General features: G+C 43.7%; 1 protein-coding gene across 1 annotated transcript; it reads left to right on the forward strand.

Annotated features, from left to right (window-relative positions):
* Positions 1-16,616: 16,616 nt before the first annotated feature.
* Positions 16,617-36,230, forward strand: LOC144783155 (uncharacterized). The gene is made up of 2 exons (XM_078662282.1): positions 16,617-16,722; positions 35,510-36,230. The coding sequence occupies exons 1-2, from the start codon at positions 16,642-16,644 to the stop codon at positions 35,948-35,950; spliced, it is 522 nt and encodes a 173-aa protein (XP_078518408.1). The 5' UTR covers positions 16,617-16,641; the 3' UTR covers positions 35,951-36,230.
* The last annotated feature ends 35,859 nt before the right edge of the window (positions 36,231-72,089 follow it).

The following is a 72,089-nucleotide window of genomic DNA, read 5'->3' on the forward strand; positions in this document are numbered from 1 at the left end:
ACCATGCTTTCTGCAAACATGCACCTGTCCACGTCCCTTGTTTATGGCCAGCTTTATGACTAGGAGGTGCCCTTCTTTATTGAGGTTTCATCGATATCTGATGGGAGTTCCAGGCCTAACTGGGTAATCTATCAACGAACTGGACATCTAAAATATGGGCTTGCTTACATGACTTCGCTCTTTGTATTATTGTAGAAATATGTGTATAGCCATATCATAAACTCAAGAATTCTTGCTTGGAGCTATATATTTTGTATATAAGGAAAAGGCTGGTTCTGTAAAAACGAACAGTCTCCCGAGAACCTACTGTCCGTGAGGTGTACTTCTGGGACACGTGTTACTTGGTAGCTGCCAATAAAACTTGATCTTTGACTGCGATAGAAGACTCAGTGTTTCTGTGGTCCGGAACAAGGGAGAACTCAGAGGTCTTTGGGTGTTATCCCCTGGCACCACCGGGTTCCTAAAAACCCAGTACCTCAGTTGGCGCCCAACTCGGGGCGGTATCAAGCGGCGACGGTCCAAGCCAGATGTTTGTGAGGAGCTTCGTGTGAAAATTCCGGAGGACGGCCAGCCACTTCAGCGACCCCTGTATGTCGACGTGGTTCCGAAGGTCTTTGCTGCGAGGTTCCCCGCGTCCCGACGGCTACGAAGGACTGCTGCCCTGACTATCGCCTTGTTTTGGACCCAGTGATCCTTGGTAGAGCGAAACGATAGACGAGTCTTCTAGCGACGTCACAGATCTTCAAATACTTCAGTTAAGTATAAGTGGAGCGTCTCCCAGTCCTTAGTTTGTCCTTAGTTTTTTGGTATCCTTGAGATACGCTTTGATTTGGTACTTGCAAGCCCCAAAGCCGAAGGACTCGTGTATTCACGAGAAATATCGTAATAGATAATCCTTTGAAGTTTGAAGCTAGACTAGTGAGCGAAGATGCCTGGTTTTAGCAGACTTGGAAACTTGTTTTGTCTTGGTTGTAGTAAGGACTCCCGATTAGAGGATTCTTGTCCGGTTCCTCCGATTGGAACTCCAACGTATGAGCTCTATGTAAAACACGGCGTAGGTCCTATCACATATAACGAAGTATGGATAAAATACACCCGCAAGGATGGTGTTTTAAAATGGCCCCAATATGGTAGTTTCGACTCAGAAATATTAGATAACTTAGAGGTCAAATTGTTCAAGAAAAAAAGCCCGGCCGGCGATGTTTGACTCTTTCTGCTTATGGCGCAAAGAAGCCAAACAGAAAGAAATAAAATTAGCAAAAAGGAATAAAAGAGGTATGTCGATGGTGCAAGCTGCCGTTGCATACAGAGATAACGAGGAAGAGCAGGAAAGCGAACAAATGCTTAGGAGCAAGAAACTAGCAGTAGATAAATGTTACCCGATGTTACCAAATAAGGGACAGGGTCAAGAGAAAGGATCCGAGAAAGATCCATTAATGTCCCACTTATTAAATTCGCCACCACCCTATGCACAAAATGCCACAGCACCTCCGCAACCTTTAGTTGCACCTCTGGTAGCTGTTATACAGGCTCCTTTACAGCACTCACCAGCTGCTCTTCAGCTGGCTCCTGTTTCTCTGGTGCAGCCTCCTCAAGGCTCACCAATCACATCTACTTATCCTACTGTTCCTTCTAAAATTTCGCCTAGCGCACCTTCTAGTCTCTCTGATACTCGTTCTACGAATGTTTCTGTTTCTGCTCTGCGTGACTCTGTTCTACCACCAGTTATTCCTCCACTTTCACCTTCCGTCTGGCATAAAATGGCCAGCATTGTTACTAACTTTCCTTCACCACTTTTTCGGTCGCCTAAAACGACCCCTAATACGGAACGAAGACAATTACGAAGCCAAATGCCCGATTATCAGGAAAGGGAATCATTGAATAAGCTAGCACGGAATTGGGCTATTGACACCGCAAGATATGATGTAGAGTCTGTCATGAACGTTTTCCGTCAATGGGATGAACCAACGCAAAGATACGTCTTTGAGCAGATGTGTGTTTTCCTGTGTGAGGATTTGGAAGATAATGGTCAGAAGAGCAACCCGCAAGAGTTGTGTAGTGTACGATTTAAGTTTGGGGAGGGTATGATTGTGGGTCCCGACGTTGAAAAAGCAGTTGAGATATTATTATCACATCGAAGTACGGGTGGTAATTCTGGGTCATCCTCTGAAAGTGGTACATCTAGTAGGAAAAGAGCGAGACAGTACCCCATGAGAGAGGTTCCTCCGGTTTGGAGGGAAGGTGACGCAACTGCAGTTCCACCGGTTCTGCCTCATTTCCAGCGCGTATGGGTACATGTCCCCTGGAAAAGATCCGAAGTTTTAGCACTCAAGCAGACACTACCCGATCCCCGTAAAAACCCGACTGGGTATTATAAGGAGTTGTCCCAAACTGCAAGCTCGTGTATAATGAATTTAGCGGATATAGACATGTTGTTTGGGAACGTTGTTCCACATCCTTTATGGAGTAAAATTCGTCATACGGATCATGACCAAGAATTAGGTGACTCGTGGGCGAACATTGCGACTACAGATGCTAGACAAATCGGTGGTTTCAAACCTGAGCCGTTAATAGCTGAACTTCCCGGTAGAATTATTGCGTACATGAAGACAATTATGCCTGAAGTACGCGTAAACTGGGACAAGCTATCTGCATGCAAGCAGAAGAAAGACGAGAATGTATCTGACTTTTTCACGAGATTCGAGGAAACTTTCACCGATCATAGTGGTCAGGATATGGCTACCGAGGGTGGCCAAAGATTGTTCGTAGACAAATTTGTACATAATTTGCTTCCTGAACTGTGTACTAAACTAAAAGATTCGGAGAGTGCTTGGGCTGTCTCTACGTCAGCGCAGATTTTAGCAACAGCTCAGTACTACGAAAACAGGCGCAAAGACGAGCTAGATAAGGCAGACAAAAAGACGAAAGATTTAACAACTAAAGTTCTTCTCCAGCAGGCCTATCCGCCTCGTATGGCTAGTCAGCCCAATTATCAGCAACAACAGCAGTATTCGAGAAACGCGCAAGGAAACGAGTTTTCCCATCAGCGTGTTCCGTATGGCCCGAATCAATGTGCGTATTGCAAGGAAGAGGGTCACTTCAAAAGTAATTGTCCGGCTCTTGCGCGACGCTTAAACGGTGTTTCAGGTGTAAGGGGCAGAGGTGTTCAACATGCCCCTAGAGGTAGGGGCCGTGGAAATTTTGCCCAAAACACAGCTTCTTTTCTGCCTCAGAATTCCATGAATAGCTTTGACCAACAGAATAATGCATCGTCCAGGTCAGCTCAGTACTATGCTGACGACTATTACACCGAACACGACAATGAGGGTAACGATTGCTAGGACAGCCATGGACAAAGAGAGGGAGTTGTTTCAGTTCCAGTAGATCAGGATGGACCTTATGTCGAGGTAATTACCTCAGGAGTGTCAGAGCCATTTCTGCTGGATACTGGTGCTACAAAAAGTTCTATTATGCACTCGAAACTTCCTGGCGCACCTTTGTCTGGCGAAATGAATGTCTCAGTAGGCTTCTCTGGCGCCCCTGTTAGAAACCCGATCTCTAGTCCTATATCCCTTTCTGTTGGCCCCTGTGAATTAGAAGCACCCCTCATTCTTACAATGGGTTGCGGTGAAAATTTGTTAGGATTGGATTTGCTAAAGAGGTTGTATGCGACTTTGTACTGTTCTCCCTCGGGAGTACAACTTACTTTAGGGAAAAAAGTCATTTCTCCAATGTATTTGTCAAAAGAAGATATTCCAACTGAATTGTCATCACTTCCTGATATACTGTGGGCTAATGGTTCCAATGATGTAGGTCGTTTGGAGATAGCACCGTACGTCATAACTTTGAAAGCCAACGTTAGATTGCCACGTATTCCCCAATACAAAATATCTAACGAATGTGAAAAGGCGTTGTTAACGATCGTTTATGATCTGATCGATAAAGATGTTATCGAAGAAACAACAGGTAACGTTTGTAACAGTCCAGTTTTACCGGTCTTAAAACGTACTGATCCTTCACGACCACCTGTATACAGGTTCGTGATCGACCTCAGAGAAGTGAATAAGGTAGTTATACCGCAGTTTCCAGTTGTCCCCGACATTACTGCTTTATTGACAATGGTTCCAGTTTCAGCAGCTTGGTTCTCGGTGATTGACCTGAAAAACGCTTTCTTCAGCATCCCAATTGCTGAAGAGAGTAGAGATATTTTCGGCTTCAATTTAGGAGGACGAAGTTTCCGCTTCAAATGCGCTCCTCAAGGCTACTGCGAAAGCCCATCAATATTCAGTCAGGCTCTGAAAACACAACTAGACACAATTGTGCTGCCAGATGGGTCAACTTTGATCCAGTACGTAGACGATCTACTGATCGCCGCAGACACTGAGGAGATTTGCAAGGAAGCTACGTTGTCACTATTGCGTCACTTATGTGACATGAAGCACAAAGTCTCCCTTTCAAAACTGCAATTTTGCCGACAAGAAGTAACCTACCTAGGTCACATCTTGTCGAAGGAGGGAAGGAGACTGACACCAGAAAGAATACAGGCAATTGCAGAACTAAGTGCCCCAAGGACACAGAGAGAGGTTCGAGCCTTCTTGGGCATTACATCGTACTGTAGACAGTGGATACCGAATTTCTCACTACTAGCCAAACCTTTGCTGGCACTACTCCGCAAAGACACGCCTAATCCTATGCCTTGGTCTGAAGATTGTCAGACGAGTTTCCACGAGTTGCGTGATGCATTATGTTCGGCACCTGTGTTGGGAAACCCCAACTACAGTAAGCCTTTTACATTATATGTCCACGAAAAAGAAGGTTGTGCATTATCAGTCTTAACGCAATACTTTGGGGACAAACAGCGCCCATGCGCGTATTTTTCGGCAACTCTAGATCCTGTGGCTAAAGCCCTACCAAGTTGTCTGAGAGCAACCGCCGCAGCAGCTGTCTGCATTCGACAGTCTGCTGGATTAGTCATGAATAACACTGATCGTTATGGTTCCGCATGCAGTAGACATTTTGCTAAATAGGACAAAGACACAACATCTTACTAGCGCTCGACTATCCAGTTACGAACTTACACTGCTAGCAAGTCACATCCACATAAAGAGGTGTGGTACACTCAACCCCGCTACGCTACTTCCCATCCCAACAGAAACAGACACAGACAAGATTGATAACCATGACTGCTGCTTTAGGACAGAAGAAGAGACAAAAGGGAGAGTAGACTTACAGGACACTCCCCTTCCCGAATGCAATGACACTTTATGGGTTGATGGTTCATGTTGCAAGTTGCCGAATGGTGATACGACTACAGCATATGCCGTAACGACATTACACACCATTATAGAGACTGCGCGTATTTCCCACGATTCTGCACAAGCCGCAGAACTTATAGCGCTTACCAGAGCATGTGTGTTGGCGAAAGGAAAGCGAGTGAATGTGTACACTGACAGCCAATATGCCTTTGGTGTGGCTCACAGTTTTGGGAGATTGTGGCGTGAACGTGGGTTCCTTACGTCCCATGGTGCAAAGATACAACATGGTCAGCTAGTTAATGAGCTCCTTGAGTCACTTACCTTGCCACTACAAGTCGCCATCATAAAATGCAGTGCACACAAAAATATTCAGGATGATGTTGGCCGCGGGAATGCATTTGCAGACGAGGTTGCGAAAGAAACTGCAAGGAACACAATGAGTCGGATGTATGTTATGGGTCCCGCTAGATGGATTGCTGATGTGGGAATGTGTGAGGACACCATTGAAAGCGTGAAATCGATACAAGCCGAGGCCACTGAGAACGAGGGGAATGAATGGAGAGAAAGCACAGGTAGATTAGATGCGAATGGTTGTTGGGTCGAACTATCAGAACACCAGCGATGGCTATTACCTAATGCATACGTACTTGCAGTAGTAACGATGGCTCACGGAATTGCGCACATCAGTTCGAAAGGAATATGTAAACTATTGGCCCCAGTATGGCAGAATAGCAATATCCCAAAATATGCAGAGAATGTGGTCAAAAACTGTATGGTGTGTTTGAAGTACAATCCCGGTAGGGGAACCCCAACTCCAGCTGGTCATTTTGCGCCTCCAACGTATCCGTTCGAGGTTTTGCTGCTCGATTTCATCCACATGGAAAGGTGCAACAATCTAAAGTATGTGCTCGTTGTTGTTTGCGCCTTTTCAAGGTGGGTGGAAGCGTACCCCCTTAAGGACAACACCGCCTTATCAACTGCCAAAGCCCTTGTCAAAGAGTTCTTCCCGAGGTTCGGTATGCCTAGAATTGTCTGGAGTGATAACGGAAGTGAATTCGTAGGATGCGTGATGAAGAGAGTGTGTGAGTGTCTAGGCATCCACCAAAAATTCCACGCTGCAAATCACCCCCAATCAGCTGGATTAGTAGAGTGCTACAATGGCACTCTAAAACTCAAACTAGCCAAGATCCAAGCCAGTACAGGTCTTAAATGGCCCGACGCCTTGCCTCTAGCACTCTTGTCAACCAGAATGACTGTCCATTCCAGATTAGGACTTAGCCCCCATGAGATAGTGTTTGGCCGCCCAGCCAACGTCTGGGGCGTGCCAAGACCAAAGAAACTCAGTGAAATAGAACACCCCGTACTGCTTGACTATTTGTGCGAATTGACAACTAAATTACGTGTTTTACACCAACAGGTTCACAGTTCCTCTCCGCCAGCCTCTGACGATCCAGGTCACCTCATCGAACCCGGCTCGTGGGTTTTGGTGCGGAATTTCCAGCGCACAAACAACGGACAGCCGAGGTGGACCGGACCGTACCTGGTGCTGCTTTCAACGAGATCAGCTGTTCGGGTGGAAGGCAAGAAGAACTGGGTACATGGGACCCACTGTAAACGGGTCCCTCTACCCCTTCCATACGACCGATGGGTCAATAAAGGACTTGCCGACTCCGAGACCGAATCCGTACCTCGCTTCATCCCTTTCAGCGATGCACGTTTGAAAGAAACTGGTACCGAGAAGGAGAGTGATCATATTTTACAAGGACTTGTGTCACCGTCTATGCAATTGGACACTACCGAACCTGAGACATTGTTTGAAGACCACACCGTACCTGGGAAACGACGGTACAACCTACGGTCTAGACAAATAGACTAATAAAAGCTTGATCTAATGTGATTTCCCTTTTCCCCTAAGAACTATTTTTGGATTTTTCAGCTCTCTCGTCCCAGGGAACTAGCTCATTTTTGATTTTCGAACCGCCATCCGGTTCTGCTGCTAGGGTCGCGGTTGAAGTCTGGGGAGTGCAACTGGGGAAGTTTTAGGTCCACGGTTCTGGTTGGTCCACGGGAGTTACCCCGGACTGAACAGAGTGCACCCCCTGGGAGAATCAATCAACCACCGCGGGCAGCAACTAGAGGATGGAGTTTCCTAGGGTAGAGAGACCTATCAGACTCACGAACTTTGAAAAAGAGTTATGCACGAAACTGTCCAAAAGAAGATTCCTGATAATATGTGTTTTAATGTTATGTAGCATAGTTGTGTTTTTTACTGGTTATACTCTATTCGTATTTAAAGTTACCTTCTCGAATGACACCCAGCCACCACCTCCTCCCACTATTTCTCCACACTACTTTCACCCTCTACCTGAACACGAGTCTGCCCGAAGACTCGAATTTGTAAATAACTCTTTCATTCAGCTTCTACACCAACACCAGTCCATAATGAACACATCAAACTGTTGGATATGCGGACTTATGCCACACACAACCGATAAGGGGATCCCATACTTCATTTTGCCATTCAGTTACTATGGTTCTCTGTGGGCTTTCCAGACCATGTTCCTATTCGCCCTAGAACCATACCCGACCCGTTCCACTGAGAGCGATTCCAGTAACAAGGCACTAATTGCAGGGATAAGAAATATGAGTAGGGATATCGACACATACCTGACAATACCCAAAGATGAACTCAGTCCCTACACCCGTTGGAACGTGACTAAACATGGGGTTTACCTGGTCAAGAGCCAGGCAGCAAAGAAATCCCGCCCAGTTTGGATAGTGCCCCACCGAGGTCACTTATGTTTACAGGGTATTGGTAGGGACCCCACAGCACAGTTAGGAAAGAGCATTTGCACAGAAACATATGTATTCGCTTCCCGAACTTCCCCTATACTCCTAGCAGCCAAAGGCACGTATTTCGTCTGCCACGACCAAGCCTACACATGGTTGCCCCCTGACTTCTCAGGTACATGTTTCATCTCATTTCTGCTACCTCCCACCTACACGGCCAGAGCAGATTACAATCGGACAAGGACAGCTAGAGGTGTCGTGAGTAAAGACGACACCGCGGGTCAGGAATTCGCTGACTTCGCAAAGGGTTTTCTGCCGTTTTGGGGGCCTATGGTGAACAGCAGAAATATTCGCCAGTTATCGAGGATAGTTGAATCCGCCGTGATTACTACGGCCGGAGCCCTTGGCAATTTGACAACCGAGCTTCAGTCGGATCGACTTATGACCCTTCAGAACCGAATTGCCCTAGATATCATACTCGCCGATCGTGGTGGTGTGTGTAGAGTCATCCAATCTAGTTGTTGCATTTTCATCCCTGATAATGCGCCGACGGTATACCAGGCCATCACTAAGCTACATGAAATATCTGGTTCCCTTCACGTAGAGAAAGGGGATTGGTCTCTGCTGGGGTGGTTCTGGGAGCTGATCACTGCCTGGGGATGGAAAACATTGATCTTCATTGGGATGATCTTAGCACTCCTGTTCATGTTTTGCCTGTGTATACAGTGCGCTCCTGCACTATGTGGCCTCTGTGCTACTTCCTGTGTACGGAAGCCTGTGTCAAAGGACGAACTGAGTAACGGAATGATGCTACAGCAACATCTCCGCGAATTTCTCCATACCGATTTGGACTCAGATTAACATGAGTTATTGCCTTACATAAGGGCAAAAGGAGGGTCTGTGGTTCTGAAAATCTGGACCCTGTTGTTATCCCGATATGGAGGTCCTTTTCCGTGTCACAAAACATCCACATACCATGACGAATTTGGTATCGACGAACCGATAATGACTAGGACATCATTCCTGTGCATTTGCATCATAATCGAAGTTTGCCAACACCCCTAAATCGCAGTTTCCGTTCCGACCCCTTAGACTCCATTTTGTAAACGGCATCCATCTTACGTCTTGCCCTCATGATAAGTCAATTAAAGGTCGAGCTTGATCCAAAAGGACACGTCCACCTTCCCTGACTTCCCCCTGACCTGTCCCAACTGACTCCACTGCCTTCGGCCAGACCTGTTTGGGCGGCTCCTCGCCCAGTGGCCGAATACGATAACATCAGTGCATAACATTCCACAAACCATTCACTACATACAGACCATGCTTTCTGCAAACATGCACCTGTCCACGTCCCTTGTTTATGGCCAGCTTTATGACTAGGAGGTGCCCTTCTTTATTGAGGTTTCATCGATATCTGATGGGAGTTCCAGGCCTAACTGGGTAATCTATCAACGAACTGGACATCTAAAATATGGGCTTGCTTACATGACTTCGCTCTTTGTATTATTGTAGAAATATGTGTATAGCCATATCATAAACTCAAGAATTCTTGCTTGGAGCTATATATTTTGTATATAAGGAAAAGGCTGGTTCTGTAAAAACTAACAGTCTCCCGAGAACCTACTGTCCGTGAGGTGTACTTCTGGGACACGTGTTACTTGGTAGCTGCCAATAAAACTTGATCTTTGACTGCGATAGAAGACTCAGTGTTTCTGTGGTCCGGAACAAGGGAGAACTCAGAGGTCTTTGGGTGTTATCCCCTGGCACCACCGGGTTCCTAAAAACCCGGTACCTCAGTATCTGTGTCTCACTTTGTGTATAAATGGCTGCATGGGTTGGTGAGTAGCTACATGAGTGTGTATATGGGTTATTAGTTGGTTTTTTGAGTATCAGTATCAGTGTCTGTATGGTTCGGTGGGGGATATTACTTAGAGCACAGATGCATGAATGAGTGACTCACTATTTGTATGTATTTTGAAGACAGCATGTGTGCAAGACTGTATGGGTGGATGATTGTGTGTATGGGTGGGTTAGTGAGTATGTGTTTTTATAATTGATTGTTTAAGAGAGTAAATATGTTTCCGTTTCTGTAGAAGTATGTGTAGTGGTGTGTATATAGCAGTATAATCAAGTAAATGGTTTTTTGATAGTTTATTTGCATGTGTGAATTTGTGTGTGAGTAACTATATGGATGAGTATTAGTGTGTAACAGGATGTATAGGTGTATGAGTACATATGATGAGTAAGTACATGCATGAGTGACTATATAGAACTGTTGGTGAATGAGTGGATGTGTATGTAGATGTTGGAATTACCTAATAAGTTGTTGTAATTGGTATTGGTTTCTCCTTTTTTAAGAAAATGTTAGTTTCTATTTTTGAATGTGTGTGTCAAAGGTTATTTTATGCTGATAGGAGTTCTGCCACTTTGTCACAAGGATGTTGTCATCAGTGATGTCATTTGAGATGTCATCAGTGATGTCATGAGTGATGTCACTGACCATGTCATGAGTGATGTAATATGTGACGTCATCAGCAGTGCATTACACTCGCAAGTTATAGTGAGTCCAACTAACTATAACGTGGGAATTTCATTGGTTTTATGCGAGTAAAATTTCCACCTAACTATAACTGGTGTGAAACCTATGGTTTTTTCAGTGAATATATATATATATATATATATATATATATATATATATATATATATATATATATATATATATATATATATATATATATGTATATATATATATATTTATTTATATATATATATATATATATGCACTGCTCAAAACGAGTATGTGCTCTCATTAAATTATGTACAATAGAAAATGTACACACCAACTACTTTGTACAATTACTTGATTAATACCAGATCAAGCATTGGCAATACCAATGGGTCTAGCTTATGAACACACTGTCAAGCTAGACCTAAAATTCCATGTACGTTAATGACTAACCTCCTCCCATCTGTGCTGCTGCCACAGAAAATAAAAAACACTATACATTTTCTAGTTATCTAAGGCGCCATAATAACAGTACAATGTCATGTGTGTGCCCCTAAAGGTTAAGCTCAGACAGCTGTATAAATAAATGAAATGATCACAGCTGTGTGGAAGGCAAGCACTTCTTTTGTGGAAGCACACAACTTCTACTCCATCAAAACATGTACCTCCTGGCTCCCAACATGTGGGTGGAGCCAAAGCTTCTCTCTAATAATGCTCACAAAATTGTCTGGCGACAGCGGCGCTATTAAGCCAGCCCATACAACCTGCTGGTACCCCATCAATAGTTCATGCTAACGCTAGTGCAGCTACACCTGCTGTATGCGCTGTTCCCTTAATTCATCCGAGCTGAGGTGCTGTAACTTGAACCCTTCATGCATTATCCATTGTGATCAAAAGGGAGCGGCAGACATCGTCCTTCGAAAAACAAGAGAGCACCAGAGATGGCACAGAGGAAGAATGCAGAGCCCGGTGCCAGGCGAGAGTGGCAGCAACCACCGCATATGTGAAATTTAGGAGAAGAAATCAGAGGCTCTGAAGGTAAGAAGCTCACCTAATAATGTATTAACCTTTAGAAGCGAACAATTGAAGCATCCATAGAAATAGTTAATAGTTCACAAAGCTGTAAGTGCGTTCAATATTCGCATCCCAGCCACAGCGCGTGGTTCCTCAGAATAATGGCTAAAGGAATAATGCTGCTTGCCAAGGGACAGCTCCTCTTTAATTTGGCAGTTAAACAACAGACATCAGAACTACCTGGTTAATTTCGGGAACATGTCTTGTACCGTACTTTAGGACATATATTCAGACAATTCCCTCCATGGCATAAAACAGAAATATTTTAACGGATACATATAATATATATATGTATGTATGTGTATATAACTTTGTATGTATGTATGTATGTATGTATGTATGTGTATATATATATATATATATATATATATATATATATATATATATATATATATATTTATATATATATATATATAAATATATATATAAATATATATATATATACACACAAGATTCCACCAAATAAAATATGTCAGATAAGTCCACTAATACTTTATTGGCCCACAGAGGTGTTATCTCGTATTCATAATGTAAATACGTACAGAATAAACAAGTAAAGAATTCACAAGTCCAGTCAAAAGATTGCATTGCAAGTCCCAGTAGTAAAACACTTGGGAGGCGATTCACAAAGAAAAGAAAAAAACATACAAAGTAGGCCTGTGCTAGACCATAGTTAATGCACTCTTTGTGAACCACAGGTAAAGCAGACACGCACGTTATTTATCTATAAGTTATGCTCTGTCAGGAGGTTTCCTCAGCCCCTGCTGTAAACGAGAACGAACACCCAGCTCTCAAATTACAGCTCATGGGTTTAGTGTTGCTAGACGCCTCCCTGTAGTTTCACTGACTTACACTGGGGTTTCCATTTAGACCTATGCTGGTTTTTTCTCAAGACACTAATTTAGTTCTCATCAGACTTGCATTTTTACATTCACTGTGATACACATCTTTCTTTTAACCCTTTCAGCACCTCATTAGGATAGGATGCAGCAAGTTGATATCCTCAATCAAACTCAAAAGGTTCTCAAGTAAAAATGTCTGGAGTAGCTTTCCTCTGAGTAAGGCAGCCCATGGGTGCGTGGAGCGGTGTGTGTTCCTTTTCTGCTGACCATTAGGTATATTATACTTCTAAAGACCTGGAATACATCAAAAATCGAGAATTATATTTTATAAGGTAGTAGAAGCAACTCCCCAGTAGTAAGAAAAAAACCTAAATGTTTAAATGTGGAGCTTCTTAGTGCCAGGAGCTTTGCAGTTGAGATAAGACATTTCACTGGTTGGTTAAAAAGCAGTACATCCAATGGCTATCAATTGTGTCACAAGCAGAAGTCTCATATTATTCTCACTGTCAGACAATATATTTTTCTCCAGATTCACAGCCAATGTAATGAGCCTGCAAAGCTCATCCCACTAGAAGCTAAAATGTCCTTGCGTCATTATATTGAATTTCCTGTGGATATACAGCTGTGCTTTTTTCTCGTATTTTTTCAGTAGAAAGATAATTTTAGATTTTGTTGTTGTTTATCCCTTGCTAGCATCTCTAATTTTAAATACTTTGTTATGCTGAGTCAGAGACCATAACTGGATATCATAACTCTGTAAAGCTAGGCCTGTGGAAATAATTTTGGACAACATTTTGTTCTTATACCATCAAAAGATTTGATCTCGGATATACATGTATATAGGCTTCAACAGACCTCACTGATACAAAAGAAAAATGAATAATTGATGCATAAATTCCAGATGAAGGAACAGATGGTCCACCAGGAAATCAGCTTTGGGTAATGCCATTATAGTAATAGAATTCACTTTCACATCTGGGGGCACGGGTGTAGGCACCCACATTTGCAAACATAACTCCACTTCCCAAGGTTATCCAGACAGAAATAGATCTTGCCAAAGCTGCTATTCCCACCATCCATTTCTCCCCTAATGTGAATTCTGTAGTTAAAGTAGAGAAGTGAGAGGTTTCCAAGTATGATCAAATAGAAAGAAAAGCAGGGCAGATATACATGTGTAGACCAGTTATGGGAAACTGCATTATTAATGTTGAAACCTTAGATAACTACATTGTGGTCTGCTCCATACCTAGTATTTAAACAGATAGCTTACATGATGAAAAGAACCGTTTCTCAAGTTATTTTTTAAGCAGTCACCAGTTCTGCCTTTATTGCTTTCATTTCAAATCTCAGGTGGATCCAAAAAAGTTTGTCACTAACTTATGTGACCAAAGTTGAGTTTTTAATCATCAAGGGCCAGTTGTATCACCATTTTTAGCGTCGCAAACTGAGAATTGGGCCATTTACGACTACTAAAATGGCTTTTAGCATGTACTAACCCTATTTTGCGAGTCAGTAACCTATTACCGACTCGCAAAATAGGGTAAGCGAATCAATAATAGGAAGGGGGTGCGAAGGGCGTCCCTTCCTAAGAGTCGTAGGGGCATGTATGAATGTCTTGCGACCGGATTGCGGTTGGAAAACATTCATATTTTACCGATTCCGTAGAGGAAGTGGTAAACCATTCGCAAACAAGAAGGATTCTCCAAGGGGCCCCTTCCTCTTTGTGAATGTGGGCGCCAACATTTTTGAAGAGCAGGCAGTGGTCCCACAGACCACTGCCTAATCTTCAAAAATGAAAAGGGAGCTTTTCATTTTTATTTTTGAAATGCAGCCCGTTTTCCTTTACGGAAAACAAGATTCATTTCAATTTAGGCCACCATCCCTGTAATTACATGCCGTTCCTGATGGGTTGCAAATTGCGACCTGCCTCATGAATATTTATGAAGCAGTTCAATTGCGACCCCATTGGGAATCGCTAGTGGCCAAAAGTATGAAATAAGCATTTTGCGATTACCGAATAGCGATTTTTACCAAATCGCTATTTGGTAATCGCATAATGCAATGTATGTAGGAATTGCCAATGGTTTTGTGATGCCTAAATAATACCTAATAGCGATTCAGTAAATAGTGAATCAATATTAGGTCATATTTCTCCATTCGTTCATAGGCACCCTTGGTTTTTAATTAGCTAATTTGCGATTACCTAATTGGTAACCGCAAATTAGCTAATGCACAGCCAAGGGTGCCTGGGCTTCTAAGGCCCCCCTGCAGCTCCCCAAAAGAAGAAATTGTGCACATGTAATGCACACACATGCCCTAGCGGCCTGTGTGCACCACATGGCACCTTGAAAAATGCCATTGTGTGCCTTTTTCAAAGTTTGCACATGGTTACCATCAACTTGAAGTTGATGGTAATAACGTTTTCCAAATGCACAGTTTGCATTTAGGAAAGGATTTTTACATGTGCTTTAGGGATTCGCAAATTGGGATTCCTTATTTGCATTCGCAATTTAGATAATCACAAAAAATTGCCACTACTTAAACTGAATCCCAAAGCCTTTCATACACTTAGAAAGGCCATTTTTCATTCGCAAATGTGCAATTTTAGCAATTCGTACCGTTTGCGAATGCAAAATACTTTGATACATGCGGCCCCTAAATGTGTTTGAGACAAATTAGTACATTTCATTTAATTGCGGGTTGCAAAAAATTGCAATTAGAAACTCACAAAATGAAATGGTCGTACATCTGGCCCCAAGTGTCTGAGTGGCATTCCTTTTTGCTGTTCAGACACACACTTCAAACTTCAGTTAATATGCTGCATATAGATGTAAAATGAATTGAACATTGATCAAAAGATAGTGTCATCTTATGGATTCTGGGGGGTCCTAGCAAGGAATATTTAGGGACCCATGTTTGGAACAACTTCGAAAATGAGTACCCATTCTGCTTTTTCAGGCCCAACACCAAGCAATACTGAAATATATGTTAAAGGATGAAATGGAGAAATAGACAGAAGTATGAAAAATCAAAAGCTAAAGTTTACTTGTCCACGGGCTGCATGGAAGGTGGGAGCACTGGGAAATTTCCCCCTTTTCCCATGCCATAAAACATCTGTCAAAAGATACCAACTGATAGCACCTTACTGATTCCAAAGGCTTAACAACTAACCAAGAATTACAGGGGAAATACACATCCTGCCATTTTTAACAGGACTAATGGTCTTCTTTTCTTTTTTTAGGCTTGAAGGCACATTTCTGAGATCGCAACATCAAAATGAATTTCTGAGATGGGATCCAATCCAATCTGTTTATATTAATGCAAAGCACACAACTCCAATTGGTGCTGTTAGTGGTGTCTGTCAAGTTCTGGGAACTGCAGCAAAGTGATTGTAGTCAGAGTCAATAGGTCCTGTGGCCAACCAGCAGAAGAGCAGTTCTGTATCTACCCAATGTACTATGTAGACAGCAACATAACTTAAATCACTTGCAAAGTTGAAGTGGTAGCTGGAATGGAAGGTAATATTGCAGAACCATGCTATATGTATTTTGGTGCTTGCCCGGAGATCCCAAAGGAACTTGGAGACCCTAACTTACCAAGGAGCTCAGCAGAAAAAAACATTTATGGAAAATGCTTCCCAAGTAACTCCAATGCAGAGACTACAAATAACATTGTCTTGACAAACCAAGCGGAATGTGAAAGGAATGACATGAGATGGAGAATGGGAGGTGTTTCAGATGAAACCAAGACAAGCAACCAGTGGGAACTGCAAAATGTCACCACTGGAATTGAATGGAATAAGGCTAAGAAGACTGACAGCTTATTTGGCTCAACAACTAAACAACTACGGTGGCACCAGCAATCCCTGGCGGAAGAGGAAATGTTAGATGATATGTTAATGCAGAATAATCAACTTTTTATGGCTTCACCTGAAAATAATTCAAAGCACCATTTCCCAGTCAACAAAACTTTGGTTAATCTTAGATTGCTGAATTTGAAACTGATGCACTGTAATTACCAAGATAATCTACTTAATAGGACAGGTGAGCAGTTCAGTGTTTCTGCAGCAAATGCTGATGATGACAGCGACAACGAATACCAAGTAAAAGTAAATGACAAAGCCATTACCTGCAGGAATGAAGCCAAGAGTGAAGCAGAGCATGATCTCTCTGTGATGAAGCTGCTGGCTCAATGCCACCTGAAGTTGGAAGAGTTGGAACAGTTGAAGCACACCTCAAAGGAATTAACAAAGAATGTAAGTGTGTTTTTAAAATACTGTATCTTAGGCTGACAAGTTGGTGAGAATAAATGCATCCCCAAAAGTATGGTTTTATGATAAAGTAATATAAGTATTTACAGGCAATATGTATATGTCTATGTTCTTGTTCTTGTTGAGTGGATATATCACTCTAGGGTCTCATAGCGCTTTGAACGAGACTCAGGAACAGACAGGAGAGATGTCTGAGAGAAAGATGGATTTTAAAGTAGCCATGTCTTGAGGGACTGACAAAACTTCTTGTGATCTAACTCGGTTCGCAGGTGCAATGGCAGGGAGTTCCAGAGAGTGGGGGCTAGCTTCGAGAAGGATCTGCCTCCGTGTTTAACTGTACGAACCTTGGGGATTATTAATAGATGTTTATTTGCAGAGCGGAGAGTCCGTGTTGGCTGATACTTTTTCAGTTTATTTACCAAGTAGTGGGGACCCTGTCCATTTAGAGTTTTATGAACAAAACAGCCGATTTTAAAATGTATCCGCTTCTTGATTGGCAACCAGTGGAGGGTCCTCAGGCTAGGTGCAGAAGGGGAGCGAGCGGAAAGGTTCAAAACCAACCTTGCTGCTGTGTTCTGTAAAACCTGGAGTTTATTTAAAAGTTTTTCATTTATGGATGCCAATAGAGCGTTCCTATAATCCAGGCGACTGATGATTAAACCTTGGATCAATGGTAGACGGGAAGGCAGTGGGACCCATTTAAAGATTTTAGGAAGGGCATGCATTCGCCCGTAACAGGTACGCGTTACTTGATTGACATCTTCACAATAGTGTTTCTTAATTATATTTATTATTATTAATATTATTAATGAAATGAAATGAAAAAGGCATTTGTAAAGCGCATGGCTACCCGAGGGCCTCCCAGCGCTAGGAAGAGAGCAAACAGATGCGAGCTGATTATCTGGCTGGGAATAAATGAGTCTTCAACATTTTTTGAAAGGAGAGATGATCTTCTTCCAAACGAATATATTCCGGGAGCTCATTCCATTTTTTGGAGGCAACATAGGAAAAACGTCGACCTCCACTTCTGGCTCTCTTAATTTTTGGTACTATAGCCATGCGTTTACTTTCAGAGCGGAGGGCTCTTTTAGGACAGTATGGGGAAACCATCAACTGAAGTATTGGTGGACCATTGGAAGTCAGGATTTTGTGAGTGATGCAGAGAGATTTAAACTGAACTCTCTCAGCAATTGGCAGCCAATGAAGATAATTTAACGCACTTCTCGCTGATTCTCTCCGAGGAATATGTAAAAGCATTCGTGCGGCACAGTTCTGTACCTTCTGGAGAATGTTTATCGTGGACTGAGGTGCTCCAAGATAAAGCGCATTTGCATAGGCCAGGCGTGACATTATCAGGGCCTGGAGAAGCAGCTGCTTTGCATAGAGGGGTAGAAGAGGAAGAATTTTCCTCACCATTCTCAGCATTCCAAAGCAACACCCTGCAACTTTCTTTGCCTGAATCCTAATGTTGAGTTTGTCATCAAGCCAAACTCCTAGACCCTTTATATGGTCTTTAGGTGTGGGCGGATTCCCCATACAGTTGGGCCATCTGATTATTGGGCTTGATTGCAACGTTTTTCCCAGTATCATGAGGTCAGTTTTTTCTCCATTCAGTTGTAAGAAGGAGCATTTCATCCAGGCTGAAACTTCCTCAAGGCATCTAGGGAGATTATATACGCCTTCTCCCGATTGATTAAGGGATACAATTAGTTGGGTATCATCGGCGTACGTAACTATTTGTATAACAAAAGATTCCACGATTGTTGCCAAGGGGTGCATATAAACATTAAAAAGAGTAGGGCTTAATGAATAGCCCTGTGGCACTCCGCAATTCAATGGCATGACCTCGGAAGTCGTATCATCTTCGAACACCTGGAATGACCGACCTTCCAGGAAGGATGTTAACCACCTCAGTGCGGTTCCCGTCACCCCCAATTCTTGGCATCTGGAAATAAGAAGTTGATGGTTGACGGTATCGAAGGACGCACTGAGGTCTAGGAGGATTATTGCTACTGATCCTCCTACGTCCATGATTTTTCTCGCTTCCTCAGCTACGACCACAAGAGCGGTTTTGGTGCCTTGGTGGGATCTGGAACCCGTCTGTGTTGGATGCAGGCGGTCATTGTCCTCAAGATATGTGGACAGAGTGGAGTTTACGTATTTCTCAGCCATTTTAGCTATTCCGGGTAGTAATGAGATAGGGCGATAATTTGCCCATACCTCAGAATCAGATCCTGCCTTTTTTAACAATGCTTTTACCATGGCTTTTTTCCACTGAGCAGGTACCTTCCCAGCTTCCAAAGACAAGTTAATAAGTGCAGCAATGGTAGGGGCTACTGTTGTGGCTACTTTGTTCAAAATGGTAGGGGGAGCCCCATCTCTTGGGGAGCCTCATTTTAGCTTATTCAGTAAGGATATAGCGCCCTCAAGCGTCAGAGGCGGGAAGGATTCAAGACTGGGTTGTAAAAGATCTTTTTTTACTTCCAGGTGTTGTTCATTTTCCAGATTATCAGATGTTGAAAAAGCTGAATAGATCGCCTCAATTTTGGCATAGAAAAACTCAGCGAGATCATTACATCTTCCCGATAAATCCCTTGAATTAACTATATTAGGTGGAGGAGTGGTAAGAGATCTGAATATTGTAAAGATTTCTCGAGGGGCATTTGAAGCAGATATAATTTTTGCCTCGTAAAATTTAGATTGCGCCGTGCAAATTTCTAATTTGTAAAGTTTTACAGCTTCACGGTAGACTTGCTTTTTTTCCAGTGAAAAGTCTTTCCTCCACTGCCTCTCTAACTGTTTGCATTTGCGTTTTAAATCTTTTAACTCAAGGGTGTACCACGCTACTCTTTTAGGACCCTGTTTAATATTTCTGCAGTTTTTTGGGACTAACTGGTCCAAGGAGGCTTCGATCCAACTATCAAATTGTCCATTTGCTACTTCAGGGTCATCATCAAGTGCCGGGCAGGTATCTGTAAGGATGGCTGCCCAGGTCTCCAGGGGGAGTTTTGACCAGTTCCGGCTAAACTTCTTTATATGGTTTTCTGACACCTCCTTTATAGATGGAGACCAAGAGAAGGGAATCAAATAGTGGTCGCTCCAAAGTAATGTGTTTTCTCAAAGTCCACTGATCGTTATAATGTGCACCTTCCTTAAACAGAGCTATCTCTCCCTAAATTTCAAACATTTCTAAACCTTATTTTGTTGAATAATAAAACATTTTCTATTTTTATGATTTTTATTGACTTGATCTCCACATTTCAGTCAGCAGAATGGCATTTGTTCTGCAGTTTTTGTTGTATATTTTAATGCTGAAATATCATACCTATTTTCGAACAATTTTATTATGTATTTGTTGACCTCAGTCGAGGTCTGAATCAAATTAAATAAACAAATGCTGAAATTTCGAAATCTAGTATGGTTTAGCACACAAATATGGCTACAGAGACAAGCCAGTGTTTATGATCCTTTTACTGATTATTCCCTAGAAAGCCAGCTGATTTCCGACAGCATTTCAGTGCATAGGATCATATTTCATTTGTAAAAGACCTCTTTGCAATATATATTAAAATTTGGCCAAATCCAGTATAAGTGATACCAAATACTATCAAATTTGTAGCATCTAACGGCCCTATTATATCCAGTTTCTTTTTTATAACCAACTTTATTGGTATTTCAGGTATATAAGCATATATAAGTAATGACTGGATATTTAGTAAAGTATATGTTCAGTATAATACGAGAACAAAAATGTACGGAAGTTCACAAAGTACATCAAGTCATTCAACTCAAAGAATACTTGAATATTTATGAGCAATGAATGTGCAGGATGTGTTCTTTCGGTGACAAACAAAGGCCCAGTCTCAGTACATACCCTATACACAAGGCTCCCCATTTTCATGTCCGGGTAAGTCAATATGAATCAGCCTCCCATGGAATGCCATGCTCAAAGCCTCATATAGGTTTCCCATACACCCCATATTTTATGGTGCTTTGGTGTGCTCCTTCTGTCTCATTATACCAGTTTCTACAAGGCCATGCAATGGTCTAGTCATTGTGCCCAACAATCTAGGTCATGACAGTCTCTTTTAGCAGAACAGAGACCAATATGTCTAAAGTGTGGCTGTACCTGCTGGTGCCTAAGTCTTGTAGGATGTTGAGTGAGGCTATCTTAGAAGTGAGATCCAGTAGCCAGCGCACTACATTCGCCAGGGATCAGGAAACTCCATCCCAAATTGAATTGTAATACTCAAGTTTGCCAAATTGAGTGCATGAAGTCTCTTTCTCAATCCCCACTTCTCAGGCACATTGGGGAGGTGTCACAGCAGCATGCAGCAGAAAGATAAGAGTTTTTTACAGGTTAGATATGTTTGGGGCAGACTTTTGAACTGGGTCAGGTGGAACTGGGCCAGAGCGTCTTTCCTCTGACCGATCAACAGTCGTTCCATTCCTCCTTCAATAGGGAGTCTAGGTCTATGTATATCTCCCATGGCACACTTAGGTTAAGAAAGGAGGTCAAAGTATTACTCACAAAAGAACAACAGAGCCACAACGTATGTTTGCCTGTGTTTTTCATTAGAAGGTTAGATATCAGTGGATTAAAATATGGTACGCATTCTAGTTTCGCTAATTTTGGAAACAGTTCATGGCAACGTTGCGGGTATCTAAAGATTGGTTGCGTATTGAGGTCAAAATCCAACTCAGCGTCTGACAAATGAGCATATAATGTTGTGGGTCAGTACATATCCCAAAAAGAGATACCATTGGTGTGAGAACCCGGGCCAGTATATGGTGCTCACTTATGTAAGTGTAGCACCCTGCTCTAACCGGGGCATCTCTTATGGTGATTTTAGGTATTTAGATAACCATAGAAAGCTTAGACCAAATGAAAAAGAACCAAACAGTGTACTTATAAAAATAGGTATTTATTACATTCACTCACTAACACGTTACAGTATCTTCTACCCGGATATATTCACACCCCACACAATACTTTGGACATAGAAAAGCAGTTAGCACCAATACACAGTGGTCCTAAAAGGGGAGACCATATATCAAATAAGTAGGAAGTGAACCACGACCTAAGTCGAGACTAAACCCAGGAGATGTAGAGGAGTCGAGGACCCAAGGAACCACCTCAGGTGAGAATCGAGGAACCACCCAACTATCAGGTGAGAAGGGAATCTTGAAGGTACACTCAATACTGTTCAGCGGGTACGTCGCGGTTGCAGTCTTACCACAGAAGGACGAAAGAGTCTGTTGGAACTCAAAAGCGAGTTCGGAGTAAAGAGTACTTGAAAGCAGAGGGGACAGAGTCTATGCTGCACCAGGACAACCAGGAGGACAAAGGCCACTGGAGTTGAGGAAGACAAGTTAAGTGAAGAGGCTTCTAGCCGGGATACAACGAAGCGGAAGCTCTGCCTGAGCTACTGGGATGCTGAAGATAACCAGCCACGGTCCGCGCAGGTAACTGCAGTGGGGCGGTGGGGCCGGGTAAGGGGGGATTTCAAGGGACAATGCAGAGGGAAAATTAAATAAATAATTAATTTTCCCTCAGCATCGTCCCTCGAAAATACCCCCTTAGCCTGACCCACCGCTGTTACCTGCACGGACTGCGGCTGAAGACAACAGAATCGGCCCATCCAGCCAACCGCGTCGGCACGGGTCAGTTATAGCGGGGACAGACTCGTCGACAGATCATCTTGATGCATCCGACTCTGTTAGGACGAGTCGATCGTGGTAACTGTTGTGGTCACCAGGTGATTAAAGCAATGCAGCAACACGGTGCACAGGGGTTTAGTTCCAGGATGTTCTACGAAGGATGCTGGCCTCAACTTGACAAGAGGACAACTCAGGCCTTGAGGGAACGCAGAACCACCACCTGTGTTGCAGAACCTTGTGGAGTCGTTGGGAGCCCAGGTTCGGCAAACCAGTTGATCTTGTTGAGGTGTCTGCGGATGCAGGGGAGTAACTCCTTCACTCCGAGGGAGATTCCTTTGGATGTCGTTAGAGGTCCACAGGCCCATGACGGAACCGTATGGAGCACAGACACTAATGCTGGAGTGAGCTTGCAGGATGACGAGGTCAGGAGTCAACAGAGGCTTCTCTGTTGCAGCCTTGGTCTGGAAGCAAGATGGCACTGCAATCAGTTTGGCCCAGTCAGCACGACTCGGCCAAGATGTCAAAGAAGAAGTGGAGTTGGATCTGAATTGAACCCCACAACGGATCTAGGGACCCACCCTAGAGACCCACCCACAGGTAAGCCCTTAAGTACCCATAGGTGAGGGTTGGGACGATTCAAGGGTCCCTCCCAGAGGAGGGGTCCAACAGTGGGGAGGATACTCCCATGTCTTTTGTCCAGTTGTGCGCCAGAGGTTGGGAGCCAACAGCTCCCTGATCTGGTTTGAACTGGAGTATGCAAAGAGGGCACCAACTGTGCCCCTCAAGCAGACTGAGTGGTGCTGGCAAGAGCCCCCACCGACCCCAATACACTAAACCCCGTCTGGGTGGCGTTCACACCTCCCTGTGACAGTATACCTTTTGTTTCTGCCTTCCTCGGCTCGAGCTTGGCTCAGCAGCAGGAGGGCATAATCGTGTCTCGGTTCGGCAGCAGCCAGGTTGTGCTGTCCGGGTCTAGCAGACTGGTACTGGGAGCCCTGAGGGCCTCCCTGAGGAGCTTTACAGTGCATAGAATCATACCTCCCACACTGTTTACGGTGTATGGTGTGGGGGTATGATTCCAACATATTTGATACTAAACATGACATGGTTTGGTACAGCCAGTTTTGAGATGGTCATCGAGTAACGACGCATTGCCACTCTATCTATACTACTATTATAAAGAGAGAACTTTGAACCTTTGAGGCGGGTAAACTCGGGAACCACAGCGCCAATCCAAACACCCAATACATCGTTATAATGGTCAGGGTCTGCAGATGGACATAGGCTATATAAAAAAAGTAAAATATACGTTCTTTAAAATATTTACGATAAAAATAAAGTAGTCCCTTGGAAGTAGAGCCGGCCGCAATGTGCGTGCTGACATCAGGAGCGCGAGGAGGAGCGGCGGACATGAGCGCGGGAGGAGCGGCGGACAGGCGGGGAGGAGTGGTGAGGAGCGGCGGACAGGCGGTGAGGAGCGGCGGACAGGTGGGGAGGAGCGGCGGACAGGCGGTGAGGAGCGGTGAGGAGCGGCGAGGAGCGGCGAGGAGCGGCGGCTGAGGTAGGTGAAGCGGCCCGTGTGCGGCTCATTGGGGGCCCTGAAAGTGGCGGGTGCGCTCCGGGGGACCCACGGACAACGCCGGGCGGACGGGGGCCCTGAAGCCTGAGACAACGTCGGGGCGGGCGGGGGCCCAGAAGCCTGATTGCTCCCGGACAACGTCGGGGCGGGCTGCTAGTGTATCATAATGGCTGATGCACGTACAATTCGGGAGAATGGACTCCGAAGTTCGTAGGAGTGTTCTGCTCATGCAGGGGCACCCTCACACTTAGAACCAAGCACCCTGCCTTCAGGATAGAAGGGCCTGCTTTTAGGGGTGACTTATAGGTTTTAAGTGCAGTAACCTTAGATATAGGGAAACCTATATCTGTCGTAAGTGGTGCTAGCACCAGCATACACAGGCTGCAATGGCAGGCCTGTTGTTACAGTTTGAGTGGTCTCCCATGGGTGGCATAACACATGCTTCAGCCCATGGGGGACCCCTGGTGTATCTATACCATGGGCATCTCAGTACCATATACTAGGGAGGGACTGATAAGGGTACACCAGTATCCAATCTGGCATGTACCCAAGTACTCACCATAGTCAATTTAAGGGCGAAAGCACATAGACGGGGTCCTGATTAGCAGGATCCCAGTCAGGCTAGTCAGAAACCATAACAACACCAATTGGCATCTCTTTTTTTACCCATTCATAATAGGGTCTCTCCAGTGAGCTGATTATTCCACTGTTTAGCCCTCAGCAAATTACAATGACAGTACTGGAGGGAAGGACAGGTGGTGCCTTTCTACCATAAGGGAAATATAGATGGTGTTAGTCATCCATTGTCCACCACTGAGCTGCATGGTTGTGATTGAAATGTGGACCAAATACCCAATCATTAGCAACAACTAGTTGAAAAGCCTGTTAGTGAGACAAGATGTTGGCCATCCGAAAGCTGCCATCAAGTGGGTACTGGAAGCATTTGTTTATTACTACCCTAAGAATGCCTTTATCCCATATAAAAATCTTCATTAAAGCGTTAATTTATGTAAAAAAATTATTTAGGGAATTTGTATGGGTGCTTCTAGAGCATATATAGACGTTTAAGTAGGAATATCATTTTAGTTATACCTGTCCGTGCCATCGGCAACAGAGGAAGGGGGACCAATAAGGCATTTGCTTTGGCATCCCATCTAACAGGGGGAGTATGTTGCCCCTACATCTTTTATCCCTGTCCCTTGGAACATAGATCCCCAAGTATGTGAACCCCTCAGTCACAATCGTCAGGCCTGAGGCCCACTTCAACTCTGACATACCTCCCCCGATCCAATATATCACCAACATAAACCTATAATTTTAAGGCTGGAGAATTTACCATATTTTGTTAAAATTCACAGAGCAGGGGAGGAGCTACGCAAGCAACCAAGATGGCCGCATAAGCTCCCGGCTCCGTCGACCTCCGTCACTGGCAGACTCATCCTGCACTTCATCCTGACCTCCCGCCAGACTCCCGTGTGTCTGAATCGTTGCTGAGCCTAGGGGGGCAATCCCGGAGTCTCTATCGCTTTTCTTGACGAAGTTACGCCGTCTTTCATTTTCGGGCCTACTCCAGTGTGTGAGCCGGGGCCTCGAGTACTGACCCAGCCGGGTTTCAGTTGAACAACATCGGCCGCGGGTACCCGGCGGAGTCCGGTCTCATCGGAGTGGAACATATTCTCGATCCTGGTGGTGGTCCTTGGTCCCGGCGAATACTAGACGAGCGGAGGCGAGACGTGGTTGCCGCGGTGGGTGGGGTGCCAGGTCCCGGGACCCTGCTGCAGCCCTCGGGGTCCCGGGTGGGGCCCCCGTTCTCGGCAGCGGTGTAAATAGTGGCAAGCTTGAGAGTCGCCTGTCGCCTCCGTCCACTCCGCGTTTGTTGGTTTCCCCGGAGTAGCCGGCCTCCAGGGGTGAAGATCTGCTTTGTCATCGTTCACGCGGAGATGGACCGGACAATGTGTGGTCCGACCCTGGGGACCGTAATGGCCGCCATCGGGGCTCTTCGCCTGCAAATGGAGGCTGCTTTCCACAATTTGATTGCAAGCATCGAGACTGTTTGTTTGAGGCCGGACTCCAGCCTTGTGTCGGACCTGCAACATACGGTGACCCCCGTGAAGCTTGATCTACCTCGAGAGGAGGACCCCGAAGATTATCAGAAACTGGTGCCAATTGTATCCACGCAGCTACAGAGGTACGTTACCGGAGCCCCTGAACAACTAGCAAGATCGGCAAAGTTTTCGCCCGTACAGGACTCATTTCTTTCTTCTTTTCTGGAGACCGCCTTACATACTTTTTGGATTGACTTTCGAGTATCCGATAGACTTCGAGACTTAACCTTTTTGACCCTTTCAGGCTATATCGATCTCCTTTTTCAACAACGCTTTGACTCTTTTGCTACTATATTGGTCCTGCTGGGTGGGGTTTATGCAATGGATCGTAAGGGCCAGGGCTGAATTTGATTGTTTGAATTCGGTACTGTGATTTTCTTTTGGCTCTGCTGGGTTGTATCTGTGGGAGTGAGGGCCGGATGGAATTCTGATTGTCTGGGTTTGGTGTGACGGCTTGGTTCGAAAAGGGATTTGCTGCCTCTGTGGTGCCGGGGGCTGGGCGGGATGGCCTTTTCTCTGTCGGTGGCTCCCCTATCGGTTTGCTTATTAGTCTTCTATAATCTCGCTTACTACCACGGTAGGGGATGTCTGCTTTTGGCGGGGGGGAGGGGAGTCCGGGAGCTCGTATCGTTTTGTACTACATCTCCTCCTCCATCTTTTCCCTTCCTTGGGGTGTAGTTTAGGGGGCGACAGGCACACTGCTAGTGGGGTTAGGTCGTAGTCATCTGCAGGGGTGCAGGGTGGGGGGTTGTCTTTTTTTTTTTTCCTTTATTTTGTTCTATGACCTTTCTATTCCCTTTTCCCTTCTTCACAAGAGGTGTGGCATATTCTCCTGAGCCTTTTGTTCCTCATACCTGGGTGTCGTATGTCCAATCTTCATATCCTGTACTTATGGTGGGCGGGTTCTGATAATGTTTGCTTACGTTTATCTGTATTGTATTGTCTTGCCCCAGCTCTAAGCTGGTATTGATATTTCTCAGATGCCTATAATTGTAGTGTACTACTTCAACTCCTTGGCCCGTTCACTGCTGTAATATGTTCTGCCAAATGACACCCGATATGTATATTTTACTCTTGTGTTATAATCAATAAAAATATATATTAAAAAAAAATTCACAGAGCACAAAGGCCAGACGCCACGATATTTTAGAGATAAATAAATAAGTCATCCGCATAGTGTAACACTCTGCTTCCACCTTCCCTGTCAACCCAAATCTATGTAGGTTCTAAGCCATTTAAATAGAGGCTCAATGGCTAGGACAAATGGAAGGGGAAAGAGACTGCAGCCATGCCTGTTTCCTCTACCAACTGACTAGGGCTCGGACGATGTTCCATTGATTCAGACCCTTCCTGTGAGCTGTATGTACAACAGTCAAACGTAACTGAGGAAGTTGGGGCCAAGATTCTTTTTTGCAAGGGAGGACTCCCATTCAACTGAATCAAAGCCTTTTAGAAATCCATCATGAGAAGAGTGAGCAGGTCCTGTAGCCTGCTGCCAGAATGAGAAGATTGTGGAGTGGTTGAGTATTATGCTTTGTGGCTCTATTCAGAAAGGAACCATTTTGGTTGTGGAGTACCAAGGCATTGATGATGCAAATCAGGCAATTTGTAAGGACTTTTGTTAGGCTCTTATCCTCTTTGTTTATGAGAGAGATAGGTCTGTATGAAGTACATGCCTCCATGACTCTGCCTACTTTGTGTAACACTGTAATTAAGAGCAGATACTTTGATCATAGCTGAGATGGGGTAGGATCTTACCTGAGAGATGTTTAAAGAATTAGACAGGGAACCCAATGTAGCCGAGAGTCTTACTAGACTGAAGTTGACAAAGCGCCTTGACTAGTTCAGTAACAATGATTGAGTCTTCTAATGAAGTCCAGCCCAATGCAAAAACGTGCTGCATGGGCAGATCATTGATTAAATTATGCAATGTCTCTGAAGGAGAAGGGTCTTCATCTATATACGGGGTCAGGTAGAGGCCAACAAATATCTAGGTAAGCATCTGGCAGTTTATGATTGTGTATCCATTAGGTTCGACAATCTGCCCAATAACCCTACAGAACACCTCCTGGTTAGTTAGTCAGTGGAGGAGTTTTCCACCATCCAGGACCATCAAGCCTCATCACAGAGGGTATGTCTTTGGAGGCTTTTATTGTTCTCAATTTGCCGAAGTACTCCAAGTGAGAAGGAATTGTGCCTTGAGGTTCAGAAGGGAGAAAGGGTTTTGAACTCTGTAACTTTTTCCTGTCTAAATATGTTGCCTCCTGCCTAGTGGTAGCTAGTAAAGCTTTCCATAGCAGCTGAAGGGATTTGACTGAACCTAAGTTAACTTTGAAGTATTGCTCTGCGTCAGCCATAAGGTTCATCACTATTTCCCTGTCTGCCAGCCACCAGGTGTTGACACTTCATCTCCTGCATCCCATGCTACCTTCCAAGGTCTAGGACCAAGCCATCTGGGTAATGGTCCTACAACCCAGCCAATATGTGGGTACTTATAACCCTTTGGATATCTGTTAAGGCATCAGAAAGTAACCTATCTTAGCAATGGATTTGTGTATCCTAACATAGAAAGTATGTTCTCTTTTATTCAGGTAGAATTGGTGCCAAATATCTCCCAGCCCTAGGTATTAGGTAAGAGCAGCAAGGGAGGAGATGCATTTGAGTTAGAGTATTGTGTGATGGGTGGGTCCAATGTCTGGTCCATAATCCCATTAAAATATCTACCCATTGCAGCTGTGACCGGAAAGGGCCATGTCAGAGCAGACTCACTGTTTACCAGGAATGTCATGGAGAGCCAGTGCGATGCATACATATTCAATAGAATCATGGGTTTCCCATATAGAAGGCTTGAGGCAGCCACAAAAAGCCCCATTGGGTCCTTCTATGTCTTGAGGTTGGACAAGGAGGTGGCATTTGAGGAGTATAGCAACTCCCTTCAAGCCCCTCGCAAAACAAGCATGCATGAGAGAGGCAATGGGCCAGGAAGCATCTTTTGATCTCCCCATCAAGTGCATCCACTGCAAAAACAGAACATCTGATGAATATTGCTTAGCTGCTTCGTGGATGTCTCTTTGTTTAATTCTGTTTAGTAGGTCATTTATGTTCCAGGTAAGAAGTTTGCATGTTTGTGTGTGAAAATCTGTTAGTGTTTCTAGCCATAGTCAGAGAGGCATCCTGTGGACAGCAAGATCATGTACGTGGCAAAAACAGCTAAAGAAAATATGAAACATACCTAACAAGACTGTTAATAATTATTACCTTCCTCCCCCTACACCACCTTATACTTTGAAACATGAAGCATCTGTCAATCAGTTTTAGAGACCCCTTGCTTATCTCCTACAGCACAGAGTGCATCAGCAACATGATAACTACAGTCCCCACACTACAACCCCCAAATAAATTCAGGAATGTATTGCAAATTCGGGATGACAAAGGCATAATTTTAGATCAAAGGCCTAGTTTAAATCATTTTGCAAACTTCATGTGTGCTATTGCACAGGTATGTCGGTGTTTAGACAGGTCAGTCCCCTGCATCAATGTGCACCTTCCTTTTGCATCCGGCCCTGTGGTGCCTCTCATTGATCAGGCTTCAGAGGGCCTCCATTGATTGTTCGCTCCTTTAATGACTGAGTCCACTGCCCCAATGACTTTGCCAAGCCGCCAAGTTCCATGACCAGCCTCCAGGTTATCACAGAATTAAACTGTTGAAGAGGACTTTAAGCTTAGCAGGGTAGAGTAACATGTACTCTAGCTTCATGACATGTAGTTAATGTTTTACCCTGTCAAGACATTTTTTGCTGTTGCACTTGTTTGGTGTAGTCAGGGAAGTTAAGTATGCTTTTCTAATCATACCCCACTGAGCCCTTCACCCATGCCATCTTCAAGATAGTGTCTCTGAAGTTCCATATCTGGGCGATCATGGGGTGTAACGGGGCCCTAAGGGCCCGCCTCTGAGCCAGGGCTCAGTGGGCTCACTTGTCCATGAAACAGGTCAGCAGCTCACTCTCCAAAACCCAAGGGATGATTCATGCATCTAGGAAGTGTTTTAGGAGGAATGGTGCCCTCGAACTCCTCAAAAATCCTACCGATTGAATGTCGTTGCAGCATGCCTTACCATCAGCATGTTCCATCCACTCATTAAGAACTTTTGAGAAGCTGCTAGTTTTCCCAGTTGTCTAAATGTATTTCATAGTGTCTTCTAGTTCTGAGAAGCTGCTTTCTGCCCAGTGACTCTGGAAATGAAATGAGATTTATAACGCACGCGACGCTAATACACGGAGGTGTCGAGGCTTGGTGTCTGGACACAGTGTTCCATAAATCAAACTACCTCCAGAAATCTCTGGATACTACAGTATTCCTTAAATCCACCCCTCCAGAAATCCCATCAATCGGATGTTGTTGCAGCATGACCTACCTTCTGCGTGTTCCACCCACTCACTAAGGACTTTAGAGGAGCTTCCCAGTCTCCCCTCCCCCAGCTGTCCGAAGGTCTTTCATAGTGTTTTCAAATTCTGAGATTCTCTTTCCGCCTCTGCGTCTCCGTAAACACTAGTCCTTACATCTTGTCTAAGCACTATCACATCTGCCACAACTTCTCAAGGTATAGTCTCTAGTGCCTCATGGAAATGGTCAATGGCTTGCAATATGACTGCTGTGTCTGAGGTCTGAGCAATCAGTCTGTCAGCCGCTGGGGTCGCTCCTCTGCAGGATGGCTGTGATCAGTACATCTGTCAATTTTGGATTGGTGAGGTAACTGTCTAGGGTGTCTTTAACCATTGTGTACACTGCGGGTAGAAGGAGATGAAGAGGCGCCTACAGAGTAGTATGATTCATATCAGTTGTAGGTTCTCCCTCTAATAGTAGGATTTGGGTCCCATGAGGTATTAGAGGGAGAGAAAGGGACCCCCCTCCATCTCTCCCCTCCACCCCCTTTGTGACCAGATGTCCAAGTAACTTTGTCTTCTATTCATAGGGCTAGACTCCTCATGTGTTTTATCAGGCTAGTATGCTGCAACCTTTTGGGATCTATGCTGTACTGTTTTCTCTCTCCTAAGCATTCTTTGCTTCTCAGTTTCGGGACTTAGTCACCATCATGCCTGCTAGGGTTTCTTCTGCCCCGAAACAGAAGTATACCTGCATAGTTCGAAGCGCACAGCAGGCCTCCCAAGCACCGCTGTTCAGGACCTCCCCGGACACACCTCAGGAGTATGGCTCATGTGCCTATTTTGCTTTAGGTGCTATGTGTTTAGAGAAAACCATCACACTCTACTTGTAATATGGGAAAGATTCATATATAATCCAAGGTGCTGAGTAGTTTTTTGGATGAACAGATTCGAAGCACAAGTTCAACTAAAAACTGGTCTTGTACTTTGAATATATTCATCAATAAACTAATCAGGACCTTGTATTTTGGGTTTCTTTTGCTAAATTATACGTAGAATGTAGGATCATCTAAGTAGCCTGCCAGACGATCAAAATGGGTATGTTACAAAAGGTAATTCAAGTTGATCCATTCTGGGGATATCCTTTCGCCTCTCAGCCTGGACGACATATACTTACACATTCCAGTACCGCACATCTATCAGTGTTTTCTGCATTATATTGTATTTTAATTGGATATATATAGGGCTCACCACCTCTCAAAAGGTGATGAAAAACTTTACAGCAAGTAGTATGCTACTCCTGAACCCAAGGTTTAGTGGTTATTGGTTATTTTGGTTACTTGAATTTGTCTTGTGCTCTCAAGGAAATCAATCCATGGCTATACTTCAGTTTCTATGTGGTAGATTATATTATTTAGAGTTTGGTGTGATCAGTGGTGGGGCTGTAGGAAAGTGGAGTATTGTGTGGTGATGCTGGTTAGGCTTCCCATCTTCAGCGCCTTGATGCCTACGGGTTTAGTTGCGCTATTTACAAATTTCATTTAATAATAATAATAATAATAATAATAATAATAATAATAATAATAATAATAATAATACTGTCACAAACCCCAAAGCTGGTTCTTGGATTCACACTAATAAATCCTTAGCTCTAGTAGTAGTGTGGCAAAAAGCAGTCAAGCTTTGCTAGATTAAAATGCGTTCAGCATTCCAGAGTTCTAACGTGGACAATAAGTAATTGACTCAACTCAAGAGAAATCCAACACCAATTTATAAAAATAGAGTGAATTTTTATCTTAATTTAGAAACCAAAACAAACAAAATATCATACATATAACCGGAGTTATGAGGCTTACAAGCAAACATAAATCACAGCAATTCATTACTGCAGAACATTTGCATTGCTGTCAAGGGTAAATAAATAGTAGTGACAATCGGTCACTTGCAGGTCGAACTGCATGGTACCCTTGCAGGGTAAAGGAGGTACAGGTCCCAGGACCAGGCCACAGCAGTCAGTATAATTTTACCTGGCCCGTAGAGCTTAAGTGCAGAGTTGTCCTGGCTGTTCAGGGTGCTGAAAGGGAGCCGCATGGGTGCTGCTTATACGACTTAGATGGTACAGGGAGGAAATCTCCAAATCCACGCTGCTGATGACGTCGGTTGAAAGTGTTGCAAAGTGCCCTCATGATGCAGCATCGAGTGCTAGGGTCAGTTGCCGAACTGGTGACCAACAAACCTTGACAGCGGTAAGCACAGCACAACTTCTTCGATGTCTGGAGGTCTGGGGGAACCCGGTAGCAGCCTGAAACTTTGTGGAAGGCAGAGCTACAGTTCCCACAATACACTGGACCAACCTTTTTTGGGCTATTCCTCTGAGGGCCCGATAGCCAGGGATTCTTTGGATCTGGAGTGTTGATTTACCTGCAGTTTGCAGGGGACTAGTGCCACTAGTCCAAGGGATTCTGAGGTTCCTCCTAGCTCTCAGAGGGGTCCATCTGTCTTGGGGAACTGACCTTTAGCTTAGGACGAGTCTCATTCATGTAGTTCCAAGAGCGTTACCACAGGTGCAGAGTATCCCTGTTGTTGCTGACACAGTTCTCTTCTTTGTCCTCTTTGATGCAAATTGGATCAGAACTGAAGTTCTGGTGTCATGGGTGACTCCTAAATCCTAGATTTAGGAGAGTTAGGGGTGTGGGAGCAAGTAGCAAATGGGCAGCTAGTCCCTGCCACTAATCTGCCACTGAGGTGATCACATCCAGGGGTGAATGTCACCTTTTCTACCCAGAACCCACCCCCACCATTTCTACCACTTTCAAAAATGAAAGAAGTCTTACTTAGGTGTACAGACCAGAGAGCTCACCTGGGAGGTGTAGCTAGCCTTCTGGGGGTGTACCCCATCTGCATACTGTCCAGGAGCAAATGTGCCGGGGGCAAGGAGAGGGCTGTTTATTCCTTGGGGGGGAGCAGCTCTGGTGCATATCAGAGGCAGTGTAACCTTTGAAGCTCATCACCATAATGTGAAAGTTCACTAGCCTTCGTGGGAGGGAGGGTGTGTGACCTCCTTCCTTCCCAGGCCTTTTTTCTTGACTCCTGGGAGTGATCCCTGTGCCTGGCAGGAGGTCAGAATCCTGTCTTGGTAGCTGGCAGTGCAGGCTGTCAGCCAGTGCACAGAGAAGGTGGGGCAAGCAGGCGGGCAACCTCTAAGGTAGCACTTCAGTGCATGTCACCTCACCCTCGGCATGAGATTCATGTCAGGGGTGATGAGACACATTGTTTGATACCATACTTGACATGTTTAGGTGGTATCATAATTGAGCCATTGACCCCAGGTCGGCCCAGGTACAAGCCAATATTATCCTATGGACCGCCTATCACTTATAGTGGACTTTAATGGGAAGGGCCACTATAGAAACATATAAGCATGCACTTACATGCCTACACCCTTAGCATACTGCACTCTGCCTTCTGAGCTCAGAAGGCCTTATTTAGGGGTGGCTGACATATACTTAACCAGTGAATTGACTTTGCCACGCATGGTGAGGGCAAAGTCGAATGGCAGGCCTGCTGTCAATAGTTAACTTGGGTCACTCAGGGTGGCACAAACATTGCTGAAACGCCTGGGGACTCCATTATCACCCATGCCCTGGGGACCATTGGTACCATATACCAGGGACTTATAAGGGGGGTAAACTGCTTGTCAATTGGGGATGTAAAGCCACACATAACAGTTTCAGGGAGCGAGCACTGGCACTAGTTAGCTGGCTTAAAAGCACTGTCAGAGTCGAAAACCAGTATCTAGTAGTCCAAATGGGGGCATAACGTGAGGGGGACATCTGCAAAAGGCCCTGTTTTGTTTTGGGGGCTAGGTGAATTCTTGCAAATGGTTGATGGGTGGACAGATAGGCTAGAGGAGATGAGGCACTGTTAGGATGCATAGGTATGTTTTCAAAGAGTGGAGATTATAGTTCAATTACATGACGTGTTAGCGATTAGCAGAAATAGGAGGAGGTTAAGAGAGACAGCCAACAGGCATGAATTTTGGAATAACGAACACAAAGACCTATCAACCTACTGTTTCTGTACTTCACCACTTTTCTCTCCATACTTCATCTCTCTTTCTACCCTTGACTGTTCTCTCTCTACCTTTCTCTCTGCCTTACTACTCCCCTGACATAATCAGTCTTCTATTCCTCTACTCATGTTACCCCTCCACTACCTCAAACTCTCTGTATACTTCTTCCTACACCTGACCTCCACCTACCTCTCTCTGCCTCTACCTCTTACTAACTAACCTCTTTTTCTGCTTTGGCACTCCCTCACTCACTCGTTCTGATAGGGGCACTGCATTCTTCTTACTCTCTCTACTTTTTATTCTCTATCAAGCCCTCTGTATCTCTCTAAAACATAATCTATCTCTCTACCTCTCTTTCTCTATCAACCTCTTCCACTTTTTCTCCTCTCTTTATCACACATCTCTGCCTACCTCACGTATCTCATCTCTCTCTCCCCCTTGCCCCTCTACTTATCTTTCTTGTTATACTGCTCTCTTTGCCTCTATATTTTTCTCCTGTCTCACACCACTCACCACTTTTGTTACTCAGCAGAATCAGAGGTAACTGTCTAGCCGGAGAAGCATACATAGATAAATAGGAGAGTAACAAGAAGGCAGGAGAAATGAACTAAGATGAAAATTGTCACATTCCATGCAATGGAGTGATGAAAATTCTGTGTGCTTTGCTTTGATTTTCATGGCGCTAGCATGAAAGTCAGTCACGAAGGGAGATTTATTTATAAGTATAGTATAGCTCTAGAAGAGAACCATATGTATCAGATAGGGGTCCAGAACAAGGGTTATGAAATGGAAGTGATCCTAATCAATTATAGTTGGGAGCACTAGCCTATCAGACATAAGTCAACGTGATTTGCATAATGCCATAATCTGATTCCTGATGATGTATCCCAAGACATATAAAGCCTGAATTAAAGCTAACTGCTAGGTTCCTTTATGTTACTCTGCTAAAGGTACTTCCTTCTTCCCATTACAGCTTTGTGATGCCAAGGAGTCTATTGCCTACTTGAGTCAAAAGGTGGCAGAACTGGAATCTGAAAATTCCCAAAAAGAAGCTGAAATCAATGTCTTGGCTGTAGAGTTGACTGAGTCTAAGAGCCTTCTGCGTGAAAAAAGCTACGAGATGGTACACGTGAAAATGCTTGTCAGGAACTTGAGAAAACAACTTCAGAGGAAGCAGAGAGAACTGGTACACAAGTCACGCACTGAGGCGAATTGTCCTGATCCAGAGCACATTAAAGCTCACAGTGAGAGAAGCCATCATCAAGTGGAGAGTATTCAGCCTCGCCGCAAGATAAACAATTGTGCCATTGAGTGTCCCGAGTCTGAATTCGAGATAGGTAGTCAATTCAAGGAGAATCCTGGAACCCCAGTGGCAAAGAATTCAAATAATTCCAGTATCTGCTCTCTCTTCTGAATATAGTAGGGGGCAAATAACTATTAGGATGCTTAGCTTTGTTTAAGATTTGTTAAAGATGGTATTTGATGATGATGGCTTTGTGAAAATGTATGTCTCTTATGGATTGATAATACTGATAATATTGTATGGTATTTTTATTCTGTTATTTCTATACTGCTTAAACTCTCTTGTATCTGAGCACAGAAATATCAGGTTGTATTCCATTCAATGATTTTGGCAGTCACATCTTTGACATAATCCAGACTTTTCCATCCATAACTAATTCCTTACATAGAAGGTCAACCGGTTGTATGAAATAAAGTAATCTTTCACAATGTTGAGTACAGTACTGTTGAGTTGAAATTGTCCAGGTAATAATGTTGTGTCCTTCATTATTACTTATAAGAACCCCAAAAATATAGAATTATAAAAGTTGTTTTTATTACATTCATTCTTTAATTGATCTAATTGTACTCCAATAACCCCTTAGTACCCCTAATGCTTTCCATCCCGAAACCCTTAAAATCCCAAACTACCCTTTACGGCTACATTCTCTGAATTCTAAAAGCTCCTAATTATCCCTTAACTATAACAATCCCTGAACCATACCACCCCCTTAGTACACCTTAACACTACCCTTCTGTGAACTTTAAAAAACATGTACTATCTCTATACACACCCTTCTCATAACCCTAAAACCCCTTATTACTCCTTAATGTTGCCTTTCTTTGAACCCTGAAAATCCCATTCTGTCCCTAGATGGCATCTATTCTGAACTCCACTAATGCACACAAGAAATTTTGGACAAATACATGGATATATGAAGTATGGGCCAAGGGAGTTTTGGTTACTCACCTGTGTAAGATCTCACTGGGCTTAATTGAGTTTGAATCTCATTGAGTCTTTTGAAATATTTTTCAGCTGTACTGTCCTTATGACATACATATATTCAATTTGGACACTCAATATCTGTTGTGACGCTGGAGAGAATAAAGTAAGTCGAGTTACGATGCATTTTGTTGGGAAATATGTGATAATTAATCAGTGCTTGTTATGCTCTATGGACAGTATGTATATCAGTTGTATTTTGTCTTTGCAATTGGAGAATCATTTTTGTACTGGGACCATGTTGGTGGTATTATATACTGAATTGCTAGTACGTACATTGAGGTAGGAATGTTGATCACCTCAAGTACTGTTGGATTTTAATAAAAGGTATTTGACATTTTATGTACTTTTTTGTTTTGGATGAATCACATTAATTTTAGTTTATTTCAGGTTGTGGGTTGATTCACTATTTCAAGAAGACGTTGGCGTCTAGTTTAGCTCCTCATGCATATTGTGGTACTTTGAACATTGTATTGTTGGCTACTTAGGATTTGAGGATCAGTTTTACTATGATATGCACTTTAGCACATACAATATTTGTTGATACTCATGTTATGAATTATTGGTGTTTGGGAGTAAAATATGAAACTATAGGAACTTTTTAAATGAGGTCCACAAACGTTTTGAGTGATGGCTGTGGAAACTTTTTGAATAAGGACAGATGATGTTTATATTTTATTATATTTGTTTATATACTTTCTAGCCCTGAGGATGTTGTGGCAAAGGGAGCCTGACGAAACACGTGTTAGCTAGAGGAAACTAATGGAAATTATGACCTGGATTTATGGTACCTTATTTCGTGGCCAATCCAGGACTTTTTCTTCCTAAAAGTTTCAGTATTTTGTCTGTTTCTTTCTGTCTCAGCTATATTTGTGTAAGAAATGAAACAAGCATTGGCAAAGCCAAAGCTCGTTTAACACTTTGGCTGCGGCGCGAATTACGCCGCGGTGCTGGACATTCCATTCTTGGGCAAAGTTCAGACGGCCCCCGGCCGTTGTGCTCACACGCCCACCGTGACGGCGGAAGAAGTTAAAATAGTCTTCAACGTCTGTCAAGATCGATATTGTATCTTCCACATATATGCTGCAGAGTGTCTATGGCAGTTTTTCTATGGCCATGTCTGAACTGGGGTGGCGGAGGGAGCTAAAGAATGATGATGTATTAAACCCAGATCAGTTGACGGGGGTGAGTGCTTGAAATGTTCAACACTCCGTCCATCATCCCCTTTGGTTTTGCTTTGTTCGCCCTAAATTGGCAGGGTATGCCCAGACGTGGGTCCCTTGCTCACTTTGCCACTGGATTCAAGATAGCCTGGCTGATGAGGGTTATGAACCCGAAACTGGTCCCAGGATGCTTGTTTCCGGTCCAGGGATGACATGGCTTGGCAGTTCGGGCTCGACTGTTCCCATGAGGCACAGGGTCAGACTGATTTGCATATGGCCATGTCTGAACTGGGGTGGCGGAGTGAGCTAAAGAATGATAATGGATTAAACCCAGATCAGTTGACATGGGGTGAGTGCTTGCAATGTTCAACACTCCGTCCATCATCCCCTTTGGTTTTGCTTTGTTTGCCCTAAGTTGGCAGGGTATGCCCAGACATGCTTCCCTTGCTCACTTTGCCACTGGATTCAAGATAGCCTGGCTGATGGGGGTTATATGAACCCGAAACTAGGCCCAGGATGCTTGTTTCCGGTCCAGGGGAGACATGGCTTGGCAGTTCACGCTGGGCTGTTCCCATGAGGCACAGGGTCAGACTGATTTGCATATGGCCATGTCTGAACTGGGGTGGCGGAGTGAGTTAAAAAATGATGATGGATTAAACCCAGATCAGTTGACTGGGGGTGAGTGCTTGCAATGTTCAACACTCCGTCCATAATCCCCTTTTGTTTTGCAGTTTTTCTATTGACCACCCGGTGGCACTGAAAGGCATCAAACTGATGTTGCTTAACCATGGCTCTGCTTTCTTAGATGCAATGATGCATTGGGAGAGAAACGAATGACAAATCTACCTACAGTGAAACCAAAATGCTGTTGTGGGCGTGTCAAACACAGAACGGCAGGAAAGCCACAAACGGAGCAAGGCTCAGTTGACTCACATAAAAGTCATCCAATCTTAAGCAAGGATTGACTCTGTGGAGTATTGTATACAACGCAGTCTCCCAACAAACAGCTGGAAATTTCTGTAACAAGACCAAAAAAAGGATTGAGATACTTACTATTGAAGAATAAAAATATGCATGTGTGAGTTTAAACATATTAGGTTAGTGAAAGAGGTTGAGGGATTGGTGAGTGTGGTAAAAGGGGATAGAAGAGACATGCAGATAGTTACATAATATTTAACTCTGGATGATAATAAGGTGGGGCCGCATAGGCAAACAGGAATTTGAGGCCTTTAAATGAAACAGCGCTTGCTGCTCAATGTCCTTTCAGTTTACTGTTTATTATTTATTAGTTTTTGTCATGCTCTGCATGCTGGTGATAAGGTCCCACAGTGTGCTCAATGTAGTGGAACAGGGACAATAAATTGTGTTTAAACAGGATTGACGCAAGATTGAGTGTTGAACATCTGTAAAAACCCTGTGATGTTGAAATTGTGATGTCTTAGTAGAAGTGGACCTACTGGCCACCTTGCTTTAGCACCTCTTGTTTAGTCATATGAAGGGGTTGAATTTCAGAGTCAAGAAAGAGAATATTCAACCCTCTTCTAAAAAAAAACTGAGATGAAGGATAAGTATTCAATCCAATGAAAAGTTTCAAAAATTCATTTTCAAGTTTGAGGAGTGTTCCAGAGAGTTATCTGTAATGCAGGAACTTCCCAACCCATTTCCACATGTCTTTGGCCAGTAGTGAGTACATTCTGGGTAGTCTGCCTCAAGTGCTTTACTGGTTGACATGACTGGGAAAGCCTGGAAAGTTACCCAGCAGTAAGGCAGTTTATTTCCCTATACATTATGCACAACGTCTTGGATTTCTGCCCCAGTATCTTGCACCTCTGTCTCTAGGCACTCACTTTGTCTCTGAATGAATCAGTGGCTCGAGATAAATGATATATTTCCACCAGGATCCTGAACTGTGTTTTCTCTGGAATGTCTTTCTTCTTGATACTTTAATTTTCCTTAAAAGTCAGTCAGTTGAATTCAGCACTACAACTTAGCTTAATCAATTTCTGTACTCTTTATAACCATTTAACATCATTTGTGGATACTAATTTCACGTAAGAGTCTGATTTCTTTTTCCTTTTAGGAATTACACTAGTGAGTCTCTGGACTGTAATGTTCCTAAGGCAATATCTCCCAACTGGAAACTTTATCCTAGTGGAAGTCTACTAATGGGCATATGTGATCTATGACTACCTGACCTGTTTGCTTTTTTTTAGACCAATCTTGGTGCATCATGCTCAAAACTGCAGTGTCTTGGAAGTTTACCACGTGGGTTGTGCTATAGGTGAGTATGGGCCATTCATGCATGGCTTGAAGGTCATTTTTAAGGATAGGCAACTATACAAGTACAGCAATATTGGTTATACTGGTTCCAATATAATATGCCACACAAAGATGGCCATGCAAACAATGTTTTACAATGAAGGACTAACAATGTAGATGTCTCAATCAAGATCTTACAAACATCATTTAATTTAGACTAACATGCAACAATTTCCATCTCTGTTGAAGACATTGCAGGAAAGAGTTGCAAACAGCTGTAGGCATAGGGTGGCACTTCAATATGGTAACCTTAATATGGCAGGCACGCAAAAAAAGTATCCCTCCTTGGTATTTATTATGTTGGGCACTATTCTCTTTTGGTGTTATACCATCTGCTCATAGGCATGGAAGGAAGCAATTACTGTTTGTTAAATAACCCTCACAGACTCTAGTAGTGTCATGCTTCATCATCGGGTTCACCCTTACTCCTAAAGGTCAGGGTGGGCTCGACCGTATTTCAAGGAGCACTTAGGAGAATAGGCCAGGGGTTTCTAATGATATAAAATCCCCCAAAAACTCTGGTATCCCTTTATTCACTGAGTTTCAGGGGATATTAAAAGAAATAAAGGTAACAGGGTTCTGAGGATTTAGTGGTTCTATGACCCTAATGTCGCTGCCAACATGTTTCACTCTATTGAGATTGTCCCATCTGGGTCCTAGGCTTTCTTCAGGGCAAAAAAGTGATTCCCTCCCTGGATGTCAGCAAAGTACTACCTCATTGTGATATAAAGTGCAGATAGCTGCACCGAGAAACTGGTCTGGAATATATTATCCTGGATCCGTGTATCAGCTTTATGTGTCCAACCTGAAAAGAGAACAGTAACTCTCTGTTAGTTCAAAACATCCAACTCACGCTGCGCCATATTATCAATATAACCTATCTTGTAGGAAAGACTCAGTGCGCTTTTAGGAAAGGTGCCACATGCACCCTCAAGCTAATACTGGTGTTCCTAGTGGAAAAACTGGATCTCCCATGGACCACTGTGTCGGCGGTACTATGTATTTCACAATTACCACACAAAACGTGAATCTTAGTTTATCCAAATTATTTCTACCTCGCTGCCGTGCTACCATGCATCGTTAAAAGAAAGCACTATAAAGCTTAAGTAAAAACACCCAAGTGTAGGAACCTGTTTTACCAAACACCGGTAGTTGATAAGTATCATGCATCCTTGCCCTGCTGTGGTTGACTATTCGTATCTCATAAGAACACGGAGTAGGGGGTAGTCCTGTAGTCAAACACTATCGCGTGTGATCAAGCGAAAAATAGTGAGAGGAAAAAACATGTTTTTATCTTTCCTAGTCGAGAGACAGTCAGAGAACCAACCGACCCTGTCGGGCGCACTCACACAAACTTCCACTCTACTCACGTTATCACCTATTTAGGTCCGCGTATCCAGGCTCTCAGAGACCTGTTAGTGAGAGCAACGTGTGTTTATATGTGTGAGAGAATCACAGCGTTTCACGTTCGGCCACTGGTGAGGCCACGTCCTGGCACTGCGTGTGACATATGGACCGGTGAACTACAGATCTCCCAAGAATCATTGAAATTGTATTTCAGGAGCTTTTTTGTCATTCGTGTATGAACATGAACGGTTATATGAGGCGCTTAGTACATGTAAGCTGAGACAACAAAACCTTTACTGGATTGTATACCATCTGATCTTACAATACTCAGTATACAGAGATATAAATATTGTGCAAATCTTTATAACCCGTGTATCTCGGAGAGAACTCCTAGAGATACTACTGAATTTGACATGACATGTGGGCCTAGCATACATGTTTAGAAGTGGAAAACCCCAGTAAATAATGCCTATATAGTGTGTAGGGGGTCTAGGGTTGCCGGGTGTGAATCATTTATATGTTAGTTGGCCCCATGGGATGGAGTCATTGAGTCCTTGTTTATGAGCCCCAAGGTGGTGCACCCATCTTTTTTCTTTCTCCAATAGCCTTTTGGAAAACCTTAAACCTCCTCTGATTTTCACAATCACCGTCCATTGAAGGTCATTGTCTGAATGTTGCATTTCCAGGTAATGAGATATAAGTCTGGTAGCTGTTACACTCCTACGTATAATGCTCCTATGCTCACTGATATGTATTTTAACTTTCCTGGTAGTCATTCCGATGTACCGGCTTTTGCAAGGGCACATAGTCATATAAATGACGTTCTCAAAATCAAAGTTCGTGTGGCATTGTTGTTCCCAGATCTGTGGTAGTCCGAGGTCAATTTTGGCGTTGTGGACTGTAAGGCGGCATACAACACATGAGCCACACGGGTAGTGTCTCCTTACCTGAGGTTGGTTCCACATGGTTAACTGGGTGTTCTGTTGGGGTTTCCAGCTATCAGTGTGGACCAAGGTGTTTCTTAGACTCCTGTTGCGTTTAAAAGAAAACATTGGTTTCTCAAACTTAAAGTCGGTTGGAAGTCAGTATGTTCTACTTGGTATTTATGATTTTCTTGATTGCGTTTGATAACAAGTTAAAATTCATGACGCATATCAGAGAGTTAATTTCTTTCTTTGTGGGTGTCTCCAATAAAGCAGAGCGGGGAGTGTTACGCGATCTCTTTCTGGCTTGTTCTATTATATTCTTTGGATAGGCTTTATTCTGTAGTTTTCTGGTAAGCTTAGCTGCTTCTTCTTTGTAGCTATCAGAGTCTGAACAGTTTCTGCGAATTCTTAAAAACTGTCTCACTGGGAGATTTTCTCTCAAAGCACGTGGATGAGCGCTATTGAAGTGTAGCAGGCTATTTCTGTCTGTTGGTTTTGTGTAGAGGGTGCTTTCCAGTTTACCATCTCTGGCTATGATATTAACATCCAGGAATGATATCTTCATGTTGTGGGTAGACATGGTGAAGCGAAGAAAAGGATTCAGTTGGTTCATCCATGTTTCAAAGGCTTCTGTGCTTTCTCGATCACCATGCCATATAATCAAGATGTCGCCGATATATTTCAACCAACTCCGGATTCTGGTGGAGTATGGATTATTAGTCCAGATATGCTCTTCTTCCAGATGGCTCATGCCAGGCTTTGCTGGGGGCAAATGTGCTGCCCATGGAAGTCCTGTGCTTCTGTAAATAGAGCTGGTCTTCGAATCTGAAGAAGTTCTCAGTCAGAGCAATGTGCATCAGTGTCATAACTCATTCAATAGGTGTTTGCCAATGCCACTTTTGTGTGAGTAATATGTTCTCAATGACGTGTAGGCTCTCTTCTTGCGGAATTCTGGTTTATAACACTTCCACATCTAAACACATCATCATTTCTTGTATGGGCTCGTATTCCAAATCAGATAAGAGGTTGAGAAGATGTTTGGTGTCCTTTACATATGATGGGATCTGTGTGACCAGCTGTTGCAAGAATCAGTGGGTATACTGGAAGAGAGGTTCTAGGACTGAGCCTATCCCGGAAACAATAGGTCTTCCTGGGGGTGCAATCCTGCCTTTATGGATTTTCAGGATAGTATGAAACAGTGGAGTTCTGTGGTCCATTGTATTAAGGAAATCCCTTTCATTTTTGGATATCCAATGGCAACCTGGTGAAATGGTTGTTAAAAAACAAACCTAGAAAACACTAACATCCTTGAGTTTCCACCATGTGATATACACAACAGTGAATATTTACGCACTAGGGTAAACAACCCAGATAGCACTGGGCCCGATTCACAGAATGAACTTAAGACTAAATCCTAAACCTACTACTATTTGGTATTCACAGAATGCACTTACTACTTGCGGGATTCACAAAGTGAACTTACTACTTTCGGGATTCACAGAATGAATTTACTAGTTTCGGTATTCACAGAATAGATTTAAGACTAGTAACTTTACGTCCGTACTCGGGCCGGAAATTTTGTCCCGGAGGCGGAGCTTCCTGCTTGGGGGCGGAGCTTACAGCCCGGAGGCGGAGCATGCGGCTTGGAGGCGGAGCTTCCGGCTCACAGGTGGGTATTTAGCCATGGCTGAAATCTCCACCCCTGGGCCGGAAGCTCCGCTTCCAAGCCACAAGCTCTGCCTCCGGGCCATAAGCTCTGCCCCAAGCCGGAAGCTCCGCCTCCGGCCCGGAAGCTCCGCCTCCGGGCCGGAATTTCCAGCCCGAGTGCGGACATAAAGTTAGTAGTCTTAAATCTATTCTGTGAATACCGAAAGTAGGCCATATAGCCGTAAGGCAGGGTGCACTGTATCCCATGTGTGGACATATCTGCAAGAGCAGATATGATCCTATAATACCCAACTCCATTCTTGGATATTGTAAGTGCACAGGGAAGCCATAGAGAGTACATGGGCTGGATACCTGTCATTACGAGTTTCCTAAATCCACGATGGCTTCACTCCACCCTAAGATGTTTGGTACCAAACATCTTGTCTTAATAAATCCTCACTGTTGTAGTGTTGGATTTAGTAATTAATGCCCACAGGGGGTACCTTAGAGAGTCCCCTGAAAACTTGCCAAGCACTGGTGTGGTGTCTGACTGGTCTTAGTCAGCCTGTCACCACCAGACATGTTTCTGACCTCATGGGGTAAGAGCCAGCGCTCTCAGAGGCCAGTAACAAAGCCTGCTCTGAGCTGAAGTGCTTCACACATCCCCAGGCCAGGAAGGCCTTCCAAGGTGGGAAGCTTCAAAGGTGATGCTGCCTTTGAAATGCGACCCAGGCATCTACAGATATTTGAGGATGACAACCCCCCTATCTTGCTCCACATTTGGCGGGAGGGCAAGCGGGAACATTTGTTAAATTAGGAGGTGGGTCCCCATTCAGCCAGCCCCCCCCCCTCTAAGGTGCACCAGGTGATGTAGAGCCCACTTTTAATTTCCTGCCATCTTGGTTTAAGAGGGATTTAGCAATTAGGGTCTGGGTAGTTCCCCTTCCCACAGGAAATGGTCCCCTAGAGAATGTAGACACCCTAAAGGTAGGTAGCCCATTGGCTACTACCTGCGGCCCCCTATGATTCCCCTAAATCTAGTATTTAGGTGGCATCCCTGGACCTTGTAACTGAGATTTGATGGATACAAAGAAGATAAGGACAAAGAAGAGCTGCTGACTTGAAGACTGAAGCTCGCTGCAGAAAAGTGGTGCAAAGCATGCCTGCTGCTGCTGCGCTAGGGACTCGACAGTCGTGGTATGCTGTCTTGCCCTGCAACTGTAAGGCCTCCAAAAACCCAGAGTCACTCCAGCCTTTACAAATCACCAAAGAACTCCCTTGGATAAGAGGTACAACTCCCCTGCAGTCCGCAGACACCGAACCCACAGAATCCAGTTTCCCTACTTGCTGCTAAACCCGCAGGATCCGGTTTCCCTACTTGCTGCTACCCAGTGACTCGAACGCAGTTCCAGTAGCGGCCAGTTTTGTGGACGAGTGGCGGGCATGTGGGGGGGCATAGGGGTCATGGATGGGCAAATGAAATAAAATAATAATTTTTAAAAACATACCTGCAGCCAGCCGTGTTGCACTTCTGCTCCTCTTGTACAGGCACAGGCTACCAGTCTGCCCTGTGGCCAATCCTGAAGCTGATCTCATGCATGACAGCAGCTTCAGGATTGGTGTGAGCCCCCTCAATTTGCGCTCAAAGACAGTCGGGGGTCTGTGCCTGTTCTCTCCAACCCGTTATGAAAAACAATAGGTCCTTCAAACAATTATAAATCAAAAAGCAATGAATATAGACCATAATCAGTACTATATTGAGTTAAGATGTCCAGCCAGATATTTGGATTTATTAATTTCAAGTGCGATTGTTTGCGATAAATCAGAATGTAATTGAGTGGGACACAGTCCTGTATCCTTCAAGAACAAAACATAAAGACAATCAAAAGTAAACACACATTTTTTCAGGCAAAACAAAAGAGCTTTTCGCCAATGCAAATAGTGGGGTCACGCTTTTAGAAGTAAACAGTAATGCACTTGCTTTAACAATGAGTTTAAAATGCATGCTGTTTAAAGAGTCGACGACGTTTCGATCTATAACAAGATACATAGATCATCATCAGGACAAGAAATTACGCTGCCTGTGAAGAGAAATGAAACGGGAAGGGAGGCAGGAAACACAACGTTAAAATCTTTCAAGGAGCGAGAGTAAAATGACACATGACCTCCAGAAGTTTGACCATACTGTGTAAAAGATGAAAATACAAAAAGCAACGATGGCAACATTGACCTATTTACAAAGAGGTGTATGCGAATTAAAGTGAACCAACAGGCTCGAGTGAGTGATAAGACAGAGAATTTGTGAGCGCACACACAGCCTGGCGGACGCTTGTTAAAATGGAGGGAGGTAGAGTGATCCCGGCAGATACCAGGAATACCAGATGCGGGGAACTTGGTTAAAAATTGCAGGCAAACTGTGTGTGTGACGTCTCAGATTGTATGTATGTATGTATGTATGTATTGGCATACTTGTATAGCGCAATGACTGTCACCCAACGGGTATCCTGGCGCTTAGACTTCAGTAATCCATACAACAATGTTTCCAGCTACTGCCATGCTTACACTGTCCTAGGGAAAAGATGTGTTTTTAAAGCTTTCTTAAAGGAAGGAAGGTCTCCCATACTTCTCAAGGATATCGGTAGGGAGTTCCACAGTCTAGCTGCGGTAAACCTGAAAGAGCGACCTCCCATCCTAGTCCTCACAATCTTGGGAACTACTACCAAGCATGCTGAGGCCGAGCGGAGAGATCTAGACGTGGTATACCAGGAGAACAAATCCTGCAATGGAGATGGACCCTGACCATGTAGGGCCCTGAACACCAAACAAAGGGCTTTAAAGTCAATCCGCTGAAGAACTGGCAACCAGTGAAGATCCGTGAGTGCCAAAGAGGAAGAGTCAGAACGCCGGCGCGAGAGGGCCAATTTGGCAGCGAAATTCTGTACTCGCTGCAGTTTTCCCACCAAGGTGACATGTGCCCCCAGAAGTAGTGCGTTACAGTAGTCCAACCTACTTAAGATGATACTACGCACTACCTCTGGCCTAGCCCGCACGGGAAGAAGAGGTAGAATCTTCCGCAGCGTGCGTAGTAGTGCCATACAGGTGGCTACCGTTTTATTCACGGACACATCCAGCTGAAGGTTGGAACCGAACATCACCCCCAGGTTCCGAACGGAGTCAGCCGGGAGAATAGTGCCCTGACATGAGGAAGGCCAAAAATCCTGAGGAAGAGGCCTAGGGGTGCGGTCCATTGAGCAGTGCAACACCTCGGTTTTGGAGCTATTAAATTGCAAGGTATTGTGACTCAACCAATCCGCCGTAGTTGTCATACAACGTCGAAAGATCTCTTGTGACACAGCCTCCTTTCCCTCAAACGAGAAGATACGTTGGGTGTCGTCAGCATAGTTGGTAACTGCTATGCCAAAGGATTTTATCAACTTAACCAGGGGGCGGAGGTAAAGATTAAATAAAATAAGGCTGATGGCCGACCCCTGGGGCACGCACTGCCCAACCCCTCTGATGTTGGATTTGAAGGGTGGCAAGGCCACCACCTGGTGTCTGTTACCAAGGTAGGATACTAGCCAATCCAGGGCCAAGCCAGAAACCCCCACTTCCTCCAAACTCCTGATCAAGATTGTATGGCTGACCGTGTCGAATGCGGCCGACATGTCGAGCAGCACTAAAAAGGCTGCTCGACCTTGGTCGACACACCTCCGAAGATCGTCCAAGACAGTCACCAATGCTGACTCCATCCCATGGGCTGGTCTAAAACCGAATTGAGCCACATCCAGGCAGGCATTGGTCTCTAAGAAGCTGGATAGATGTTTTGTGGCCAATTTCTCCAGAATTTTAATTGGGAACGGAAGTAGCGAAATCGGCCTGTAATTTGCTGGACAGGTGGGATCCAGTGTTTCCTTCTTCAGGAGCGGGGAGACCACCGCCAGCTTCCAGCACTCTGGGACCCGTGCCGAGCTGAAAGACTGACAGCATACGGCAAAAAGTGGCGTAAAGAGCGCCTCACGGGACAGTTTCCAGAATTTATGAGGAAGTGGATCGAGGGGGGAGCCCGAGGAAACACCATTAGCCAGTGTACAGAAATCCTCAAAGGACGGAAGGGGAAAACTGTTCAACCGGATTAGCCTAGCATCCCTCTCCATAATAGGTGTTGAAGAGGAGTTAGGCAAAGATTGAAGATCTAAGCGAGGCGATGAAACAAGATTGCTCAAAAGGGTAGCAATCTTGTCCTCAAAGGCCTGCGCACAAGAGTTGAGAAGCGGGGATATCATTTGCAGCGCATGCAGGACGCGACAGATCTTTAATGATCTTGAATAGCGCCTGAGATTTATTCGCTGCTGACAGTAGCGACTCCTCTAAAAATCTGGCCTTGGCACACCTAATCTGAGCTTTATAGGTCGCCAGTGCCTGTTTAAACCGGGCTCTATCGGATTCGAGATACTGTTTTCTCCAGGCACGCTCAGCCCGCTTGCACTGGAGTTTAAGCTGAAGAAGGTCCCTCGAGAACCAAGGCATAGCGTGTTTGGTCCTGTCTCTAGTTTTCCGCAGCGGGCCAGTAGGTCCAGTGAAGCAGAAATTCGCTGGCTCAGGGTCCCATAGCTTTCATCCACACTATCTCCCAGAGTAAAACCATCCAGAAGCAGAGTAGGCAGAGTTGACTGTTTCAGGAGCTTTGACCATTGTCTACCCACCTTTATAGCTCCTGAGCTGCCTCTCTTCACCGAGACGGCAGGAAGTGAGAGAGAGAAATGGACGAGCGCATGATCCGTCCAGCACTGAGGTAGGATATTCCGTATGGTCACCTGATTCACGTCTGCGAAGATCAAATCTAAGACATGGCCCCTTAGATGAGTCTGAGAGAGTACTAGCTGCTGCAGATGGATATTGCAACAAGCCTGTACCAGGTCTTTAAAAGCTGAGTCAGTAGGTCCATCCGGCCACAGATTGAAGTCTCCCAACACCATAAACCTGGTGTGGGAATTGGAAAGATCGAAAATGAGATCACTAAGCTCAGTCACAGCGGGCAGAGCGCTGGCCGGAGGCTTATAGCACAACAGCCAAGTGTATAAGGCACCTCCCTGACCATTTAAAGAGAACCCCAGCAGTTCACAGCCCGGAATTTCCTTAATAACAAGCTGGGAAAGATCTAGTGTCTCCCTAAAGATCAGAGCAACTCCTCCTCCTCTAGCCCCCACCCGGGGATTATGTCTAATTTTATAGCCTGGGGAACAGGCTAAACCCAATTCCACCGTGCTATTCACTCTGGTCCAGGTCTCAGTCATAAAGAGTATATCTAACTCATGAGACTCGATAAGTAGCGCAATTTCCACGTGATGTTTGCTGAGAGATCTCACATTCAGCAAGCCACAGGACAAGGACTCTTGGTGCCTAGTGCTGAAAGATGGCTGGTGCCTACTCGTGAAATTAGGCTGGCAGCTTAGCATAGCACCGGGGTTCAGGCTTAAGAGTTCATCTCTAGAATACATAAGGGGAACAGGAGACGAGGAGGCAGCATTGCCGGCACCCGGCGCGTCCTGTGCACGAACGGGCGCAAACGGGCTTACCTCTGGCGCACCTCCGGCACGCTCCCGCTGCGCGCCATCGCTGCGCGCTGAAGGACTGTACATCTTAAATAACCGTACACGTGGGAGTCCTGCAAGGGAAACAACTAGTCCCCCAACAAAGATGGCGCCCGTAAATCGGCAGCTCCAGATTCCCCCTCCCAAGATGGCAGCCTGAAACGCCGCGAAGCGATGGGTATCGGTGCCTGACTGCCCTAAATCCTGCCAAGTGCAGGGCGAGCCACTATTATAGTGCAGGTGAGAGCTACAACTACAATGTTGCCCCCAGACAGCCCAATACAAAGCCAACAAGCGCAGGTATGCAGCGCGATCAAATACATTTAAAAATCCAGCGCAGGTATGCGGTGCGATTAAATTATAAGTTATAAGGGTTTAAAAGCAATGAATAGCAAAATGCGCGCTGCGGTAAGCAAGTCTACCTGCCAGCAGCCGAATCCGGGTTTAAATAAACTCCTCCAGGCTCCTCCAGACGTGGGAGTCCTGCAAGGGAAACAACTAGTCCCCCAACAAAGATGGCACCCGTAAATCGGCAGCCCCAGATTCCCCCTCCCAAGATGGCGGCCTGAAACGCCGCCAAGCGATGGGTATCGTTGCCTGGCTGCCCTAAATCCTGCCAAGTGCAGGGTGAGCCACTATTATAGTGCAGGTGAGAGCTACAACTACAATGTTGCCCCCAGACAGCCCAATACAAAGACAACAAGCGCAGGCATGCAGCGCGATCAAATACATTTAAAAATCCAGCGCAGGTATGCGGCGCGATTAAATTATAAGTTATAAGGGTTTAAAAGCAATGAACAGCAAAATGCGCGCTGCGGTAAGCAAGTCATTGTGGTAGTGAAGCGGTGAGAACCAATGCAGAGTGCGAGATAGTGAGCCGGTAGCTAACAAGCCGCGGTGGGAGCGCGCGGAGGGCTCTTTAAATTATAAGAACCACGGGCTAACGGTGAAGAACTGGAGCGTTCCGTGAGATAGGTGAGTATGAAGAAGTGAACAATAGCGGTGTGCGAAAAGTTTTTGAATTTAAAGGACGCATGCGAGTCACGGGTGAGCGGCAAGGGACTGGAGCAATACGTTACATAAGTGAGTATACAGGTTGAGGTGTCGGGACTCACCTGTATGGCGAGCGCGGGAGAGACAGGATCCAGGGGTTATGGAAGTACAATGTGTGAGCTGCAAGGATAGGGGGATGAGGTTAATGCTGTAAGATTGGGTATGGAACAGACCATTATTTCAATCAATAAGGGCAGGAGCTTACCTAATTGTTTTGAAGATGGTTAGAACCCATTCCGATGTAGGGAGATGACCAAACAAGGGTAATTACGGCGCCAGGGGTCAATTGGAACCAGGAGGGCGTCCGTGGGACTGAGTGCGGTTGTTCCTTGCCGATCACAAGAAAGGCGGCAACTTGCCGATCACAAGAATTGCCTAAAAGGGAAAAGGCATTAGATGCGTGCGGGGCAATCAGTGGAATAGTACCCGGGGGGGAATGCAAGCGCTGTCTTACCGGTAGTTCCTACGAGCCATCAGGAGCAGAATCGCTGGTGTGGAAGAACCGCGAGTGAATGGATACAAAAAGGGCGGTGAAGGTCATGTGATCTACGCTCGATGTGACGCTAGGGAAAGCATGCTCCCATAATTGGTGGGGGGAATACTGGCATCCATGTTGGGTGAGTAAGGAAGTGCAATGTATGTGACCCGTTTTAGAGTGGATTTGTGACATGGAACATTTCAAAAGAATGTAATTGACATTTATATTCTCGAAAAACTTTGAATTACGAATATATGGTAGAAAGAATACTGGCATTTAGAACATTACAATTTAGGAAATAAACTGGAAAGTAAGTAGTCCATTAATGAAAACTTGGTTATTACTGTTGGCAAAAGAGGAAGTTTAGGCGCAGAGATTAAATTAAGGTTGTCCAGTCTTTGTTTCTGTTTAGACAGTTTCTGATAGTGTCCAAATGGATGATGAGTTTTAGTTCCTCTTTATTCAAAAGCTGTGCTGGGTCAGCCCCTCTGGCTGGTAGTTTCACTGTCTCGAGCACAGTCCATTTGATAGCATCATCCTTGTGGCCTGCAAGGTTGAAATGTTCGACCAATGGCGCATTGGGGGTGTTGCAGCGAATCCTGCTGCGGTGTTGTCCGATGCGAGTCTTGATCTTTTGTGTAGTCTGTCCGATGTAGTTTTTCTGGCAAGGGCATTGTATCAAATAAATGATTTTACAGGTGTTATAGTTGGAAAAAGTACTTGACTTGATGACAACATTCTCAAAAGTGAAGGTTTTCCCTTCCATAGTAAAATCACACATATTGCAATTGCCACATTTCGAATGTCCTACCAATGGTGTGAGGCCCCAGTGTGCATCCAGTGTTAGAGGAGGTGTTACATTTGGTAGTGCTGCTCGTACCAAGTGGTCCTTTAAGTTGCGATTTTTGCGAAAGGTGAATAAGGGGCGTTCCATGTTCAGGGTACCTAAGTTAAGTGTGGGCCAATGTTTGAGAATAGATTTGCAGATTGGATTAGACGCCATTGAGAAGGTTGTAACGCAGACTATTCGGTTGGTGATATTTTTAGGCTTTGGTGAGAGCAAGATTTCTCTGGGGCAATACCACGCACGCTTTTGGGCATTACGAATCAAGCGTTTGGGATAACCACGGGCCTTTAATTTGGTGGATAGGACGGAGGCTTCTTGGAAATAATCTTCCTTGGTGTAATAGTTACGCCTAATGCTTAGGAATTGGGAATAGGGTAAGGAGTAACGTAAAGCCCTGGGATGATTGCTTTCATTCCTCAGCAGTGTGTTGCGCTCAGTGGGCTTTCTGTAAAGTCTAGTCAGTAGTTCGCCACTAGAGTGGTATATAGTGAGATCCAAAAAGGGAATAGAGGACTGATCTAGTGTCAGGGTGAATTGCAGTCCCAGGCAGTTGTTGTTTAGCCAATGCAAAAATTGATGAAGTGTAACCTCGTTGTTATGCCAAATTAAGAAAACATCATCGATGTAACGGCTCCAAAGTGTGACGCCGGAAATTAAGGGGTTGTTGGGTGACAGAATGATGGTGGTTTCTAGGAAATCCATGAACAGAACGGCTAAATTGGGGGCAAAGACAGCCCCCATTGAAGTACCCTTGACCTGTTGGTAAAACTCGTTGTCAAAGGTAAAGAAGTTTCTGGTGAGGCATAGCTCAAGAAGTTGTAGTATAAAAAGTGTGGGAACAGTGTGTGGCCTAGGTCTAGAGGCGAGAGTTTTTTTAATCACTGTCAGGGTGAGAGCCTGAGGTATGTTAGTGTACAGTGATTTGACATCCATTGTACAGAGCAGATCGGTGGTTTGGTTAAAAGGGTGATGTTCGACCATGTTTATCATTGCCATACTGTCCCTGATATAACATTGTGTTTGGGGTACAAAATCTTTAATGAAAAAGTCAACAAATTGGCCGAGTGGTTCCAGTATAGAGCCACAGCCCGGAACTATAGGGTCGGCCAGGTGGGGTAGTGAGGCTTTTGTGAATCTTAGGTAGTGTGTAAATCACTGCTATTCTGGGCGACTTTACGTTTAGAAATTGGAATTCTTTCTGGCTGAGATAACCTTCGGTTTTAGCTTTGGTGGTGATTTGAAGGATAAGCCCTTGTAGTTCCTTTGTGGGGTTAGTAGAAAGTCTACAATAATGGTCAGTGTTCAATAGTTGGCGGAGTATTTCAGCTTTGTAGGAGTCTATTTCTTGTAGGACAATGCCCCCTCCCTTGTCTGCAGATTTAATTACAAGGGAGTCATTCTTTTTCAAAGTCTCAGTGAGAAGGCCGGCCAAACCATCATGCGCACTGAAGGCAGTGCATTACCACTCCTCCTGTCATCCCCCTGGCCTCGCCCTAAGACTCAGCAGGAATGAAACAAGAAAACAAAGGTTTACTATTGTTTTATTATTCATTTCCTAACGTTTTTTTGGGGGGTGACACTCCTCGACCATAGAGGAGGAACCGCGCTGTGCAGCACTCAAACCAACAGTAGTACACCAGCCCCAGAGGATCAAATTTGTCTCCCCTCTAAGTGTGGAGATACCGGGATCAACCGGAGCCGTGCCACGCCAATACCTGGGGTACTGGACCCTCTGCAGCATTCACTAATACGAATAGTCCAATCCAGACTCCACCTGTCCAGAAAGCAAGCACTCATTGAGGGACATAGAGACCTCTGAGACCCACTTCGCCTGTGGCCCAGCTGTCCCAAAACCACCTCTCCAAGCTGCGTGCTCCTGACCGTAAGGACATCTTGACGCGCGCTGTTCAGCTGACCTATCTGCTCTGCATCCAGCCCACCCAGCCTGGGTACCGATGAACCAACTGTGCTACCATGCTCCTGAGGCCCTTGCAACCTGCTGCCTCAGGTAGGATCCCTCAGACTTACATATAAGTCCCCTTGTGTTTTCAGGTGGCCCCCTTCTTCGTTGCGCACCAGCTACCAATGACCTCAGCGCCCTGCTCCCGGCCGAATATGGAATGCTTCAGAGAATCCGCTGGTGTAACATTAGACCTGGCCTCTCTACTTACCTAAACCCCGAAAGTGAACCTCGAAATCCAACTGTATGATTTTACATGCATTTTTGGTATTTTCTCCCTTTGACTTCAATGATGCGCAATTGCTCACCAATGTGATTTATTTTGCGAATTTGAAAAATTCATATCTCAAAAAGTACTTACTGTAGAACAAAGGTCTTGGTCTGAAGAAGTACATAAAAATCATTGTTATTTTTACAAATTGGTTTTGGATTTATTCTTGAGTGTGTGCATCATCTATTGACTCTGTGAGTACAAAAAATGCTTAGCAGTACCCTCTGATAAGCCTAATGGCTCGCCCACACTACCACACGTACAGCGTTAGTACTATCTACTTTTGCCTCTGTATACCAACCTGGGTCTCACTGGACTCTCAGACTAGTGTACTCCATTTTAGTCGCAAGAATTTTTACTTGGCAAGTACTGAAATGTAAAACATAAAAATATATGTAAACATTAATACTTACATTTACTTACCTGCAACAAATGGATCCTGTGATTAAAATGTATTAAACTTTTTCTCGTAATGTGACTTCCATTGTAGTGCCTGTGAAGAAGTGACTACAGATTTTCTGCCCTCAGACTGGTTGGATGACCCTATGTTGAAAAAAACAATGTCGACATGCACAAATATCATGCCAAAAAAATATCTAAAGCAAAATTTTGCATCTCTCTTTTTAAACCGTAAACACACCAATATCAGCGACAAAATTATTGCAGAAAAAGGTATCTAAAATACAACAAGATTGTTAACAAAAACAGAGAAATAACACATATCTCTTACACATTAAAACAAAGGAAAAACAACAATCACGGAAACCAAAATATAGAAAACCTCAAAATCAACACAATTCCAAACAAAACACAGAATATTTTATTAAATATATACACATATAGCAATAATTCGAAATAAAATGGATATGTATTAAATAAATAATGAAAACACAATTTTATCATAAAGAGTCCCAAAAAAATTAAAACTGGTCCCAGACCAACCTATCAAATGAAACTTAAAAACAGTTGACAAAAAAGACTGTTTTCCAGGTATCAAACAGTTTAAAAAGGCTACAAATTGTATAACAAACTAGTTCCTGACAAAGAATTACCATAGGACAGTGCCACTCTCCTGGATTGCAAACCTACAGAAGAACACTGCAACACTTCAATGAATCACTACATACTACTAACAAAGTAAGTTTAACTATGAATAAAAGCTAACAAACTTAATAAATACCTGAAATTATCTCAAAATAACAATTAATTAAAGCTTTGCTTCATGTTTATGTTTCCCGTCAACAAACTGCAAAACAGCTGTGCCGAAAACAACACCAAATAGACTTGCAAAACAAAAATCTGCAATTAAATAGAAGTAAAGACAACATACAGAATGTAAGTTAAAATATGCATCTGCAATGAAAAAAAATATCACATTACGTATTGTTTTATTTTTTTGTGTGCATATTTTCTATACTGTAAAAGATATAAAATGTCAGAAACATCAAAATACATCAAATCCCAAAAAGGGAAGCTGATACTAGAGAGGATAGATCTATAGTACGGACCGCACCACCAGTGAAAAAACACACAGTGGAAATACACCAAATATTGTTCAAACGTGCTGGCATGGCTACCACTAAAAATTCAATAGTTGAAACCATTAGGGAACATAATTGTCCCCTTAGTATTACTGAAATAGAAGTCAGAAATATTTTAGAGAACCTAAAAGAGCTCATAAGAGCCAATAGGATCGATACTCAGGTATATTACAGCAAACATTCCTGAACAAGAACAGCCAGGGAAAAACCAGTAGCACCTAAAAAATATGAAGATAAAGCCATACTCCAACACTTACTAACACATAATAAGATACTTCTTTACTACATGCCAACCTCAACAATGATAAAATAATAATTATTTATGCTACTAATAGTAATTTACTAACTTTAGCACAGTGGATTATGGATGGCACTCTTAAGTTTTGCCCTCAGCCATTCAGCCAGATATACACATTATAAGGCCTATATCAAAATGCAAACATCCCATGCACTGTTACCTAGCAAAGAAGGTAAAACTTACAATGAAATTCTAACACTGGCGTCTCCAACAAGTAGCTTGTGAGCTACTGGTAGCTCTTCAGCTACCCTCCATAGCTCTCCTATGTGCAGCCTAGCCATCTAAATTAGAAGCTTTTGCTTGGTTGAATTAACATATGTATATCAAAATTGAAATGCATGCATTTGAGATAAAATGTGAGTATTTTCAGCACTCTTAAGCTTATGTTTGGGGAAAATGTTTTGAATTTTCAAAATATATTTAAAGCTGATATGTGAGTGATGAATCATGTGGCACTGTGGAGGCTTATTAGTCTCATAACCTTAGTTCCAGGGGCTTAGTAACTAGGGCTGTTATGTGTTACCCATGTATAGGCATTTGAAATAGATAAATAAATGTTTTGATTATTATAGGTAACTCTGTCCCTTGCACTAAGGTGATCACCGCTGACAGTCTTGCATAGGATAGTCACTAATGTAATCTTGTCTGATGTGGTCACTAAAAGCACTTATAATATTGGTATCTCAGCATGATTTCTTTTGAACATAAGTAGCTAATATTATAGAAAAAGATCCAGAACCCTGTGCTAACACGTATAAAACAACAACCTATCAATTATAACCCACACAAAATCATAGACTTTAAACAGGACACAGTTTTGACCATATTTAAAATAAACTCCCAAACTGCAGTTCAGGGGTGCTACTCACACTTGAAACCAGAGATTTTGAAGAGATCTACAATAATCTACCTTAAGCATTGAAGTATAGATTATGCAATTAGCTTGGAATTTCGACATGACATTTTAAAAAAGGTAATAGCTTTAGCATAGGTCCATCTAACAGAAGTTACTAAACTCTATTGGGATGATTTAGAATTTTGGGGGCAGAGGTAAGTCCATCAGGTCAACAAAGTAAATTACTCCATCGACTGACGGAGTCCCCGCTCACCAAATTTAGAAATGACCGCCAAGCCGGCGATCATTTATAAAGCATTGGCAGGAACCACCATCGCAGCAGTTCCTGTCAATAATGTTTTACGTTTAACACACGGCTGCACCAACATGACAGGTTTCTCTTTGTGAAGATAAAAACAATTCTATTTTTTTATTACCTCTTCCCACCAGGGCTTTTCTGGCAGTGATGAGCCATAAAAAACCTCTATATATTCACACATCTATACTGAAAAGGCACATGTATACCCTTTTCTCCAATGGTCCTTACTCCATTAGGCCGTCAGAGAAGTTTGGATATGGCAGAGATGGAGTTGCCAAACTGTGCTCCGCCCACATCTAAATTTGACGGTCGGAACATTATATTGTCCTTAAGGATAGCGACGGAGTATGCTTAGTGCAAATGTATAAATTAAGCCATATTATATGCTTATAAAATTCCCCCTTACTAACAACCTGAAACAAAACTAGCGGCACTAATGGAATATTTTGTGGATAGATGGATTGATGGCCTCCATTGATCAGGCCACAGATGCCAACCCAAGTATCACATTCCATGGTCTATGACAGCACCATGTCCCAAGATGCAAAGACAAGTAATGAAGTGGAAAGGAGGCACAATTTCTTCCAAGTGACACTTGGAAGAAGCCATCCTACAATTTACCAATTCCTATAAATACTTAAAAAAGAGCAAAGCTACTAGGAACTAAGAATGGAACACTCCATTACCCAACTCAAACCAATAATCTCAAAAATCTAAACAAATGCTTGAACTCCTAAAATTCAAGACTCTTTAATAACAACCCTGTCCTACAATCACTAGACTCAATATGAAGAATCCTACTGTTAAAGCCACACTAAACAATAGCACCATTTAAATTCATTAAAATATGAACACTCATACCTTATTACCATGTATTTCTAAACATTATTAAAGCAAAGTTAAAATACTATTCTGAAAAAAAAAGTTATTTAAAAGGCAAAAATTTAGATTGCTAATCAAAATGTTGTATAATAAATATTTAAACAAAATATAACAATGCAAAACAACCAATTTTAAATAAACTAACCCTTTTATCCCACCTATATATATAAATATTCACTGGAAAAACCAAAGGTTACGGGGACGTTACAGTTAGGATAATGATTTGCACACACAAAACCATAGACATTCCACAGTAATAGTTATACTTGTTAACAAACTATAACTTGTGGCCTAAAATTACTTAACAGCACAAGTTATAGTTTTTCAGAAAAATATAACCATAACTATAAGTATAGCTATAACTGCTGAATTTCTCCGCTTTTGTGTGGGTAAAACATCAACCTAAGTATAAAGTCCATGTAACCTTTGTTTTTTCCAATGAATTTCTATGTTTTTTTAACTCAAAGTAATATATAATTACCATATCTTAATACAACCACCTCCATGCATGGCCAAATGCCGAGCGCAGTGGGGGTTGGCCGCAGGGTCTGGCCTGAGGCCAACCCCCCTGCATGAAACCCAATCCCACACCTTTGGCCAAGTGTGGCAGGGATTTGGTGTGTGAGTGGATGTTTTTTCCCCCCTTCTTGAGTTTCAGTTACGAGATCCATTGCAGATCTACACTAGGGGCCACACTGAGCACCGCAGTGGATCTGCAGATCGGCACCAAAAAAATGGGTTGACCCCTTATGTTATTTTTTATTCCTCCCCGCCAGGTCGTCCGAGAAACAAAATGGTGGCCACAACCTTTCCTTACAAGTTGCAGACAGCTAATCAGGGCCTTGCTCTTGCCCCCAGATCCCCCAGGGTGGACCCACATCCCTAGATATCTATATCTCTTGTTCTTTAATAACTCCCAAACTACTGAACAGATTTACTCAAAATTACAAAAAGCCCTCATTTTAGACACAGATCTACGTTTATGCAAAATGTTGTGTAATTCCGTTCAGCGGTTTGGGATGTAGTCATGTTAAATAAATGCAAAATCCCACAGACATTGCATTGGGGAAAAAGCATTTTGGGACCCCTCTTTTTTCTAATCCACCAATTGACAAATCACAGCGAACCTTTCCAAACAAAAGCTGAACTAATTGGCACACTAATTTTGAAAATGTCGTGAAGATTCGTCAAACGGCATTAAAGTTATTAGCAAAACAAAAAAAGCTTAATCTATGGGAAAAATGTATCCCAACCATAACTACCTGAAGGCTATCGCCAGTAGGTAATATATATACATACATATATTTGTGTGTGTGTGTACATAGAAAGTAAAAACACATTAGATCAGAAAAAATACCCAAATAACAAATAAATAAATAAAAGAAAAAGTCATGATTTCATAGCTGAAGGCATTGTCAGTGAAATGACAATCCTAGAAATACAATCCCAAAAATTAGCAATAAATGAAAGGCACAACAACATGGAAAAATAAACCAGAGAAAACCAGAACTCCCAAAATGAGTGCAATAATCCAAGGAATCCATCCAAAACCTGAAGAATTAGATAACAATAAATAAATGCTCTTGGAAAACTGAAAAATGAAGGAAATGTAAAAAAGAATTTTTGGCACAAAATAACCAACTCTTTTTATTGAAAAGAAATAAAATGTATCCAGGTTACGAACAAAGTGCAATGGCCAAAAATAAAAGCCTGGGAAGGAAAAAACATATAAAACTACCCAAAAAACACTTGCAACCCTAGTATAAAACAAATAACAGGAAAATGCATTAAAATGAATGTTAAACATAGAAAATACAAATAAACATTACACTTCAAAATAAGGCCAACTGCCCTCGATAATGCACTAAAACAACATTCAATTACAAAGACTAGCCTAAATCTAAACACCCACCCACTACCACAACTTAACCCTTAAAAAATGAGTAGTCTTATCTGAACCAGGACCAGGAACCTCGATTCATTATACTCAAACTCCCCATGCATATCTTGCACGGAAACTTGTGATTTCTGGAGGAATCAGAATTTCCCGTTCCGCCAGAGACCTTCTGCTGCAACCTGCTCGCTTTCGGGGGAAAAGAAACGTACAAGTGTGCTTTCTCCGGGGCTGCTCCTAGAACATGGAACTCTCTCCCACCCGCCATAAGAAGAATCCCTTCTCTGTCTCGTTTCAAAAAGGATACCAATAACTTCCTAATGGGTAAATTCCTCGCTTAAATTTTGCCTTCAACCACCATTATGACCCTGATATAAGTCTGGCTATTGCCTCTCTTCGGATTACCTAGTCACCCCACCAAGAATCCTGTGGTCTTGTCTTGAGTAATTGTAAATGTAATCTGTAAATACGTGTCCTATCCCTTATGTATTCTGCACCCCGCCACCTCCTAATTGATTTTTTACTCTTGTGATTCTAAGGGGTCGATTCCGATCCGGTAAAATCCCCGTCCGTACGAATCGTATCCGGAGCCGTTTCCGTACGACTCGTACGGACGCCGTACGACCGGACGATTCCGATCCCGATCGGCCGACCGGGACGCGATTCGTACGGTACATGTCGATTCGTACGGAGAAGCGCACGATCACCTACACACCGTACGGCGCGTACCCCCCATGGTCGCAGGGGTACGCGCCGTACCCCTGCGATCATGAGGGTACGTGCCGTACACCCAGCGTACATGGGGGGTACGTGCCGTACACCCAGCATACATGGGGTACGGCACGTACCCCATGTACGCTGGGTGTACGGCACGTACCCTCATGATCATGGGGGGTACGCGCCGTACCCGGGGGGGGCGTTCCGTACCTGTTTCGGGGCAAACTCTGACTGTACGACAGTTTCCAGCTCCCGTAGAAAAAGGGTCGTACGGAGCGTACACAACACGGATCGTACTTGCCGGGTCGTAAAAAGCAGCCGCGAAACGTATGAACGTCGCGTACAGCGACTTCCGAGGGCGATTCGTACGGGAATTTCATTCGTACGGTCCCTGGTACGATTCGTACGGATAGCTGCATCGGGTGTGGATCGTACTACGTCGTTCGTACGGAGACGGTTACGGGTACGATTCGTACGGAAGAAAATGCTCCGTACGACGATTCGGAGCGCTTTTTACCGGATCGGAATCGACCCCTAAGTCTTTTTGTACAATCCTATGATTCCTGTAAAGCGCTCTGATACCCTAACGGGTCAAGTTCGCGCTCTATAACACACAAAAATAAATAAATAATATAAGCACTTTATTCTTAAGAGGACAGACATATTCCTGCACGTTCAGGGTCAAGTGCCTGAGACTAAGAAACCCATTACAGTTTTGGAGGGAAGCCTGTGCAGCAACTAAAAGTAATTCACTGAGGTTTAAAACCAAATGGTTATTCACACATGAACATAGGAGGATGAGGAGAGGAAGTAACTAAACGGCTAGAGCCGTTGACCTCAAAGCTGGGGAACAGGGGTCAAGTCTGGACAGGGACGCTCAACATCCTGTGATTCTGAGCAAATCACTTAATCTCCTTGTGCCTAACAAAATTGAATGTGTTCGTCTGTAATGCAACTGGTGCTCATGTAAAGTGCTCTGATACCTTCGGTCGAGTTTGCTCTATATAAAACTAAAAAAAATACGATAGCCCTCGCTAATATTTTTGGATAGCATGATGTGAAGCCATTGTTTTCCTCAACAGCAAAACAGCTAACAAGCATCCCAACATAATTATAGCAATCTCACAAACATCAGTACTTCACTGTACCACCAAGAGAGTTAGCTTCAGATGGAGTATCACCCAAGGACTTTACACATAGTATCTGGTGTCTCTGGACAGGATCATTACTGGTCCGGAGACTCTGAGCCCCATTTCACTGAAAGCAAATCCACACCTGGTGAAACTTCTGCAAGGACTGAAAACTCTGAGGAGGCAAAACATGTCAATGGATGTGACCCTAGAATCATTGAAAGACTTGCAAAATTAGACCAAGTCCCTCAGGTTTTTGTGTTTATTTCCCATGTTGAGGAGAAATCTCATAACTATTGGATTGTGGTGTTAGGATACCAGCTGGAATCATATCTTCATGACACCTCGTATAACCACACAAGCATATCCCCGTTATCTAAATGGGGATATGCAAGAAATCTGGCATGGATCCGGCCTTCCAAGACCGACTTTGGAGAACCCTGGTGTGGTAGTTAACTGAAGATGTATTTTGAAACACTGGTGAGGTAGGGCACTGTCATTTACAAAAAGCCTATTTTCCTTTCAAATGGTCTCTGAATATGCATAGACATGTAGTTTTACTAGTAAAACTATATAGTGCAAAATTGATAATGCTTGGAAATCGAGTTTCATCTAATATTTATCATTTGTGCATCAACAAGTAAAGTGTCTTGATTTGTTTTGATCTTAGTAAAATCTTTGCGTCCATCACATTTCAGAATTACAAAAAATGAGCTTTACTTGTGCTTTCCTAAATGTGAATATAATTTAATGCATATAGTTAATTTGGTATTTAAATGTTATTGTGTGTTAGAAAGAAATCTAACAATGTATGAAAGCGGGTGCTGCACTCAATGTAATCTATTTTTGTGTGTTTGTGCGGTATGTGTGCTGTGTTGGATTAGTGCCTGCACACTGACGTAATAGCTGTATGTGGCCTGGTGCCAAAGGGCCACCAGGACTCCAACACGCACAACGAAAAATGAAATGTATTTCGGTTGTCAAATTGTCAATCAATTTTATACATTTAAATTCATCAAACAATTTTTTCAATCTGGTTCATCAAAAAGAATTTTTTATCAAATTACTGTCATTGTATGAAAATTCATTTTGTAAGTCGTGTTTTTCACATTACATTCGAAATGACAAAAATATAACTTTATACATCAAATGATAAATACAAAAACACCCTATGCATTTCGGGGCGTCTGCCCCTTCGTCAGGGGTCTGTTGAAAAAACACAAAAGAAAAAACCTTATTACTTTCGGTGTAAGGGAGAATCCTAGCTATCGTGTGCTTACTCTTGTGTTCTAATGCTTACCTCTAGTTTGCAAGTGCTTAATGCTACTCAGTGATCTGAAGCATTGAAAAAATCTATAATTAAGAAAAGAAAGAGAAAAAAGGGGGTGACCTCAACTTGTTGTTTCGAAACGAGTGAATGATGATCAAGTTTCTTAACTGATCTCCTCATATAAATAATCCTAGTGTTTACCTGAAGCTTCTTTGGGTATGCCGAGTCTGTGAAGAAATAATGATCACAGGCTTTCAATAATCAGGCTCGAAAAATATTTATTAATAATGACATTTTTTGTCATTAATGCTGTCCAAGTCTCACCTGTTGTTTTCTTTGGTGTGACCTTAATCCATCATATCTGGAATGTGCAAATAAGCAAATCTCAGTATATCTTATTGCATATTACAAAAACGGTATGGGTTTTATATGAAAAGAGCGCTTTTTACCTGCAGGGCTTCAGTTGTAGCTTGCCCCCGCTTTTTCACCTGTAAATGATTCTACCTGTAGAGTATTGAGATCAAGGGAATCATTGTTCTGCTAATAATCATGACGCTTGAAAGTTCTTTAGCAATTAAACACTGAACACTGAGACACAAGCTCATAACATGCAAGACCCCATGGGGCACGAACACACAGTGATACTGACATGTACATGACAAGAATAGACAACACTCAGAAGGTGGATCTGATTCTTCTTGATCATCATTCACTCATTTCGAAACAACAAGTTGAGGTCACCCCCCTTTTTTCTCTTTCTTTTCTTAATTATAGATTTTTTCAATGCTTCAGATCACTGAGTAGCATTAAGCACTTGCAAACTAGAGGTAAGCATTAGAACACAAGAGTAAGCACACGATAGCTAGGATTCTCCCTTACACCGAAAGTAATAAGGTTTTTTCTTTTGTGTTTTTTCAACAGACCCCTGACGAAGGGGCAGACGCCCCGAAATGCATAGGGTGTTTTTGTATTTATCATTTGATGTATAAAGTTATATTTTTGTCATTTCGAATGTAATGTGAAAAACACGACTTACAAAATGAATTTTCATACAATGACAGTAATTTGATAAAAAATTCTTTTTGATGAACCAGATAGAAAAAATTGTTTGATGAATTTAAATGTATAAAATTGATTGACAATTTGACAACCGAAATACATTTCATATTTCGTTGTGCGTGTTGGAGTCCTGGTGGCCCTTTGGCACCAGGCCACATACAGTTAGAAAGAAATCTGACATCCTACAGCCTTTCCTTTAACTTTCTGTACCATAGTTGGATTGTCATTGAGATCACTTTTACAAAATCCTCTCACTTTGCAGTTAGAGAAATATGAGTGAACACCGGTTTCTAAATAAGAGGCAATTTGTCAGAAGACATAGCCTAAAATTTGACATTTTCATTTGAACGCCCATCAAATGTGACAAGATAAACACATAATTTAAAGGCATCTCTATTGCTCATTCACCTTCTGAACTGCAGCACGATTATTCCTGGGGGTGCTACAACAGCTCTTGCACCCCTACTTCCAGCGCCTATGTTCAGGTCCATTTCTGCCACTTTGGCTATGATTTCCCCGCACATAAATATATTGGCAGCAGTGCAGCACATCTGCCGGGAAGGGAATGCAGGCCTCTTTGCAGACTGATATCACTGAAAAGGAATCAAAGATGAGAATATATATTAGAAAACTCCACGTATTGCTAGAGGGATGCAACTAAGATTTGTTTCAAACAAAAGAAAATTCACTCATTTAGAGTTTCACATTTTAATGCTTCTACTCATGTTGTAATGGTCATTGGGGATTTGGGGGGGGGGCGGCCGACCAGAGGGAGGCCTGCCTCCCCCGGGGAATTTTGGGGCAGTAGGGGGAGGGGGGGCGCAAGTAAGCAGAATAGGGTTTTGGGCTTTTTGGGCTGAGGGAGGGCAGTTGGGCTGTTTTTGGGCTGTGGTTTGGGCTGGGGGTCCATATTACCGGACATTTTGTGTCACTGCCCACCATTTTGGTGTGCAGTGACACAGCAGCCGGTTAGGGCAGTTGGGGCCACGAGTTTTTTCTCACCCTCCCTATGTTAGTGGGGGGTTTTTATAGTGTTTTTGGATTTTGGTTGGTCTGAAGGGGTTTTGTTGGGAGATGGTGTACCGGTGGCTTGCTGGTCGTGGAGAAGTTTTTGTCGTGTCGCTGGAACAGGTGCTGGTGTGCTGCGCTTGTAGGGGCGCTTCTCCTAGTTAAGAAAGGGGGTTATTTGCAGGAGGCCTGGGCTGTTTCGGTAGGTGGTGGGGACACTGAGGTCATTTACAGTTTGTAGGTAGGGGGGTATGTTGCAGATGGGATGTTGTATGATGTTGCAATGTTGGGGATCCATTTAGGGGTGGGGGTGGGGGGTATTAGGCATTTGTTTATTTAGTGAGGTACAGTTTTGTTCGGCACAGGCCAAGGTGGTGAATCTGCAGGGTGCACCTGTTCCAATAAAGAGGCCTTAATCACACCAATCCTGTGTCTGTGGTCAGTGCTCCCCCCCCTACTGGTGGGCCCCAAACTTGTTCTACAGCGTGGATTAATTATTCATTAAACTTTCTGCCTCTTTAAAACGGTTCCCACAATACTGTAATTCTTCTTCCCCGCATCATCACTCCATGCTGCCATTATTATCTTCCCTCTTCTCGCCCTGTGTTTCCTGACGCTCATAATTTGGGTGTTACCTTTCACTCTTCTCTTTCATTCTCTGATGACACAGACAGGCTTGAAATTTAATTCATCCAGAAAATGTGGGGGGTTTTTACCTCTTAAAATGAAAAAATTATCAGTTGTACACTTATCACCCAATTATTTTGCCTATTTACTGTCACTCTCTTGCTATTTTTTGCTTTTTCGTTTCATACTCTCCATTACTTGAACTCAAACATGCAATACAACTTGACCCAACTAACAAAATACCTATCCTTTTCACTCTATCTCTGGTTGCCTATTCGTAAAATCTGTAGATGGTAGCCTGCAGGTCAGCCTTTTGTACACAAGTGCATACCTTGTGTGGCCTTTCATCATGAGTGACTTGACAAAAAAGAAGAAAGGTTATGTCAAATTACACTAAAATATAATAGGGAGTGATACAATATGACCCAGGCCCTGTGTTTATTTTTTGCCCCCGCATCCGTCCACAAAATGTAGTTATAGATTTCATAATGGCGCCGTTTGTGTGGCCAGACCACTAGATGGTTCCAGACAGGTTTCTCTTTCCCTAAAGTAGATTTTTTTAAGACTTAGAAACAGGTAGTGCTTATCACACTGGGCTAAAACAGTAGACCCATTCAGATGGCTTAGGTTTAAGTTTTGGCCCCCGGAATCTAACTTCTAAAGAACCTAGTAGGTAGTATACAATATTAAAAAACATTGTGAAAGATCACATTTTTCATGCAAAGGCCCACTCAGATTTGAATGTGTAAAGTTTGCAAATTGTTTGTAGTTTTGTAAGTAATATGAAAGGATTGCCACATAAGAAGTTTCACAACTCAGCTTCTTATCACTTCTACTGTTGAGCATGAATTCTTTGCTTTACATTTAAGTGTGGATTATCTTAGCCCTCGCAGCTTTCCCTGACTGGCCAATGAAATGAAGGCTCAAATATGGAAGATGTAGCCAATCTCTACGTGCACAGGTATAGATTTAGGTATAGTTATAGTCAAAGAGGTCATAAGATAATCAGGCTGTGCTCGCTCAATAAGAAAATGTGGAGCTTCTTGAGAAAAGGTGGTAAAGTCTTGGAGTTCTTAGAAAATGCGTGATTGGAGCAAAGTATGACATATTTAAAAAATAATTGGGGAGAATTTGTGGAAAACATAGTATAAATGCTTTGCGCTGGGTATACAGTGCCAAAGCAGAAATTCGAATTACCAGTGTTTATTAGTCGTATATGTCCATGTGTCATTGCAGGCACAGTCTAATACCAGAGCAAGAAGCGCGTCCTGAAACTGCGATTGCAAACCAAGGATGACGTACCGACTCCCCAAATGTGGCGGTAAGGCATTCACGAAGCGGAAGCTACCCGTTGCTGCCCATTATGGTCCCTGAATATGGGCCTGGGCATTGGGGGAGCATACTGCGATGCATCGCTGCCTGCATGGACTCCCAATGCCCTTTGGATCATGCCAGTGCTATTGTTTTAATTTATTTTGCAGCCTCTGTCCCTTTACAGTACAGTATCTGTATTTAACAAAACCTGCATTCTGCAAATGTGAAAGAAGGCATTGGTGTCCCCTGTCTACCATCCCTGCATTCTGTGGGATTCACAAACAGAATCTTGACTGATTCATATGTTTCAGCACTAGATGAACGAAAGTGAAATATTAATAGGTCATTTATCACAAAGGAGGGGAGAGGGTCAACAGGTAAACTCCACCACCTCGAACCCCCTAGTCAGCAAAGTGAACACATAGGTGTCTTACTCTTCTCTTAAACTTGGCATAAACATATTTGGCCAAAGATTATACATCATGAGAACTCTTATGTACTAGTAGTTAGGGCTGTAACTTTTAGGCCAAAACAATTTTCGAGCCAGCAAAAAAACATACATTTTCTTGTTAGCTACACAGAGGATTGTGTGATATTTTTCCATCAAACCTATAGCCTACTACTTACAGCATTTCTCACCAGTCGTGTCAATAATCTTTTTCCACAAATTGATTAACTTATGTGACAAATGAATGTTTTGACTTAAGGAGATATGATTTTCTATTTTCGTTATAGCTATGTTTTTATGGGGAAAATATGGGCAGAGAGGACTTGTAAGTAAAATGCAAATTTTGCACAAAACCCACTCTCTTTGATTTTGAACAAATACAACGTGCACCGCTCCACTGGAATCCCAATTTTATGTTCAAGTATCACTGACTTAGAGTGGACTCACGGAGTACTGTTATTCCTTTAAACATGCCAGCAGAAGCAAAATTATCACTTGCTTTTATAGTTAGGGGTCTCTCCTTTCAATTTCAATGATACTCTGCTTACACTCCATCCACTGTCTGCCTTAGTACACTGAGTGCACCCGAATAACATGACTGCTGCCTTACTCTCTTCTACTCTGCTATACTTCAGTAAACTAACCACAACCCCATCCTTGTAAATCATAAACTCTTCTGAGTAACCATTCCTGAAATAACCTTTGACTAACCTAGTTTCTCATCCCACTCATAATAGGCCCTTCTGTGTAAACCCTATTTTGCAATCTCAAAATATGTAATCTCCTTCACCCCATTTACTTCATCCCATTTTTTTCTACAGGCACTCCAGTTATTACACCTAACTTCAATTAACTGAATAATTCACTACTCTACCCATCCTAATTGATGTCTGTATCCTTGTGTTTAAATTAAAAAAATTACAAAAAAAACTTAAGACATCTCTAGAAACTGGAGGTAATGCTACAGTTTCCTCAGAGTGCAAGAATAACCAAAAATTGTAAAACAATAATTAATAACCAATAGCTTTGGGTAGTAGAGTAGCATGCTACTGGCAAAAGAGCGCCTCGGCGTGTCGACTCGGGTAGTAAGCGCTATATAAATGCAATCACAATACAATACAGATTCAGTACGAGCGGGTGCAATGTTAAGTATCACTGGGCTGAATACTCAATTTTTCATATTCAGGCTTCTATGAGGAACACACAAGGAAAAACTCCCCTGCATTCGCTGGGACGTTTTCTACACCCTCATCTTAATTTGTGCGGGCCGCCCAACAAGTGCATAATGCAAAGTCACATTAATATTGCAACAGCGAATTCCTCCCACAAGGCAGCTGTACAGCAGGCATGTTGCACCATGACGGATAATATTTCACACAGGAATTATACTCGTAGTAAGTGGGTCACGCCAGGCCCCAGGAGAGACAAGGTAGTTACCTGAGCAGAGGTCACGCACACCTCTCGGAAGGCAGAGCCGCTCTCGAGGGAAGGCGGATAGGGTGTCCCTGCTGAATAGCTGAAACGAGATTCCCCACCGGCCCCTGGAACAGCCCTGTCAGCAAGAAGCGTGGCCTACTAAAGATGACAGTGCTTGGCACAAAACGCCATCTGCACCCTCCGGGAATAGCTGAAAATAATGGCAACAGGGACAGAGCCCGGCGCCTCTTCTTTGATTACACCTCTTAACAGCTGCTGCCCTGGCTAGGTGGGCGTTTAAAGACTTATTTTTAGAACACTTTCTGCAGAGGGGCATAAGATCCCCCTTTGTGGAGTTGAACTTGGCAAGCACCGTTTAAAATGTATAAAATTGACTTACAGCTGCCTCTAAACAACATCTCTGCCCAGATAAGTGTTTCTCTTGGCTAAACCTAGGAAGTTATCTGCATAAATCTCTACTCTATGTTGGGAGTGTAGGCGAGGATAATGCTTTTCTTTCTTCACTCTATTACACGTTCAAAGATTAAACAAAAAACTGTAAAACTACATATCCCATGAACCATAGGGAGAATGTGTTGATGACAAGTAGTAACCAATCCCAACACAGTCTGCATGTCCATAAAAATCCATGTCGCCTGTAGTCCTTTGTCTTTCTTCACTTCTGCGTCAGTTAAGACCCTCGCTTTCCTTAACGATTCTTGGGTTGTTCAGTGATATCAGGTGACATAGAGATATATATTGTGGTCTTTGTACTACTGTCATTGTAGAGTTTTATAGTGTGGACACTAATGCTCCTACTAGCAGTGGGAATTGGCCTAAGCACATCGTTATACAGCGTGAGTCCCCTAGGTGGTGCTGTTTCACACCACCGGAGGACTTTGTAAGGCGCACCTTATAATTTAGCGCTCCACAGACTTGCGACCCGCATTAGGGAGACAACGAAGGTTTTGTCCTAAGCAAGGGCTCCTCGTGTTGCTGGCTGCCTACCAAACCTTGCAAGACACTGCAAATGCAGTAGATTTTTATTTCGGCCCTCAGGCCCTATTGTGCTTACGCCACCTGGCGACTGCTGATATCACTCCCAATTGCCGAACACCTGCGAAGGGGCTGCCCATTTACTACCCAGAGTATTGATATCAGGTGCTCACACCCTATTCTTATGCTGGAGTCCTATCGAGACCATGAATATTCCCCCGTGACATGGAACACCCTCCCACTGAGCCTACGACAGACCCAAGACCATCAGACCTTCAGGAGGATACACAAGAAATTGCTGTTCGATCCGTAGCGCCCCCCCTCCAGCGCCGTGAGACCCTCGCGGGTATGTAGTGCGCTTTACAAATGATTGATTGATTGATTGAGAGGGAGACAAGTTTCTCTCCCAAGCTATTGCTAGAGCGCTTGCACCCCTGCAGGAAAGCGTGCACAAGTTGATGTCTCAGGTCTCTGGAGGCTCTGGGGTTCTCAAGGACACAAGGTCAGGGCCTATTTGCTCGTCCACGAGTACTTCACATAAGGCCCAGAAATGTGACGCATGGCACCTGGAAGGCTTTGACCACCTGAGAGAAGTCTTCCCTAAGAGTGTATGCATTTTAAAGAACTCACCGTACTGGGAGGAGGTTTTGCACGGGTGGATCAGCAAAGTAGTTGCACCGGACTTTGACCTTGAGGAGGGGTCCCCAAACATGGGTAAGGTGACACAGATGAGGACAGATCCTCAGATGAAGGGCAGGATTCGGGAAGACCCTGGAGCCCAGGCTCAGCCACTTATGGATCCTTTGAATGGGATTTCCCCTTGCCGGACATGTTTGAGCCTGATGGTATCTACCACCCAAGAACCTCGAAATGGCTCCCTGACCAGAAAGTGTCAGATTATGTGGCCAGTAAAATACACTATTCCCTGGATAAAGAAGTGAGCGCCCGCTTGCAGGCGGAGTGCCCTAGGCCAGCCTTAGGGGGCAAAGTGACAGTCACCCCTGACATAGACCCCAAGATGTGTACCTTTTTTTTTGTGCTAAGTACATGAAAGATCCCAAGAAGGGGATTGACCGCTCCTGGAGGGCTTGTCAAGTTATTAGATGTCGGGGGACCCCTTACTGAAACCACCAAGTTGGCAGGCGGGGCGAACAGGGGTCAAGCCTGCCATAACAATGGATAGAATGACGGCTGGCAAGGAGCCTTCTTTCCCAACCGAGAAGACGGAAAGGGCAGAGCCAACCTCACTGCCCAAGGAGAAGCTAATGCACCTGGAGATTTCAACAGTATGCAATACCCTTTCTTTCCCTCAAAGACTGGAGGGAGGCTGAGAATGTTTATGCACAAGTGGGCAGAGATCACATCGGACCCTTTAGTCCTGGAGATGGTATAAGGCTACCACATAGGGTTCTACGGACCTCTGGTTCAGATGGTAAAGCCGCATCTCTTGATTTTTTTCGGAGCAGGACACGGCCCTGATGGACTCAACCGGTTGAGGGGTACCTGATCAAGAGCATTAGCGGAGCTGGCCAAGGACTTTTGGCTTTATGGCCTTCATCGCTAATGACAGTGACAGCAGAGTCCCTTCCGGGGTCTCAGAACACAGTGGTGAACTAGAACTCAAGACACTTAAAGGATTCCAGCAACTGGCAGCTAAAGTCAGTGGTCTTTCGGTCCCTGATGGATTGTTGGAGTGCGTGCAAGGTGGACCTGTTTGCCTCCAGACTGAGCGCCAAACTACCAAAGTATGTCATCTGGCAACCAGAACCAAGCACCTCGGCGGTGGACGCTTTCCTGCAGGAGTGGATGACAGGTCAGGCCTATGCGTTCGCAACGTTTTTTGGTCCTTGTACCTCTGATCTGGAAGACTCAGACATGGTTCCTCACACTGCTGGAGTTGTCATGGGTCACAC

This window comes from Lissotriton helveticus, chromosome 9 (assembly GCF_964261635.1).
Source record: "Lissotriton helveticus chromosome 9, aLisHel1.1, whole genome shotgun sequence".
Classification (NCBI taxonomy): Eukaryota; Metazoa; Chordata; class Amphibia; order Caudata; family Salamandridae; genus Lissotriton; species Lissotriton helveticus.

Coding starts and splice junctions, on each gene's coding strand:
- LOC144783155 (XM_078662282.1), top strand. CDS start 16,642: ATGAAGCTGCTGGCTCAATGCCACCTGAAGTTGGAAGAGTTGGAACAG. Junction 16,723..35,509: donor CAAAGGAATTAACAAAGAAT/GTAAGTGTGTTT, acceptor TTCCCATTACAG/CTTTGTGATGCCAAGGAGTC.